The following is a 72,089-nucleotide window of genomic DNA, read 5'->3' on the forward strand; positions in this document are numbered from 1 at the left end:
AAGCTTTTGCTTCGACCAAGTTCATCTTATATCATGAGAAAATTTCCGAGTAACATCTTACATGGTTGGTGTGATACAATCACTTGGTGTAAGACTTGGAATGTTTCGATAATGATTATTTCAATATCTTGAAAATTAATTTGATGTTAATAGTGTGCGAAAACGGCTATTGTCATTATAGAAGAATCTTTCAATGATTGAAATAAAGAGTTTAGAATCTTGTAACCATATTTGGATATAAGCATAGTGTGTTCGCACATTAGTGTATAAGTCCAAAACCGGGAGCCTAATGTATTTGTGTGTATACAAAAAGGTTGTAGGAAACTGGGTAAATATGCGTACCCGTACGCATACTGGCGGAAGTTCACGTCCGTGAATTTCTGCTGAGTTTGAAAACCAAAACCAAACTCATCCGGTTACCTAAAGTACGCGTACTTGTACGCATACTGACGGAAAGTTAACGTCCGTGAATTTCAGCTAAGTTTGAAAACTAAAACAAACTCAAATCCGGTTACTTAAGTACGCATACTTAAGTGGTTACTTTCTAAGATCGATTATACATGAACCTAAAACATTTATCAATAAGGAATGCAATCTTTGCAAACCGTGGCTATAATGTTCATGTATTTATTCGAGTGAATCAAACCGATTTTGCTTCAATTGTGTTCTTATAAAAATCCGTGAGAATATACCAATTGAACAACTCTTTAACTAGTTTCATTTGAGTCATTTGAACTAGTTATGGTTAAGATGAATAAGGTTGATATGAGAGTAATCATATGGCTAACCTCGGTTAACTATTTGTGAACCAAGATGGTGTACACGTTTAGGCAGGGTTACATAAACCTAATGAGGGTACATTTCATTTGTGTGTAAAAAGCTAAGTTCGATCTAACGGTTGAAAGATATTATCTTGGTTGAATCAGGTTTTTCATCTAACGGTGATTATTGAATGCTTTGTTATCAAGGTAACTTGGATTGCAAACACTGATTTGAAAACTATATAAAGGAGAACTCTAGCAACTGAGAAACCTAATCCCCACACCTCCTGTGTGTTACTAGTTGCATAACTAGAGTCGATTATCCTTTAACCTTAGGTTTTTTCTCGATACCCTGTAGGTTAATGACTTGAAGATTTCATTGGAATTGTGAAGCCAGACCCAACTATTCTCTTTGTAGTTTCGTGATCTGATCTTGCTGTTTCTATCGTGATTAAGTGCAATTGTAAAATTGGCTTGAGAGTTATATCTCCGATAGGCAAGATAGAAAAGTAATCACAAACATATTCGTCTCATCGTTTGTGATTCCACAATAACTTGTTTCGCTAGTCGATTAAGTTTATTGTGAGGCGATTGACAATACTAGGTTGTTCTTCGGGAATATAAGTCCGGTTTATCAATTGGTTCCTGTTCACCTTGATCTATCAAAAGACGGAACAAAAACTCTTTGGTATTTCTGTGGGAGACAGATTTATTCAATCCTATAGACTTTTCTGTGTGAGACATATTTGTTTATCAAGTCTTCGACTTTGGGTCGTAGCAACTCTTAGTTGTGGGTGAGATCAGCTAAGGGAATCAAGTGCATAGTATCCTGCTGGGATCAGAGACGTAAGGAGCTCAACTGTACCTTGAATCAGTGTGAGATTGATTAGGGTTCAACTACAGTCCAGTCCGAAGTTAATTGGTAGTAGGCTAGTGTCTGTAGCGGCTTAATACAGTGTTGTGTTCAAACTGGACCAGGTCCTTGGGTTTTTCTGCATTTGCGGTTTCCTCGTTAACAAAATTCTGGTGTCTGTGTTATTTCTTTTCCGCATTATATTTTGTTATATAATTGAAATATCACAGGTTGTGCGTTAAGATCAATCAATTAGAATATCCAACCTTTGGTTGTTGATTTACATTGATTGACACTTGAACATTGGTCTTTGGTACCGTTCAAGTAATTCCTCTTATATTCAATCGGGATCTCAGATTTCTATTTGCTGATTGCGGATTGAATTAAGAGTTAGAGATATTAAACTCTTTGATATACTTTATTCTAGATTGAGTCTAACTATCTAGTTGATTCTCTAGAAAGTGTATTGGAGTAAGTCCTCTCAGATTTCCAAACGAATTGTTGGGTGTGGTTGTTAGACCCCCACATTTTCAATTGGTATCAGAGCAGGCAAACACATTAAAGACCTTACAAGTCTATGTTTGTAGCAATCTGATATGGACATAGGTGTTATCTCTATAAACGTACCACCAGTCTTCGATGACTCAAATTACTTGTGGTGGAAAATTGCTATGCGTGCCTTTCTTCAAGCATAAGATTTTCGATCATGGGTTTATGTAGTTAATGGATGTGATGCTCCCGTTGTGGCAGTAAGGAATGCGACCGTTCCTAAGGATATTGGTGCATATGACGCTGCTGAGATACTTGCTGCGAAGCAAAACTCTGACGGTTTGGATGCCATCATACATGCCATTACCCCAGATCTTCAGTACCATGTGACTACATGTACTCGGTCTAAAGATGCTTGGGATATCTTAGAAACCGTATTCGAAGGAAATACCAGTGAAAAGGAAGCTAGGCTTCAAAACCTTAATTCAGATTGGGAAAACCTTCGTATGGCAGATGAAGATTCATTTGATGAGTTTAATCGCAACGTGTCTGAAATTATTAATGCATCTTTTGCATTGGGTAAGACTATTCCTGAAAAGAACATTGTGATGAAAATTCTCAGATCGTTTCCATCTAGATATGATTCTAAGAAGCATGCCATCGTTGAAGGAAATAACCTTGATACTCTCTCCAGAAATACGTTGGTTGGGAAGCTAAAGATCTTTGATCATGAGCATACATCCAAAACTGGAAAGGATGTTTCCTTCAAAGCACAAAGGAACACTAAATTACTTGACAAAAGTAAAAGTGTTTGTGTCTCTGAGGATGATCTTTCTGAGACTGATTCATCAGATGAAGATCTTGACAAATCAGTCTTTATGATCACAAGACAGTTTAGGGATCTTTTATTGAAGAGAAGTAAAGGGATTTTCAGAGAAAAACCTAGGTCTTCAGTTAAACCTCACAATCCCATTCCTCCTAAAAACAGGGATGCTGACGAGGATATGCCACAATGCTCTAAGTGTAAAGGTTTTGGTCATTTTGCGAATGAGTGTCCGAACCGCAGAAAATACACTGGAAAAAAAGGTCTTGCTGCAACACTTGATGAAATGTCTGATCGCTATGATTCCAACGAAGATGAAAAATCAAGTGTTGCACTCCCCTGTGAAGATATTGATTTTGATAATTGTAGAAATACATACATCAATCTTGATACCCTTCCAGAAGAAAACTCAACCAATCTAGAAGAAGAAATTAACCTTCTGTTGAAAACCCTATGTTTGATTTTTCAGGTTCCACTCCGTGTCTAGAAGCTTGCACATCTCGGGCGTATGAATCATCTTATCCAGTGACATGTTCTTACTGTTCACTCAAGGGTCATGAACTTTCAAAGTGTTTCAAGTACAAACACAAGATGAGACATGTCAAGAGACTTCAAAGAAGAGCAAATCGCCTATCAAACAAGCTCAAACTTGTTCAAATCGTCTAGGGTTGTGAATTGTGTGTGCGTGAACCTGTGCTGTTTAAGGTTCCGTGACCCTACATCTTTTTTTCCTTCTGTGAAACTCTTTTCATCTTAAGACTGCCTGTTGAGTTTAAATTGTGATTTCCTCTCACAAACCCATACAAGTATGGAGACCCCAAGCATCATGTATTCTGATGGAAAATATGTTAATATGATTGTTAAGCCATCAATCATGAAGGAAAAAGAAAAATCTCCGTTACCTCCAACTTTGAAGAGGAAAAGAAAGAATGTGAGGAAGCCAAGAGCTGTTCCTTCAAATTCTCAAAAGTTTTCTGATGTTCTTGAAGAGTTGAAGGAAGGAGATTCAGCAAATAAAGGCTTTTGTTATGAGAACTCTCGAAATTCAGAAGGCCCTGATTCGACATCATCAGCCTAGAAGGTTTGTTGTAATTGACTCCTTTCTCCATGAACCTTATATTCCCATGGTTGTTGACGACAAAGAGTTTGGGGACGATAAAGAATTCTCCAGAGGTCTCAATGTCTAGTAAATCTTCTTTTTTATGTTTTTAGAAGAATAACTAGGGTTCGGAATAGCCATTATTGTGAGTACACATAGCTATGTCCAACGATTTTCATCTTCAATATTTTTAGATTTATTTATTTAAATTCCAAGTATTTGGAAGATGATTTTTTGCAATTTTAATCTTTATGATTTTATATATTGAAAATTCTTATGGGATATGTTGATACATCCGTGAACCTCTGACTATCCCATACTTGTTCAAAAGTTATCTCTATTATGTCGGTATGAAAGTATTGATAGAAGATAGAATGAACTTGTGACATTACAAAATTTAAAGCCTTTTATGTCATTGTTTTGATGAAATAAAGGATAAAACTTTTGTTTACAAGGATTAAGTCTATTATATGTCATTGTGCAAATAGTGATGGAAAATAAAATGAATTCTTGTCTATACTGCAGTATTGGTCGATCTCCGATCCACATTTTTGTGCATATACTGTGTTGCTCCATAAGTTTTCTTATGTTTGAGAATGACCAATTGAATTGATCATTCTCTTCTGGTCATTTTAGTTGTTGCTCTGTAAGTTCTCTTATGACGAGCATGACCAATTAAATTGATCACTTTTGTGGTTAATTTAGTTGTGTAATTCCAATTGAATTAATCATGGGTTTTCTTGTGGTTAATTTAGTTGTGCATTTCAATTGGATTAATCATGAATTCTTTTGTGGATAATTCAATTGAATACTTTGGATTCAAATTCATGTTTTCATGTGATTTGTTTATGTCCAAAGAAATCCTTCTTTTCTCGTGAAAGTAAGGTCGCCTTTGTTGTTCTTTCGGGAATGACATTTTATGGGGGGAGTTCTTTTTGAACTTGTGCTTAATTGTCAAATCTTTGTGGGGAGTGCGGCTGTGGAATATTATAGGGGTTATCCTGTATCTTTATATACTCCTTGATGAATGCATTTAGATTCGGCTTTATGATGGCATCTAAATAAGTTGATATGGTATTCTCTTTTGGTCATGAAGTATCTCTATGAAAATTTCATGAGGATCCCACTAGTTTTCGGACATTTGCCAATTTATATTGACAAAAAGGGGGAGTATTAATGTGTAGTGTGATACTACAAATACATATGGTTTACGGATCATTTTGTAAGGGGGAGTGGTTTTCATGTCGATATGAATTATTGACTAAGAATGAGTGATACATATCACCATAGTATTCTTGTCAAAGTTGTGATACAATTGAACTTTGATGCTGTGTAATAATACTATGACACTGTATAACAATGATTGAGAGCATTTGTCTTCTCATTGTTATCGCTACGGATCTTCAACAACTATGATGTTGAACTTAGAACCTTTAGGATCATGGAGTACTTGGAAGTGACGAAACTATGATGACGAAACTATGATGACGAACCTTTAGGATCTTCAACAACTATGATCTTCAATAACTATGATGTTCCCACTAATTTCGAGTCGCGTTGAAGATGCCAATGAGATCAAGCATTTGGATGAGAAGCTACAATTTTTATTTATTTTGTGATCCATATGTACTGAAAGTTTTGTCAGTAAAATTGACAAAGGGGGAGATTGTTAGAACATTGGTCGGCCGAACTCGCATGCGTTGCTATCTCAAGCATGTTTTTCATTGTTAGTGATCAAAACTATAAGTCTTGATTTTTAGCCTATTTATAGATTCTCTGTTAGAGCATAGCTCGGTCAACCACGCATGCGTTGCTATCTCAAGCATGTTTGTCAATGTTAGTGATCAAAACTATAAGTCTTGATTTCTATCCTACATAGCTAAGTCTCAGACTAGGATAGAAAGTGTAGTTGAGCTCAAGGACTTCATGGGGATTCATCATACAACGACGAAGATGTATACAAGAAACCGTGGAACTTCATCAACAAAAAGGTATGTGGAGACTTGAACTTATCTATCACTCAAAAGTCTATCTCTTCTATCTCCTACTTCTTATGAGACAAAAGTCGTATGCTATATAGACTAGATCATACACATTTGACATTTCGAGCTGAGCATTCACTGCTTATCTTTTATCTCGAAATCGTGTGTTGGTAAAGCGTTTCGCTTTGATCAAGTTTATCTTCACCTAGTGACGAAAGTCATGAAAAGTTTTAATCACTTTGAGAATTGCTCTGACGTGAATCGGGCTGTGAATAACGACTACATAGCGTCCTATGAGAATGTCTCAATGATTGAAATGAGAGTTTATATTACATAACCATGTATTCCTTGAACCGAAGTTTTCGAACTTTGTTGATCAAGAGAAATCGAGAGGATTGTGGAATTGGCTTGCCAAGTCCGCGAACCTAGTTCGCAGACTCAGTCCCCGAACTGACGGAAGTTCTCGACCGAGAATTTCTGCTGGGATTTTCCAAAACTCGTTTGTGTCCTCAGTCCGCAAAATGGCGGAAGTTCTCATCCCGAGAATTTCTGCTGAGTTTGGAAAACTCAACCGATTAACTTAAGTCTGCGAACTTGTTTGTGAACTCAAGAGGTTATGATCTAAAGATGTTCTCTGAACATGAAACATTAAATTACTAAGGAATTCTTTATGCAAACCGTGGCTATAATGTTCATGAGCCGATTCAATCGAATCGAATCATCTTTGTTTCAATTGTGTCTTGTGTAGTTACATAATATCTCGTAGCAATTGAACAACTCTTTAACTAGTTCATTTGAGTCAATTGAACTAGTTATGGTGAAGAAGAACAAGGTTAATATGAAATTCTCATATGGTTAACCTTTTGGGTTACTATGTTGAACCAACATACAGGTACACGTTTGGGCATGATTTTTACGAACCCAGTAAACGTCTACCCAAGTGTGTGTGACAAGCCAAGTTTTCGATCTAACGGTTGAGAAATATTAGCTTGAATCTAAATCAGGTTTTCATCTAACGGTGAATAAGGATTGCTTTGTAACTAAGGCAAAACCCTGATTTGAAGGCTATATAAAGGAGACATCTAGCATTGTGCAAAACTAATGCCCATACGTATGTGTGCTACTAGTGCGCTCTCTAGAGTCGATCTCCATTAACCTTTGATTTTCTTCTTTAAAATCAGGTTAACGGCTTAAAGACTTCATTGGGATTGTGAAGCCAGACCGATACTACTTTATCGTAGTTGTGTGATCTGATCTTGCATATTCTATCGTACGAGTACAATCGATTGATTGACTTGAGATCGTGAGAGTTCTCCGATAGGAAAGATAAAGAAGTCACAAACATCTTCGTCTCACTGTTTGTGATTCCTCGACAATCCGCTTGTGTAGTCAGGAAGGATTGTGGAGAGGTGATTGATTAATCTAGGCTGTTCTTCGGGAATATAAGACCGGATTATCAATTGGTTCCTGTTACCTTGATTTTATATCTAAAGACGGAACAAAACCTAGGGTTTATCTGCGGGAGACAGATTTATCCTCTTATAGGCTTTTCTGTGTGAGACAGATCTGTTTATTATCAAGTTTGTGATTTTGGGTTACAACAACTCTTGGTTGTGGGTGAGATCAGCTAAGGGAATCAAGTGCATAGTATCCTGCTGGGATCAGAGACGTAAGGAGCTCAACTGTACCTTGAATCAGTGTGAGATTGATTAAGGTTCAACTACAGTCCAGTCCGAAGTTAATTGGTAGTAGGCTAGTGTCTGTAGCGGCTTAATACAGTGTTGTGTTCAAACTGGACCAGGTCCTGGGGTTTTTCTGCATTTGCGGTTTCCTCGTTAACAAAATTCTGGTGTCTGTGTTATTTCTTTTCCGCATTATATTTTGTTATATAATTGAAATATCACAGGTTGTGCGTTAAGATCAATCAATTAGAATATCCAACCTTTGGTTGTTGATTTACATTGATTGACACTTGAACATTGGTCTTTGGTACCGTTCAAGTAATTCCTCTTATATTCAATCGGGCTCTCAGATTTCTATTTGCTGATTGCGGATTGAATTAAGAGTTAGAGATATTAACAATCATAGTCCAGTGTTGTAGTATCCTGCTGGGATCATAGGCGTAGGAGTACAACTGTACCTTGGATCGGTGGGAGATTGATTGGGGTTCAACCATAGTCCAGTCCGAAGTTAGTTTGCAGTAGGCTAGTGTCTGTAGAAGCTTAATACAATGTGTATTCAATCTGGACTAGGTCCCGAGGTTTTTCTGCATTTGCAGTTTCCTCGTTAACAAAATTTCTGGTGTCTGTGTTATTTCTTTTCCGCATTATATTTTATATAATTGAAATAATACAGGTTGTGCGTTCGTGATCATCAATTGGAAATCTAACCTTTGGTTGTTGATTGATATTGATTGATCCTTGGACATTGGTCTTTGGTATCTTCCAAGTATTCCTTATATTTGATAAAGACTCGCTATTGTTTTTAGCTTGAGTAAAAATCAAATCAAGAGAGAGATATTAAATCCTTGAGATACTTTTATATAGATTGAGTCTGACTGTCTAGTTGATTCTCTAGCAAAGTATTTCAGAGTTAGTCCATACAGATTGCTAATCGAAATATTGGGTGGTGTTGTTAGACCCCCGCGTTTTCAATTGGTATCAGAGCAGGCAAACACGTTTAAGACCTAACAAGTCCGTGTTTGTAGCGATCTGACTCTATGGACAGAGGTGCTATCTCTATTAACGTACAACCAGTCTTCGATGGCTCCAATTACTTATGGTGGAAAATTGTATGCGATCTTTTCTTCAATCGCGTGATTTTCAGTCATGGGTATATGTGGTGAATGGTTATGATGCGCCCGTTGTTGCAGCTGGAGACGGAACTGTTCCCAAGAATATTGTTGAATATAATGCTGCTGAGATTCTTGCTGCAAAGCAGAATTCTGAAGGTTTAAATGCTATCATACATGCCATTTCCCCAAGTCTTCAACACCATGCGTCTAATTTCACTAGGTCTAAAGATGCTTGGGATATCTTAGAAACCGTATTTGAAGGAAACTCTAGTGAAAAGGAAGCTAGGCTTCAAAACCTTAATTCCGATTGGGAGAACCTTCGTATGGAAGATGAAGAAACATTTGATGAGTTTAATCACAAAGTGTCTGAAATTTTAAATGCATCTTTTGCATTGGGTAAGACTATTCCTGAAAAGGACATTGTGATGAAAATTTTCAGATCGCTTCCATCTAGATACGAGTCTAAGAAGCATGCCATCGTTGAGGGGAATAACCTCAATAATCTTTCCAGAAACACCTTGGTTGGGAAGCTAAATATCTTTGACCATGAGAATACATCCAAAGTCTGTAAGGATGTTGCCTTTAAAGCACAGAAGAGCACTAAATTACTTGCCAAAAGTAAAAGTGTTCATGTCTCTGAGGATGATCAGTCTGAGAATGATTTTTCAGATGAAGACCTTGACAAGTCGGTCTCCTTGATCACAAGACAGTTTAGGGATCTTTTGCTGAACAGAAGTAAACAGTTTTCAAGAGACAAACCTCACGGTCGCGTACCTCCTAAAAACAGAGATGTTGACGAGGCTGATGACGAGGACATGCCTCAGTCCTTTAAGTGTAAGGGTTTTGGCCATTTTGCTAACGAATGCCCAAATCGTAGAAAATACACTGGAAACAAAGGTCTAGCTGTAACACTTGATGAAATGTCTGAAACCTATGATTCCGATGAAGAGAGGAAATCAAGTGTAGGGCTCCTTGGTGAAAACAACGATTTTGATACTTGTAGCAATACATATATCAACCTCAATGGGTTCGGAGAAGAAGGAAACCCAATCAAGCTGGAAGATTCTCTAACTGGAAACCCTGTCAGTAATGTTTCAGGATCTATTGTATGTCTAACTGCTTGCACATCTCAGATGCCTGAATACTATCCAAGTTTGAGTGCTCGTTTTGTTCGATGAAGGGACACGAACTATCAAGGTGTTACAAGTACAAGCACCAAATAAGGCACGCCAACAAACTTCAACAAAGAGAAGATCGATTAGCAAGGAAGCTGAAACTTGCTCAGAAGACCGCCGAGGTATGTAGGATCTTATCTTCATCTAAGAAGTTAGTTTCCAGGGATAGAGTAAGACCATTTGAAAAGAAAGTATGGTCAAATCGTTTTGATAAACAGAAGTCTGAAGATTCCTCCCTTGAGGAAAAAGATGGAAAAATCGTTGTTCATCGCAACACAACTTGATGGTGTTGTTGGGAAAATCTTGTCTCATGTGCCTGACGAAAAGAGACAAGATTGAGTGCTGATTCAGGCTTCAGTAAAGTTTTTCCTAGATTTGTTATTTTCTGTCTATCAAATAAAATAAAGGGTTATTATCGACAATTCTACTCTTTATAGGGTTTTAGAGTTGGGCGTATACGAACCTGTCAATAGGTTTCAAACCCTACAGTCCTTTTTCCTTTTTGACATCCTATATAAGATTGCTTGTTGAGTTAGGTGATTCAATCACACAAATCCAGTTGTTTATAACTGTTCTCAGAGCACCATGTCAGATGGAAAGGATGTCAACATGATTGTTAAATCTTCAATCAAGAAAAAGAAAAATCTCCTGTTTCTAAGTCCCTGAAAAGAAAAAGAAGGAATACAAGAAATCCCAGGGCTGTACCTTCTAACTCTCAGAAGTTTTCCGATGTTCTTGATGAGTTGAAGGAAGTAAGAAAGGAGATTCGTGAAATAAAGGCTTTTGTGTCAAAGTCCTTAGAAATTCATAGAGCCTTGTTACGACATAATCAGTCAAGACAGTTCGTTGATATAAACTCCTATCTTCGTGAACCTTATGTTCCAATGGTTATTGACAACAAGGAGTTTGGGAATGATGTTGAATTTCTCAAAGGCATTGTCGCCTAGGATGTCTTCTTTTTGGATTAGTTGGAAGAATAACTAGTGCTTTGAATAGCGGTGATTGTGACTACACATAGCTATTTTTGTTTTCATTTTCTTGTGTTATTTTTTTAAGGTTTATTGGTATTAAATTCTAAAAATATTTGGAGGATGATGTTTATTGCAGTATTTTAATGGTTTGTGATATTGCAATATTTTTATGGGATATGTATTGTTTACGTCCGTGAACTTGAAGGTCCCATATTGCAGTCAAAAGTAAAGTCGTTCATAAATCGGTATTCGTATTGATGAAAAGACGAATGGACTTTTGACATATACAAAAGTTAAGCCTATGTAATCATTAATTTGATGGAAATTAGGATAAAATCTTTTTTTCAACAAGGATAAAGCCTATTATGTCATTATGATGGAAAATAGAATAGATCCTTGTATTTTATATTGAGCACCTTACAACTAAGTCAGTTTACCTTGGCTTTGTTGGTTGTTCCATAAGATGCTATATGTCGAGTATTAAGAACTAAATTATTCAACCTGTTTGGTTATTTAGTTTGTACTCTATAAGTTTTCTTTCTTATGTCGAGTACATGTACGGTTAAGGTTGTCATATTCTATGATGAACTTAGTCTGGGTTCCATAAGTTCTCTTATGTTGAGCCCAAAATAATTAAATTGATTACTTCGGTAATTAGTTTGGTTCTTTGTTTTCCAATTAGATTAATTATAGGTTCTATTGTAATGAATCTAGTTGAGTTTTCGTATATTCCACAAGTTCTTGTGTTGAGTATATGAAAGGCTACACTATCATGTTCTTTGGTTTATGTAGTCATATATTCCGTAAGGTTTTCCTTATATTGAGTATTTGAACGGTTATGTTAGTCATCTCCGTGTGATTGACTTAGTCGTATCTCCGTGAGTTTACTTATGTTGAGCACTTTCAATTAAATTGGTCACTTTTGTGGTTTGATTTAGTTGTGTATTCCGATTGAATTAATCATGGGTTTACTTGTGATTAATTTGGTTGAGCTTTGGATATAGAAAATCATCCCTATGGTTTCTCGCGTCCAATGAAAAATCCTTCTTTTCTTTCGAAATTAAGGTCTCTCTTGTTGTTCTCTCGGGAATGACATCAAATGGTGGAGAGTTCTTTTGAACTTGTGCTTAATGGTAATATATTGTGGGGAGTGCGGCTGTGGAATTTTATAGGGGTTATCTTGTATCTTAAAACTCCTTGATGAATGTTGTTAGCTTCGACTATTATATTGTATCTAAATTAAGTTGGTATGTATTTTTTCTTTTGGTCATGAAATGTCTCTTGTGAAAATTTCATTATGATCCCATTCTTGTACCTTTGCCAATTTTATTGACAAAAGGGGGGAGAAATATTGTAGTTCACACTACAAATACATATGGTTTTCGGATCATTGTGTAAGGGGGAGTGGTTTCCATGATCGAGATGGAGTATTTACTAAGGGGGAGTGATACATATCACCATAGTATTATTGTTAAAGTCGTGATACAATTGGACTTTGATGTTACATAATAATACTATGACACTGTATAATAATGATTGAGAATCTTGATTTCTCTCATTGTTATAGCTACGGATCTTCAATAACGGTGATGCTAAACTTACAACCTTTCGGATCATTGGAGTACTTGGAAGGACGAAGATTTCAGGGAACGTTGAAGATTAGACTATGGAATAGGAGCCACTAAAGTTTATCTTTTTTGTATTCCATATGTATTAATAGTTTTGTCACTAAAATTGACAAAGGGGGAGATTGTTAGAGCATAGCTCGGTCAACCTCGCATGCATTGTTATCTCAAGCATGTTTGTCAATGTTAGTGATCAAAACTATAAGTTTTGATTTCTAGCCTACATAGCTAAGTCTCGGACTAGGATAGAAAAGTGTAGTTGAACTCAATGACTTCATGGCGATTCATCATACAATGACGAATATCTATACAAGGAACCGTGGAACTTCATCAACAAAAAGGTATGTGGAGACTTGAACTTATCTATCACTCAAAAGTCTATGTATTCTATCTCCTACTTCTTATGAGACAAAAGTCGTATGCTATATAGACTAGATCATACACATTTGACATTTCGAGATGAGCATTCAATGCTTATGTTTTATCTCGAAATCGTGTATTGGTAAAGCGTTTCACTTTGATCAAGTTTATCTTCACCTAGTGACAAAAGTCATGAAAAGTTTCAATCACTTTGAGAATTGCTCTGACGTGAATCGGTCTGTGAATAACAACTACATAGCGTCCTCTGAGAATGTCTCAATGATTGAAATGAGAGTTTAGATTGTATAACCATGTATTCCTTGAACCGAAGTTTTCGAACTTTGTTGAATTGGCTTGCCAAGTCCGCGAACCTAGTTCGCAGACTCAGTCCGCCAACTGACGGAAGTTCTCGACCGAGAATTTATGCTGGGATTTTGCAAAACTCGATTGTGTGCTAAGTCCGCAAACTCAGTCCGCGAACCCAGTCCGCGAACTGGCGGAAGTTCTCATCCCGAGAATTTCTTCTGAGTTTGGAAAACTCAACCGATTAACTTAAGTCCGCGAACTTGTTTGTGAACTTAAGAGGTTATGATCTAAAGATGTGCTCTGAACATGAAACATTAAATTACTAAGAAATGCTTTAAGCAAACCATGGCTATAATGTTCATGAGCCGATTCAATCGAATCGAATCATCTTTGTGTCAATTGTGTCTTGTGTAGTTACATAAGATCTCATTGCAATTGAACAACTCTTTAACTAGTTTATTTGAGTCAATTGAACTAGTTATGGTGGAGAAGAACAAGGTTAATATGAAATGCTCATATGGTTGACCTTCTTAGGTTACTATGTTGAACCAACATACACGTACACGTTTGGGCATGGTTTTCACGAACCCAGTAAACGTTTACCAAAATGTGTGTGACAAGCTAGGTTTTTCGATCTAACGGTTGAGAAATATTAGCTTGAATCTAAATCAGGTTTTCATCTAACGGTGAATATGGATTGCTTTGTAACTAAGTCAAAACCCTGATTTCAAGGCTATATAAAGGAGACATCTAGCATTGTGCAAAACTAATCCCCACACGTCTGTGTGCTACTAGTGCGCCCGCTAGAGTCGATCTCCATCAACCTTTGATTTTCTTATCTAAAATAAGGTTAACGACTTAAAGACTTCATTGGGATTGTGAAGCCAGACCGATACTACTTTATCGTAGTTGTGTGATTTGATCTTGCATCTTCTATCGTACGAGTACGATCGATTGATTGACTTGAGATCGTGAAAGTTCTCCAATAGGAAAGATAAAGAAGTCACAAACATATTCGTCTCACTGTTTGTGATTCCTCGACAATCCGCTTGTGTAGTCAGGAAGGATTTTAGAGAGGTGATTGATTAATCTAGGTTGTTCTTCGGGAATATAAGACCGGATTATCAATTGGTTCCTGTTACCTTGATTTTATATCTAAAGACGGAACAAAACCTAGGGTTTATCTGTGGGAGACAGATTTATCCTCTTATAGACTTTTTTGTGTGAGACAGATCTGTTTATTATCAAGTCTGTGATTTTGGGTTACATCAACTCTTGGTTGTGGGTGAGATCAGCTATGGGAATCAAGTGCGCAGTATCCTGCTGGGATCAGAGGCGTAGGAGTACAACTGTACCTTGGATCGGTGGGAGACTGATTGGGGTTCAACTATAGTCCAGTCCGAAGTTAGTTTGCAGTAGGCTAGTGTCTGTAGCGGCTTAATACAGTGTGTATTCAATCTGGACTAGGTCCCGGGGTTTTTCTGCGTTTGCGGTTTCCTCGTTAACAAAATTTCTGGTGTCTGTGTTATTTCTTTTACGCATTATATTTTATATAATTGAAATAGTACAGGTTGTGCGTTCGTGATCATCAATTGGAAATCCAACCTTTGGTTGTTGATTGATCCTTGGACATTGGTCTTTGGTACCGTCCAAGTATTCCTTGTATTTGATAAAGACTCGCTATTTTTTTTAGCTTGAGTAAAAATCAAATCAAGAGAGAGATATTAACTCCTTGAGATACTTTTATCTAGATTGAGTCTGACTGTCTAGTTGATTCTCTAGCAAAGTATTTCGGAGTTAGTCCATACAGATTGCTAATCGAAATATTGGGTGGTGTTGTTAGACCCCCGCATTTTCAGTCTCGGACTAGGACATAGTTTGTGTAGTTGAGCTTAGACTTCACGACGCTTATCACTTGAATACAAAGACTACTAAGGAGAGATTGTGGAACTTCATCGAAAAAAGGTATGTGGAGACTTAAACTCATCTATCACTTGGAAAGTCTATTTCTACTCTATCTCTCATATTGAGACATCAGTCGTGTTACGATATAGTTTTATTTATACACATTTGAGATTTCGAGCTGAGTATATCTCGCTTACATATTTCTCGAAATATGTGTTGGTAAGCTTTCGCTTCGACCAAGTTCATCTTATATCGTGAGAAAATTTCCGAGTAACATCTTACATGGTTTGTGTAATACAATCATTTGGTGTAAGACTTGGAATGTTTCGATAATGATTATTTCAATATCTTGAAAATTGCTTTGATGTTAATAGTGTGTGAAAACGACTATTGCCATTATAGAAGAATGTTTCAATGATTGAAATAAAGAGTTTAGAATCTTGTAACCATCTTTGGATATAAGCATAGTGTGTTCGCACATTAGTGTATAAGTCCAAAACCGGGAGCCTAAAGTATGCATACTTGTGTGTATACAAAAAGGTTGTAAGAGACTGGGTAAGTATGCGTACCCGTACGCATATTGGCGGAAGTTCACGCTCGTGAATTTCTGCTGAGTTTGAAAACCAAAACCAAACTCATCCGGTTACCTAAAGTACGCGTACCCGTACGCATACTGGCGGAAAGTTCACGTCCGTGAATTTCTGCTGAGTTTGAAAACTAAAACAAACTCAAGTTCGGTTAATTAAGTATGCATACCCGTACGCATACTTAATTGGTTACTTTCTAAGATCGGTTGTACATGAACCTAAAACATTTATCAATAAGGAATGAAATCTTTGCAAACCGTGGATATAATGTTCATGTATTCATTCGAGTGAATCAAACCGATTTTGCTTCAATTGTGTTCTTGTATAAATCCATGAGAATATAGCAATTGAACAACTCTTTAACTAGTTTCATTTGAGTCATTTGAAATAGTTATGGTTAAGATGAATAAGGTTGATATGAGAGTAATCATATGGCTAACCTCGGTTAACTATTTGTGAACCAACATTGTGTACACGTTTAGGTACGGTTACATAAACCTAATGAGGGTACATTTCATTTGTGTGTAACAAGATAAGTTCGATCTAACGGTTGAAAGATATTAGCTTGTTTGAATCAGGTTTATCATCTAACGGTGATTATTGAATGCTTTGTTACCAAGGTAACTTGGATTGAAAACCCTGATTTGAAAACTATATAAAGGACAACTCTAGAAACTGGGAAACCTAATCCCCACACCTCCTTTGTGTTACTAGTTGCATAACTAGAGTCGATTCTCCTTTAACCTTAGGTTTCTTATCGAGACCCTGTAGGTTACGACTTGAAGACTTCATTGGGATTGTGAAGCCAGACTTAACTATTCTCTTTGTAGTTGCGTGATCTGATCTTGTTGTTTCTATCGTGATTGAGTGCAATTGTAAAATTGGCTTGAGATTTATATCTCCGATAGGCAAGATAGAAAAGTAATCACAAACACCTTCGTCTCATCGTTTGTGATTCCACAATAACTTGTTTCGCTAGTCGATTAAGTTTATTGTGAGGCGATTGATAATACTAGGGTGTTCTTCGGGAATATAAGTCCGGTTTATCAATTGGTTCCTGTTCACCTTGATTTATCAAAAGACGTAACAAAAAATCTTGGGTATTTCTGTGGGAGACAGATTTATTCAATCCTATAAACTTTTCTGTGTGAGACAGATTTATTTATCAAGTCTTCGACTTTGGGTCGTAGCAACTCTTAGTTGTGGGTGAGATCAGCAAACGGAATCAAGTGCGTAGTATCCTGCTGGGATCAGAGACGTAAGAGCTAGTACTATGGTGGAGGGAATCCCTTCCCCATCCCTCATTTGTAGGGAAGGGATAGCACAAGGAAGCCAATCTCACTATGGTGCTTTTCATCCCTTCCTTACGTGATACGGAAACTGAGTAGCCAGATGAATAGTGCCAAACGGCTACTCAGTAGCCGTATTTTTTTTTTCAGTTTTTTTCTATAGGAATATATTTGTTGAGGTAAAAAAGATATTTTAGAGTCAATAAAAGATATTTTATAGTCAAAAAAAGATATAATAGGTAAAAAAAGAGTTTTAGTAGAAAAAAAGAGTGAAAAAGGAAAGTTTTGAGGTAAAACTTTAAAAACCAGAAACGGCTACTTAGTAGCCGTGTAAAATGTCACAGCTACTGAGTAGCCGTAAAGCATAAAAAAATACGGTTACTCGGTAGTCGTGTGATTTCCCTTCCCTACAAGGGGGATCAGATGTGATCCTCCATGTAGGGATCCCTGTGAATATCCCTACACATGTAGGGATATGGGAGACCATAGCACATGGTTTTTGTGCTGTTTAAGGGATACATAGGGATAGGGAGGGGATGAACCCTTCCATAGTGCTAGCTCTTAGGATCTCAACTGTACCTTAAATCAGTGTGAGATTGATTAGGGTTCAACTACAGTCCAGTACGAAGTTAATTGGTAGTAGGATAGTATCTGTAGCGGCTTAATACATTGTGGTTTTCAAACTAGACTAGGTCCCGGGGTTTTTCTGCATTTGCGGTTTCCTCGTTAACAAAATTCTGGTGTTTGTGTTATTTCTTTTTCGCATTCTATTTTGTTATTTAATTAAAATATCACATGTTGTGCGTTAAGATCAATCAATTAGAATATCCAACCTTTGGTTTTTGATTTACATTGATTGATACTTGAACATTGGTCTTTGGTACCGTTCAAGTAATTCCTCTTATATTCAATCGGGCTCGCAGATTTCTATTTGCTGATTGCGGATTGAATTAAGAGTTAGAGATATTAAACTCTTTGATATACTTTATTCTAGATTGAGTCTAACTGTCTAGTTGATTCTCTAGAAAGTGTATTGGAGTAAGTCCTCTCAGATTGCCAAACAAATTGTTGGGTGTGGTTGTTAGACCCACACATTTTCACATTGCTCGTCCGAACTCATAGGTGCTGCTATCTCAAGCTTGTTGTCAAATTTAGTTGATCAAAACTACATCTTGATTTCTAGTCTACATTTAGTCAAGTCTCGGATTAGGATAAAAGTGTGTAGTTGAATACCAGATATCATTGCGTTCTATCGTTTGAAGGCGAAGATCAATCGAAGCTTTTGGAGAACTTGTTCAACAAAAGGTAATGAAGACTAAACCACCTATTACTCAAGTTTTCACATTTCTATCGATAAGACAATGACGCATGACTAAATTAGACATTACATGCATAATAGAAATTTCGAGTCAAGTTTATCTTGTTAATCGTTCTCAAAATATGCGAAACTTAAGAACATTTGTTCATACATGACGAATTTGGTTAAGAACAATTTATTGCTTATGACCTAAATTATGATTCAAGATTTAATCATTTGAAAATAGCCTGGAACAGTGACATGTGTCATTAATATTATTCGGGAATGTTTCAAATCGATTATTAGAGAGATATAAAATTACTGTAAATCTGGATACATGAAAATATGCATAGTAGTTCACATACTGGCATAACTGTTATAGGTCCCGACCGCAGTACATGTACCCAGTACACGTACCGACGTAACTATAGTTCGGATAACCTTTCATGACCAAGTCATTGTACACGGTACGGTTACAATTCACCCTAACCACAGTGTATATTCTGTTATGTTAATCTCAAGTCAAGTTTTTCATCTAACGGTGATTATTGATTGCTTGATTCCAAAGCTACCTTAGCTTAAATCCAAAGCAACAAGTTTATATTAGGAGAACCTCAAACAACTTGGATCTTTGAATCCCAGACATTATTCTTGTGTGTCCTAGTTGTAAACTGAAGTCGTCCTCTCCTTAAAACATTTTTAGGTTTAAAGACTAAAAATACTTCACCTCGGGATTCGTGAAGCCATGTCCAACTATCTTTATCTTGATAGTTCGTGTATCTTGATCTTGTTTTGATTGTTGAGTTTTCTCCAACAAACAAGATAAATAGTAATCACAAAGTTTCTTCGTCTCAGACTTTGTGATTCCACAAGTTTATACTTGTGAGGTAAATAATAATCTAGGCTGCTGTTCGGGAGTCATAAGACCGGATTTTGAGGTTTTCCAGACTTTGTCTATTGGAATCGATTTCCTACCTAACCTTGATCGTTGGTCAGAACACAAATCACATAAATGCCTATCTGTGGGAAGCAGATTGGTTTAAAGTCTTCAGTTAAGTTGAAGCAACTCTTAGGCTATAAAGGACGTTAGCTAAGGGAATCAATTGTGCGGAGTCCTGCTGGGATTTAAAAGGCGTAAGGAGCGCGACTGTAACTGAATTGCTGTGACAATTTAATTCGGTCTATATTCCAGTCTGAAGTTCTGATAGTATGCTCCGCTTAATACCGTTTTGTGTTTAATCTGGACTAGGTTCCTGGTTGTTTTTTTTTTTTTGCATTTTCGATTTCCTCATTATATTGTTTATCTTTATAATTGAAATATCACAGGTTATAAGTAAAAACAATTCAAGTAGATAAGTCCATCGTGATACTACTTGATTGATATTGGATATTGATATTTGGAATCGTCCAAGTACTCTCATGGAATAATCAGGTTCACAGACTTGTCTTTGTTTACATACTGATTGTGAGAGAAAACGATATAATTTATTTATAAAATTCCTAATTAAGATTCATTAAGTTGAACTCTCGGAATTGTATTTGAGTTTACTCCATACAGGTTGCCTAAGAAAAAGTTGGTGGTGTATTTTGGTACCCCCGCATTTTTAGTTGGTATCAGAGCAGGCAAACGCGTAAAAGATCTAATAAGTTTGTGCTTGAAGCAATCTGACTATATGGACAAGAGTGAAATCTCTGATAAACGTTCTGTCGGTTTAATTAAAAGGAATTTTTGTTATAGAGTCTTTAAAATAGTCTGAATTTCCAAAATCTCATACATATGAACACTCTGTTCCCGTAAAACAATTGTATATTGATAAGTGTTATCCCTATTATTTTATTGATGAGTCTGACTCAGAAGTAGAACGGGAAGCATCCAAAGAAAGTACTGAAATTTTAAAACATGTGGGATTTCAGTATTCTGAGGTCAATCGGCTGAAACACAAAATCAATAATCTCATTGGTATAATTTCTGAATGTGATTGTAGAACAAGGATTCTTCTTTAAGAACATGCCGAAATGAAATTGAAAAATATTTCACTTGAAGCTAAACTTAAAAATAATGCCTTAGAAATCTATCGATTGTTGAGTAACACTACTCCACGTTGCGATAGTGAATCCCAAGAAACTACCATGAACATAGCTTCTGAAAAGGGCGATGAGTTAGAAAAGTAAGAACACCAGTTGTTCATGATAAGCTAACAAATTGCACTCAAAAACTGATAAACAAAGTATTGGTACTTTGTCAAGAGATGATCTGTTAAATTTCTCTGACCAAGAAAATACTGTGTCTCTAAGGAGGAAGAGTTCTTCACAAAACGAGTATAATAAAACTACCTATTCCGATTTCATTGAAACTCAGAAAGTGTGCTTCTATTGCAACACTAAAGGACATGTTCAAAAAAAGTGTAAACTGAGGTTGGGAAACTATCAGTTTGGCCATTTCCAAAACACCTTAGATTTAATTCTGAAGGGTGTGACTGATATTCGAATGTCTAAACCACTTGGTGTAAAAACACATTCAAGCAAATTTGATTCTAGGAATGCCAATTCTGCTTGGTCCATAAATATTTGAACAAGTCAAAAAGGTAGTACGCAAAATCGGTTAAAGAAGAACATAATTAGAATATCCGTCACAAATATGGGTTCGTAACGATACTCATACTCCTCCTGAGAAAGCTAGAGTTTTCATCAATGAAACGATTCAACAAGCTAACATTAATTTGATCATTAGAGAATATAAATATCTTATTGATAAATTGTCATCGTCTTCCAGACAATCATCCTCAGGTAAGAATCTTGTCTCTTTCCATGATGACAATAATTTATATGATCACTTCTCTTGTCCAAAAAGAATTTTCTCAAAAGGAAGAGGTAAATACAAATGTAAACGTCATCATAATCCTTCTGGTGAGAGTTCGGCTCACCCTTGTGCAAGCTAGTCACAAGTCTCGGAACCTTATCTATAAAAATCCTGCTGGATAAGAAATTGATGTGTAACATGTGTAATATTTGTTTCAAATAGTCTTTGAGTGATAAGCCATAATCGTTTTCATATTGCAACTTTTACGTATTTCTATGATTTTTTTTTATCCCTATCAGACAAGATTGCTAAAAAATTCCTGTTGAGCCAGGCTCCAGAAAATATAATCATACAATGATTTTTATTTCAAGAGTATTAATACTCTTGTGCTCTAAACCCATTTTTTTATTGAGCTAAGAATATTTTAATATTTAAGAAGGAATATATATATCATAGAAAAAGGTAGAAAATTGAAGTACTGAAAAATATTTTGTACTCTCTAAAAGATATTCTTGTTCACCTCAAAAAAAAAAAGGAAACAGGAGCCCCTGTTTTGAAACAGTTTGTGAACGTTGTTTTGCGTACCCTAGGTAATTACCTATTTTTTAGAGTTTCCATATAAAAACCCTATTTTCTAGAAAAGTCACGAACCGACCCTGTACCCAAAGAATACCTTTTACAAACCTATTTATATACCCTAACTTGTGTTGAGAATTTATCATCCAAGGAGTTCCGTAAACAAGCATGTCTTCTATGTCACGAACCTTTGAAAGCATGGAAGAATCTATTAACTTTGGAGGTGGTATTGAAACAAGAGGAAAGAGAACTCTGGTTGATGAAGAAGTGGTAGAATCATCTGAAGATCTTCCTGATGTGAATTGTTATTTCGCCTATGATCATCAAGATGTTGAGCATGAAGAGATGATCTATGCTAATCTTGTTTATGATTTTTCTTAAACAATTTGAGGAAGAAAATTTGGAACCTGTTGAAACACTAAAAGGTCTAGACATGTTATGAACTGAGTTGAAAAAGGTTTCTGCTGACCTTATTCTCATGAAATCTCATGTTCGTGAGCTTCTCAATGAAGAAATTTTCTCTACAGAGCTCGTGGGTACAGTTGATGACAAACTCAAAGGTCTCAATACCAATGAAGAGTCTGGAAAAATCTAGCTTATTTTGTTTTCGTCTATGTACTAGAAAACTTCTTGTGAGAATTTATTCTTGTGTTCAAGAAGGATAACTAGGGTTTGATACAACAAATATTGTGAGTACACAAGTTATTTCCAACGAATTTCATCTTGCATGTTTTTAGATTTATTTATTTAAATTCTAGAGTTTTTGGGAGATGAACCTGCAATATTTAATCAATACTGGTTTAATGTATTGCAAAGTTATATGAGATATATGTGTCCTTTACTTTTTTTGAATTGAACTGATATCTCATATATGCTCAAAAGCTAAATTTATTAAGTTTTATGAACTAAAAATAGAACAATCTTCGCGAGAATTTTCGCAGTATTGATCTACTCGTGGTCACACTCTTGTGTAATTAATGCATTATCAACTCCGTAATATTTTCTTATGTTGAGTCATATCGATTAAGATGTCTCCTTGGTCGTAACTGGCGTTGAGATTAATCTATGTCGATGTTTAGGATACAAATTAAGTGACTTGTTAATGTCCGGCAAATCCTTCTTTTTCATTAAAGTAAGGTCACTCATGTTGTTCTCTTGAGAATGACATCAAATGGGGGAGAGTTCTTAATTGAACTTGTGTTTAATTGCTATATCTTTGTTGGAAGAGTGAATGTGGTACAGGGGATGCTTGTATCTTAAATCTCCTAGTGAGACGCTAAGTATTTTATACTTTGTGATATCATCTAAATTAAAAGTTGATATATGTTCCCTTTAAGTCTTGAATCATTTTTTGATAGAATTCACTAGGATCCCATTGTTTTCGTATCTTTGCCAATTTTTATTGACAAAAAGGAGGAGAATTAATTAGTAGTTTCATACTACATACATATGGTTTCCAGATCATTATGTAGGGGGGGTGAATCAACATCTATAATTTCACCTATTATGCAAAATATGTAAGTATTCATTAAGGGTGAAAAAAATATCACCGTAGTATTACTTCAAAGTTGTGATACAACTGAACTTTGAAGAAGATAATAATATTATGCTTCTGTACAACGACGATTGAGAATATCTGTTTTTAAAGTTATTATCGCTACGGTTCTTCAACAACAACGATGCAGAGTTGAACACGTTCAAAGTCATTAAAACTTGAAGTAACGAAGAATTCAAGGAGTTGAAGAACCAAGGAAATTAAGCATGACGGATTCTGGAGTTTTGAAGTTTTTTAATCCATATGTATTAGTAGTTTTATCACTAAAATGGACAAAGGGGGAGATTGTTAGAGCATTGCTCTATCGAACTCACAAGTGTTGCTATTTAAAACTTGTTGTCAAAGTTAGTTGATCAAAACACCTTCTCTCTCATATAACATTCCGCATAATCTAAGTTGTCTGAGATATGGTGTTTCCTAGGCATGTAAAGGACGATGTCAATAATACTCTTTTGAGTAAATTGGTATTTCTGGAAATTTCACTTTTTGGTTTGATTTCTCAAGCTTGTTCCCCATATTTGAAATCTATAACATTCATGAGCTGGTTTCCTTAACAAATTTATTCCAAGGAGAACATGTTTGTCATTATGATTCGTGGAACCTCGATTTTTGAACCGCGCATGAACTCCAAGATGGCTTCCCATCATTTTATGCTTATATGAACTGTTCTGGAAGTGACTCCTTCTTGTTTTCATATACCTTGATTGTTGAGATTGATCAGGAACCGTGCTTTGATTTTAAGCAACCTATCCTTGTTTATCATTATAAATAGAGGACTGACTATCTGGAACCTACAATCTCAATCCTGAAACGATGTGTCCTAGTTATGGATAGATTCATTCTCTAAAGACCTAGGTTTCCTAGATAAAAGGTACTACATTACGAATTTTGAAGTCTTCACTAAGGGATTCATGAAGCACGACCTGATTATCTTTTACATATTAGTTCTTGATATCCAAATCTTATCTTGATCGTCGTAGTTCTTGTCTATTTAAGGTCCATCTCTTCTGCTATACCACCATTCAAGAAATATTGATTGGGGAATAAAATTGATAGAAATTATAAAGTAATCCTCGTCTCAAACTTTGTAATTCCACAAGATTTATATCTAAACTAGTCTTAGATTTTTCTTGTGAGATATAATCGACAAGGAATCTATATAACTTTTTGAAAATAGTAAGATATCCTAACTATTGATATTTTCTTGATATCTTATTTTCTCTTAAAGATCCATCATAGTAAATGTATTTCCATTACCTTGAGTGAAATATAAATGAAGGAAATAAACAGGTTATCTGCTAGAGGCATATCAGTTAAAGCTTTCACTTCAGCTGAATCAACTGCTAGGCATGTAAAGGACGTCGGCTAGATCCAAGAGATGCAAAGAGCATGACTGAAGCTGAATTGCTCATAAGATTTATTTGGTCTTAACTATGTTCCAGTATGAAATCTGATAATAGGCTAATGTTTAGTAAAGTACATGGATTTTGGGACCGTACCATTAATTGGGATCGATCATGGGATCAGAATTGATTTAGGGTCGGTCCTGGAATGAGATATGTCTTTGAATCGATCCTAAAATCCTTATGGAATTCGAGTCCAACCTAGATTCAATACATGTCTAATGAATTGCTTCCTATATGTTTTTAAAGCATCGATTCAATCCAAAAGTTCAAAACTCAATTATCATATTAGTGTTATGACAAAATTACGAAGTTACAGAGAATCATACTACTAACTCAAAACAATAAGTTGCAGAAAAAACTAATGTATATGATTTCTTCGACACTTTAATCATAGATAATAATTAAATTATCTATATATGAAAGTCATGTAAACAAACTTCGCATGTTATGTGCTCAATGAATAAGACTGTCATTTGTATTTACTAACCTCGGTTTAAAGGATGATGTATTTGCTTGTTCTTCAATACGTCTTTAAGTTTTCAATAAGTAACTAAAGCATCCTTAACATGCCTATGTACTAAGTCTAACCAAACGGAGTTAACTTTAACAGGCAATTCAAGTGGTGAGTTTTGAAACTAAACTTGACAACCAAACAAGACATACCGACTCTTGGTGGGTTCAAAAGAGCAGTGCACTAACAAGTTTGAAAGGTATATTTTTGCTACCAATATCTGCGGTCACAGTATTTTCTGTCACTAATTATAAAGTATTATACCGTTCCAAAATATTAACATAAATAAATTGGAAGAATTTTTTTAGAAAACACTAAAGGTTCAAATGTGTCTTCAACCAATAAATCCAAACCTATAACTTTTTCCCCCGGGATTATTTGGTTTAGATCTTGACCGAATCCTTCATATATGATGGTTCAGATTTTTTATTCACCCATTTGTCCGAACCTAGATACTTTTATTTTTTAATGATAATAATTGTGTTCTTCGTGTTCTTGGCAAAAAAAGATGACTTATTCTTCTTATTGAGATGTTTCGCATGTTCTTGATGTTTTATCTTGATCCATTAACTAGAAGTATTATCATCATCAACTCATTACCAATCTAGTCATGAATTGAATTTCTACGAATCAATCCATCATCTTGAGAAAAATCCAATATTATTAACTTCTTAATTTTTGTATCTCCATATGGACTCTACTAGTTTAGATCACCATCATGGACAATTAAATATCTAGGTTCATATTTTATCTTTACAAAATGGTCCGAACTTAGATATTTTTTCTAAAATTTTTTTTTCTAGATTGTGTTCTCCGCGATCTTTTTTCTTTTTTTTTTTGATTGTGACGTTCGTTGTGTTCTTGATCCCTGATCCATCAAGAAGTTTATTGCCACCATCTCATCTTGATGGGTCTAAGACCTTTTGATTTTTGATGATTTCAAAGATAAACATCAAAGACAAAATCCCAAATGATTATTGGGCCGACCAACCGAGCGAAGTGAGGGAAGGATGACCTTTTATATGGTCACTTTTTTGTAAATTGTAAGTGATCAATTGACACAAAAAGCTTAGAAATGGTCCGGGCCGAAAAACCAAAAATGCCCCTCTGAATTATTATTTTTTTCTTTTAGATATTTCGTAAATAAACCGAAGAGGAAGGGAAAATATGTATTAGATATTTTTGTAAATATTCCGAATAGGAAGGGTGAATATGTATAAGAGTCAAAATGTATTATAATTCCTTATGTATCATATTTTTTCAGGGGTATAATTGGCAAGCAAACTAGAATATAACATACCTAAAAATTTGTGCCTTGTAATTTTATAAATTTTATCTCGTTGGAAAGATTTTAAAGTGATCTACACAATGAGTACAAACAACAGTATCACATTTAAAGTTTTTACGAAAAAATCGGAGGCGTTTATCATATTAGGCACAATTTTCAAAAATTGGTTGCATAGCCATTATGCAAACCTCCACAAAGGATGCATGACACATTTATTATGTAGCCATATTTTGGTTTATGCATCAACTAATTTTCCGTTGCAACTAATAAAATGATGTACTCCCTCCGTTTCAGCAAAAGTGATACTTTCACTTTAGGCACAAATTTTTTTTACACTCCAATTACTGCAGTGTTTCCTTTTTTCTTCGGTCGGCCCTCCCATCGTGGTAGCGGTGTTCTACTCATAGATGGTTTGTTCCAAAATGCAAAAGAGTACGAATTGGAATGTAAAAATTGTTTTGGTAAGGGATATTTTCAAAGATGAGCTTATGATCCTATTTTGTTTTTTAGTGCGAGGAGTGAAATCACACGAGATCTAAAGTATTTAGTTAGAGATAAAAATAAATTTTTGAAATTGAATTTTTTTTCATTCATCAAATTACCTATTAGAGGATTTAGCTCGTATGAATGGCTATTTGGTTTAGCTTGTATCCACTCCTTGATGCCCATCGGCCATTGCAAACTCTGTGACCGAAGGTGGGCTTGATTTTGAAGTCTATTAGCTATACAAGTGTATTAACTGTGTTTGAAAAGGATACGAGTTGATGATAGTTAGGGTTGTCAATGGATGCTAACGTAACGGAAATAGGATCTGCCGCTGCCGTTGCCATTAAAAGTTAGCGGATATCCGTTATCCGTTAATTTCCGGCGAAAATAGGAAATTCAAAAACGTTACCATTACGTTGGACTTACCGGATAACGGATATTTTTCCGTTACCATCCGATATGTCACAGGACAACCACAAAACAGGCTAAAACAACAGAACAAATACACATAACAACTTCTAAATCCAAGAAAACAGGTTCTAAATCCATGCCACACAAAAAAAAAGACATACAGATGTTCATGCCACATAAGAAAACAAGTTCAGAATCTTCAGATGTTCTAGCAAAAGAAAAAACCATGTTTTTTGCAAAAAACAAAAGACATCTCCATCTCCATTTGCTTCAACAACTGCAAATGCATTCCTCCTCCATCTCCAGATTCTCCACTGCCAAGTGCAAACTACATCTGCCAATGCATTCCACCTTACTCCTGAACTTCTGCATTTTGAAAGTAAAATCAAAAGTGTTAGACATTTTAAGCTGGAAATGTCATTGTCAGTGCAATAAGCCAATAAATTGCAAATAAAAGATTAAGATGTACCAGTGACACAACTATCACTTTCACTGAGAGTGAGATCTGGCAGCCAATCACCCAAACAAAGCCATGCTTCAACAAGGTCTGGAGCTAATGAACTCCTGTGAGATGTGAGAACCCTTCCACCAATACTAAACATAGATTCTGAAGCTACACTTGTCACTGGAACTGCCAATACATCTCTTGCAATCCTTGAGAGAGTTGGGTACTTTCGAGCATGATTCTTCCACCAACTTAAGATATCAAACCTCATTTCTTCAGTGGTTGTGCCTTTAGTAAGAACTGGTTATGCTAAGTAAGTCTCCAATTCTGACTTCTGAACCTCAAAGACATTGTTTTCCATAATAAAATCATCATAACCAAATTGATATGATGATGTTGTAGCTGCAGAGATCTCCATTCCAGCTGAACTCATTCCACTATCATAATAATCTGGAATTGTGGTGTTTGTTTCATAAGCACAGTAAAGAGCATTGAGTGCAAGCTCAAATTTTTTTATAGTGACTTTGATAGTGATTGACACCATATACTCTCTTCATAACAAACTCCACCCATCTAGCTTTGTACCTAGGATCTAAAACAACTCCAATTCCCATCAAAGTGTTACTTTCTTTCCAGTAGCTATCAAATTTCATCCTCATATTCTTGGCCATGTCTCTGATATACTCATGCTCACTTGATTCCCAGATCTTAGTGCATCTATTAACTTCTTGCACTCCATTATAATACAAATTTGATGTGGGATACTTAATCCCAGCAAATTTGGTTGAAATGACATCAAACAATTCCAAACATTCACATATATTTATTCCTTGTTGCCAATCCTTAGAAGATGGTAGTATCTTGAAGTCATTATCCAATTCAGCTAGCCTAACAAAATCTTGTCTCAAAAAAATTGCATCCTATAGCATCTTAAAGGTGGAGTTCCACCTGGTATCCACATCTAAACCCACAGACCTTGAAGAAGGAAGCTTAACTTGGGCAATTGCACATTCAAATCTCTTTTTTCTAGCCTGACTTGACTTGACATATTTTACACACTCTCTAACTGCATTTATAAATGGAGCAACTACTCTCATTCCCCACCCAAGAATCAAGTGCAATATATGATTACAACACCTCATTTGGAACATATCCCCATTAAGAACTAAACAGTCTTTGCTATCAATCCATTTCTTCAGATGTTCCATCATAACATTGTTGGAGCTAGCATTGTCAGTAGCTACATCAAAAATCTTATTGTCTATGTTCCATTCTAGACACACTGATTTCACTACAGATGCTAGAACCTCTCCAGAGTGTGGTGATGGCACTAAAGTATATGCTAGTGTTTTCTTAATCAGTTTCCACTCCTCATCTATGTAATGCAGTGTCACACAACAATCACCATCCTTTGTATGCTTACATGACCACATATCTGTTGTTAAACTATATTTAGATGTAATATTCTCAAATTGTTCTTGTAATTCCAGTTTGAACTCAGTTGCTAGTGTCATGATGTCTTTCCTAACTGTATTCCTAGTGTAAAGCTTAGCAGCAGGATTCAGAGACTTAACAAACTCTCTAAAATAAGGATGCTCAACTATAGTGATTGGGTAACCATGTTTAGCAATCATTTTGGCAACTAGTCTCCTAGTAACAACAGGATCAAACTTCCAATTTGCTAACTTGGTTTGCGCATTACCTGTTTTGACGGAAGTAATCTTCCTTTGTCCTTTCTTATTCTCAGGCTTTTCTTTGCAGATTCTCGCATGGTAATGCAAGCGGCTGGTTCCTTGGTATTGGGAGCAGGTATTCTCTTGTGACAATGTTTGCATTCAGCTATCAGTATCCCAACCTCCTTCCCTTTTACAACCTTGTTTCCAATTTTCCTGTCAAAATCAACCCATACATCAGACCTTACTGAGCGCAGTTTTTTCTTCTCTTCAGTTATAACTGGGTCTTCATCTACTTCTAAATCTTGTTCTTCTTCTTCTCTAGGACGAATTGCAGGTGTAACAGAAGCAGGTGTTGAATTAATTCCAGAACCTTGAACTTGGTTGGATACAGCAGCAGCAGGTAAATGTGATGCAACTGAAAATGAGAGATTCTGTGAAGACCCAACATGGTTTGATGCTCCTCTTTCGCTTTGGGACATGATTAATTTCACAAATCTGAAATTGTGAACCCTAATTTCAGAAACCCTAAATTGAAAATTGAGTTTTGAAGATTGAAATTAAACTCAAAGGAAATTGAAGAAGAGAATCCTAGTTTCTAATCAGTAATCACCCTCAGAAGATGATGATTTCTAAGGCAGAGAAGACGATGATTGATTCAACGGCCCTAGTTTTCTCTCTGAGTCTCTGTTGTGCCGATAAAACTGAAGTGAAGAATGAGATAAACCAAACGTAATAACCCTAGGTATAAGAATTTACACGTGCAGTACACAAACGTTTCCGGATAACAGAACTAAACCTAACGGAAATACACGGTTCCACTACCGTTACGTTAAGAAGGAATTATCCGTTAGCTTATCGGTATCGGATATCCGTTTACCGCTATGTCGGATGGTAGCAGTAACGGCTAACGGATTGTCGGTATCGGATGTCGGATAATTGGTATCCATTGACAGGCCTACAGATTGATAGTTACTTAGTTACGCTTATGCACGCAGTAAGCCAGATTTCCATAGATCATATATAAACCCTAGAAGCTAGAAGTTCCTCATACCACCACCACCATCACCACTGTTGCAAGATGATAACACCGTGGAGCAAGATGATTTTTATTTTGGTCGGCAAGATGATAACATTGTGGAGCACTAAGATGATAACACCGTGGAGCAAGATGATATTTATTTTGGTCGGCAAGATCATGATAACATTGTGGAGCAAGATGATAACATTGTGGAGCAACAAGATGATAACACCGTGGAGCAAACTTGACGATGTAATGGTAGAATTAATATTAGCAAGGCTTCCTACGGTAGACGTCATCCGAAGCCAACTCGTATGCAAGAGATGGAAATCCATCGTTCGCTCTCCAACTTTTGCATACACTTCGTCAAAACAGTATTTCCTTCGAACCCCATGGCTTGCCATGGTCCCAAAATCATCCCCAAATCAATTCATGGTTTACGACACAGAAGTTTCTAAGTTACGGTATATACAACAACCTCATCCTCCATTATTAATATCTAATTCAGATAGTAGTACTCCAGTTGCGGCATGTGCTGGATTAATGTGCTTTAAATATCATACCGTAAATCTTTTTCGATTGATCGTTGCGAATCCCTTAACCGGGTTGTCGCATGTTTTACCAGAGCTGGATGTTGATATTAATCAATTCCCAATCATGGGAATTGCAATGCATGCTTCAAACTCGTTATCACATGTAGATGTAGATTACAAAGTTTATGTGACGTTTGGGTATTCGAACCCTGATTTGTCTCTAAAGGTTTTCTCATCTGAAGTAAAAGCTTGGAAGGATATCAGGCCATTAACACATACTGCTAAAGCTCGGTTGAACGTATTAGATCCCAAAATCAACCTTTCTGGCGTGGCAACTTTAGGTAGTGAGGGTCAAATCATAGTGAACTACTTTGAAAGATTTGTAGGAAGAAGTCTAATCCGTTTCGATATATCAAAAGGGACAGACTTGGTAAAGGATATTTCACTCAGCTCATCTTGGCCTGACGGTACTTTTAGAGTGGAAATGTTGTTTTGCAGTGGAAGAATCTTTACGATATTTGACCGTCCAATGACTATACTTGAACCACTGAGTATATTTGAATTAGATACCGAGAATTACAAGTTGAAACCAGATCCAATCGCTGTGTTCAATCATGGAAAATTTGCGTTTGTCTCAAGTTGTACAAGTCACGGAGATTACATAATGGTTTGTCTGCACACAGTACTTCTCAGTGAATACTCCATCGAGGTATTGATGTACAACCTCAAAGCGGATGAATGGACACATCTTCCCGATGGTTTTAAAACAAATGACTTATCTTTGATGCATGCATCCAGTCATGCTTTCCTTCCAGATATGCAAGCCAAGGCATACTCAAGCAGTGCGCTAGGTTTTGTCGCAAGAAAGACATGCGAGATTGGTGATCTTTCTTTTAATATCTGATATATTTAGTATCCCTTAAATATTTTTATCTTGTGAAAACCAATGACAAACATTTAACAGTCAAATTATTTGAAATTTCCTTTTTTCTTACTGTTTCTTTTTAACAACAATTTGTTTCATAAAATTTTGTTAAAAAGATGAATGCACATGTATATGTTACAAATGGAACCAAAAGAATTGGTTCCAATCAAAACTGATCTTTTCCTTGTGTTGCTATCCATGCTGGACAAGTTCATCCTATCATTTTGAGAGTCTAACCAGTAGTGTAAAGATAAGGTGCCCTTAGGATAAAGGAAACAAATTATATGGGGAGAAAAAAAACACCCAGTCACCCATATTACCTCTTCTTGCTCTCAAAAGTATCCATGCACTTAACTTTCTAAAGAGAGGGAGAGAAAAAAAAACAGAAGAAAATGAGAAGACACAGTCCATCCTCTAATCATCTGATGAGGAGTCCAAAGGAGGAACAAGAAGTTCCAGAATCCGTTCCGGACATCAACTCGTCGAGAATGACAAAAAATGAGGTAGAGGAAATTGATATACTGGATGAATTGGAGAGTATTTGGGGAAGTAATGATCAAGAGGGAGATGCGAATTTACTAGGAGAGAGTGACTTGTATGGTGATGACTTGGTTGAGTTGAACTTCATGGAATGGGATGAATTTATGGTTAATAATGAAGATGAAGAAGAATGTGAAGCTGATGAAGAATTTTACAATATGGGGATAAAGAACACTAATGGATACATGTTTGAAGAAGAACGGAATGATCGATACGGAGATAATAAAGTCATTAAAAGAGAAGATTCATTGTCATTTGGGTATGGAGAGGATGAAGAGAAGAACATATCTTTGAAGTTGAATTTGAATTATCAAGAAGTCATGGATGCATGGTCGAATCGAGGATCCCTTTGGGCAACCAATGATGAATACAGCTCCCATTCCGCGTCGAACGCCACCTTCGTACGTACATTATTAACTTATCTCTATTTTCTTCTTCTTTTCTAAGAAAATGGCAAAGTTGGTAAATTCTGTGGATGTTGATATCAGGAAAATTATGTAGGTTGAGAGCCATAAGAGATGTAAATTTAAGTTGGATATTTCTCATTTATTTATTTTATGGTGATTATATTAATGTGTTTGTTTTTTTTTGTTGTTAATGGTTGTGATCAAATTTATTGAGATGGGAGAAGTGCCGGTAATGAAAGAAGAAAAAACAAGAAGAGAAGCTAAAGTTCTTAGGTACAAAGAAAAACGTCAAAGTAGGTTATTTTCCAAGAAGATCAGATATGAAGTCCGGAAACTCAATGCAGAAAAAAGACCTAGACTGAAGGTAAATAATTTTGTACCCTGCAAATGACTTGATTTCCATGCATTTAATAATAAATATTGGTCGGTGCATATAGTTGGCACTTGTATGACATCTGTTGTTGATGAAAGCTTAGTTTCTGAATCAGAAAAGAAAAAGAAAAGGTAAAATTTCCGTGTCGGTAGTGTGCGTTTTGTCTTCTGTGTATTGATTATATTGCATTTTAACAGTGGTTGCAGGGAAGGTTTGTAAAAAGAGTTCCAGAGAAGATATTTATGAGATGACATTTGAAAAGTATCTGACAGAGGAAATCTTTCTTGTGCTCACAAGACTAACTACAGAATGGGTCATAAGCCCATGAGAAAAGCCTTACAAATTCCTCTGGGTCCATTTCTTTTGGGGTGGTTTGGTCATAAGCTTCACTTCACTGTCTTCACTCTTCGGTCACATGTAAAGCATGTGATTCAACCTAAAAGGCTACAAACAAAAAATATTTTTGAAAAGTTTTCTTATTTTTGGAGATATTTATCAGAGCAAAAATATCTTGGAAAAAAATCAAGCAAAAATGCTTCTTATAAAAGAAAAAGGAAAATCACAAGTGGAAAGATATGGCTGGACCAGAGACGTGTATCCATGAGAATCAATAAAGATTTGCTCATCATTTTAAAGTAGTATCGGAAAGATTTTCTCAAAAAATGCTTGTATTTTGTAACTTTGGCTTAAATTGAATTTTTATGTTCCAGTTTCTTTGCAGTTTATAAGCAACATGTTCTACAAATACGAACGTAATTATAGATGCATGTAGTTTTATTTGATACCTATTAGAAGTTTCACCATTCAATCTTCTACGACTACAACAAGGGACCTATTAAGATAATCAACCCAGGCCATAATCACTTTTGTTTAAATAACCATCTATGAAATCAACATGTTTCAGACACCAAGAAGATGCTGAAAACCTGAATTTGTTAGCGGGGACTTAAGTTTCCTCAAACATCTCATTTCTTGTTGATAAATATCATTTCTTGGACTACTGTGCTTTGGTAAATATTAGTATAAACCCACCATATGCAAACTTAAAAGATCACTAGAAACTTAGACTGGTATCAAACTATCAATCATTAGAAACATTTATATGCAGACGAAAACCACACATTCAAAACCTTGATTGGTTGTACTCTCATGATTTCTTTGCCTGTGCATCAATTAAGTGCAGATAACTAACCAAAAAACATGTATGATCAATTCATTCAAACAATACCTACTGTTTTTACTAGCTTTCCTTTTATCAACAACCGAATATTCTCATGCTTCAGACTTGGACAAGTTGAGGTATCTCATAGCATACACGGAAGATATCAGGGAAGACGGTATATATGTATATAGTACAGTATATCATTTGTGACTTTGTGCATGAAGGCCAAGTTGAAAAGCAAAAAGATAAAGAAAATCCGTAAAGACTGAAAGCACCTTACCTCATTATGATGCAAGTTATGGTCCAAAACTGTTTTATGTCAGTTGTGGAAGAGAACTATTAGCTTCGCCAAATTGTGGAGGGAACCTATTGGCATTTTGCAAAATGAGACCTAAATTTTTGGGGTGACAGGATCCTTTTGGTCCCAATATTATTGCTTCTCACTGCATTTTGATAAAGTATGGGGTTCACCTGAAAGCACCAGTCTGCGCATAATATGATATATCTTTGTCCTTTCCTTTCCTTGCACATAATCCTAAATTCCTGTTATGACGTACTTCTTTTTATCCTTAAAACCTCAGTATGGAGATGACAGATTCATGTACTATATACTGTGGTAGAGAAACTTCACCCGTAGTGGAGCTCAAACTCGGCCTGCTATTAAGGAACTCGGCAGTTTAATATATAAACTCTACCCCCATAGGAGTTTCTCTAACAAGTGGTCATAAACCTCGTTACTGCCACTACTACTAGGGTGGATAATACACAGAACCATTACTAGGAACCAAAGAATGACAAAATTGTAATTTTAACTGTGGCGGTACAAACAGAGCCATAAGCAAATTTCAAATTTACACAAAATTTTCTTTGCACTAACCATATGAAGGTCGGGAATAGCAACAAGTATCTCTTCTCAAGATCCAATCCCTCCATGCTCAGTTGAGTTGGCAGTTAACTCCACAGTTCTAGGGTTCTTTCTTTGGTCCCTCCTCTCTGAGGATGCCAAGGTAACTACACTGCTGCTCAAAAATCTTCCGCCCCTGTCAGCTTTGCAAATTCAGCTTCATCAATAGTACCCTTTTTTAGCTTCTTTAGAGCGCGATAGTCCCTGTCCAACTCCTCTGCATCATCAACTGTCTGAACAGCTCGTCGTTGCTTGGCTGTTTGTTTCCTGGTAACTGATTCTTTTGGATTTCGCTTAGGTTTATTGAACTTTGGTTGTTCGAGCTCTGCTTCTTTCCTTGCTTTCAGGTTCCTCTTTCTTTGTTTCTCGCGATTTTTATCTCTAACCAAATCAAATTACCAGTTAACAAAGGTGCAGATAGACGATAGTGAGATAGTGAATATATAGACGAAAAAATCTGGAGCATGTACATATTTCAGCATTTCGTCACGGGAAACAGACAGATAGTGAGATTCAATTCTGGGATCCCTCCGGCTTATACCATATATTTTCAATAAAGAAGAAGCTGAAAGAGTAATTAACATTTCTTACTTGTACTTGATCTCTTCCACATTGACATCTTCAGCTGGAACAAAACCATGGGTAAAAAGCGAGTGATTCTTCAGCTCCGACATCGATGGGAGATGCAACAGCCCAAATCCCATCGCCAACTTTCCCACTGCTAGTTCCTTCCACCTACAGAACACTCAGATAAGGAGATTGAAACATATGGAGGATTTGTATATGGGATTCTGCAGCTTACCTAAAAATGAAAGAGCAGTGATGCTCCTTATATGCACGGATAAATGAGACAAACCCCTTAAGACCCTTTTCCATGACATCACGATCTTTCTTTGCAGCGGTTCGTATCTGAAAGTCAGTTTCCACAAGATCAGGGATGAGTTACAGATTCAGCAGATTGGATAGTTGAAAGCAAAGCAGCTGATCAAAATCAAGCTAAGAATAATCGAGAAGTCAATTTTAGAAACCATAAAATCATACTTGTGACAGTGTGAGTTGTATAAGAAAATGCGAGCAAAAACAATTGTGTTAGAAGTTGTAAAGAATCAAGGCTGATCATATTTCATGTTACTAACTGTGCTTAATAGCACTTTGAAACTCCATCACTAAGGCTTCATTTTGTCCTAGAGTATTTCCATATCCCTTTTCTTTTTCCTTCCACTGCAAACATGGAAATTTTTTTTTTCTAATGCTTAAATAGAAAAGATTATTTCATGCATATGAGATCATGGTAGATGTAAAAATAAATATGAATGGTAGGTTTACTGGCCTGAGGAGTAATATCAGGAACATCATCAGAACATATCCTCTCCTGAAGTGGGACCCTTCGTATTCGCTGGAAGTCTACGTATTCTTCCTCCTACAAAAATAACAAAGCAGTTAACTTTACGAAAAATCAGATACATGGCATTGGCTATGACATCAATGATTTTGACAGGTAAGAGTCGATTAGAAACAGAATGAGCAGCTGCAAGAAGATAACCTTCGGCAAGAGAAAAACAATGGCTCGTCCTCGTCTGCCTAATCGTGCAGTTCGACCAACTCTGTGTACAAACATATTTGGATCTTGAGGAGGATCATACTGCATAAACAACGAAAAGAAAAACCCTTAATTGGAATTTTTGTCATAATAAACAAATTACCTTCTTTATTATTTTTTTGACGAGGAAAACCACCTTTCTGCGACTTCTTTTGTCAGATACAGAGGGAAATATTTGCAGAATGAAATGCTTGTAAAACTCATGATTTGTTTGAATTTGTGAAACAGAAAGAACAAAATCTCAACAGAACATACCTGCACGACTAAATCAACACCTGGAATGTCAAGTCCCCTCGCTGCTACATCGGTACATAGAAGAATACCACTTGAAATTTCTGTAAAAGATGCCAATGCTTTTCCCCTTGCAATCTATAAAAGGTGAAAGGAACAGTAACTATCAAAATATTACCAGCTTTTATGGACCACTAATCTTGAAGTTATTGAGACATATAACTACCTGATTCATTTTCCCATGAAGAGGAATAATGGAGAAACCTTTGAGAGCAGCAATTCGTGGAAGAACAACTCCCCAATAGTCAACAGAAGCACATGTCATGAAGTAGCTGCAATAAAGAGAAAAACAGACATACAAATAACTGAATAAGTGAATAACCGTATCAGCCGATGTACCTTACTTGTACAGGAACTAATTAACGATCAGAAAACAGAATAGGCCAGCTCATAACTTACACGATAATCTTTTCATTCATGTTCTTCGTCAAGAAATCAACAAGCTGTGATGGCTTCTTATCAGCTTCACAAATCATGTACTGCAAGATCAAGGATGTCATAACACAGTATGAAATGAGAAGTTGGGGTCAGAATAGAGGATCCTATAGGTGTCCCAGGTACAAATCAGACAGAAACTAAATGATAGCCTTAATTTCTGAATCCCCTGGGTCATGCAAATCAGACAGAATCTAATCAAGTTTTATTTAACTTCTGTTGAACCAACTGGTTCAAAGAACATAACAGCTTGGCCTATTCCAATACAACAAGTCAACAACTATACAAGGGAAGTGCTATTGGTATACTTCTTCAGTACTAAGCAAGTTGCCTAATCACTAACTGTCTCTCTTGCTCTTTTTCTTGGACGTCAACCAAAAATATCATCAGAACCTTTTCCCAACTAATCTGGACATGACATTCGCAAAATTAGTTCTCATAATACCATAAATAATTGTAATAGTATATGGATTACCAAGTGTCCATAACCGAACTTGTCTGTCACAAACTAACATTCGTCTTTCCAGAAGCAACAATAAGAGAGACACGGGATGGATACATATTTAAAAATCATCTAGTCATACCTCCATCTCAAGGCCCAATGGTGTTTTAGAAGATGCAGACGCTAGCTCATCTTTCGCTTCTGTTTTAACTTCAACCCTCACTGGATTCCTCAATCCTGCTTTAGCAAGCTCCCCAACTGCCTCGGTTTGAGTAGCTGAGAAAAGACCAGTTCTGCGAAGCTTTGGTAAGCGAGGTAGAATAGAATTTATCTGCTTTTGGAATCCCAACTCTAAAAGCCGATCAGCCTCGTCTAAGATAAGAATCTGTCCAAATCAAATTCAAATCAACAAACAATAAGAGAGAACCAGTTAACCACTAATCAGAGGTTGGAAGTCGGAACCAACAGACAATGTCCATATCAGTGTTCGATTCAACAGAAAATCCAAGGTAAATTTTCACCAGTGAAGGATGAATTCCTTTGCATTAGAAACTCCCAAGGTCATTTTACTTTTGGATTTTAACCAATTCTTGTGTCCAAAATTTCTACAATTTTGTTTCACATCATCATTTCCAGTCCAAAATACACTCTTACCGTAGATGTTTAAGCCATTTTTCATTCATAACGTCAAACTAACAAACCACACAACAGATTATGCCATTAAAATTTCCGTAAAAACCAACACATTTAACATTGTTTACCTCAAAATTTCGATAATCCAAAATATCCATTCGATCCATAATGTCGAATATCCTCCCAGGTGTGCCTATAAGTAAGTTAGCTCCTTCCTCTTCAATTTTCTTCATATCAGCTCTTACACCCAATCCACCAACAAGTAGCATTGGTTTAACATTGGACAATGTCGAAATGAAAGGCTCCGCAACATTATATATCTGCGACGCCAACTCTCTAGTTGGAGACAAAATTATTCCCAACACCTGTACAAATTGAACTCCAATCAAACACCATAAGAAACTAAAATTAAGGGTTTAAGAGAAGAAAAAAAACTTAAACTTTATTGTTACCTGATGAGGTTTAGGCTTATCTGGAGAACGTCTTAAGATTTCAACAAGTGGAACAACAAAAGCTAAGGTTTTACCAGAACCAGTAGCTGCATCAACAGCAACATCTTTAAATTTACAAAGAAGTGGGATTGTGGCTGCTTGAACTGGTGTGCAATAGTTGAAACCAGACTTAGTTAAGGCACCAAGAATAGGTTCAGATAATGGAGGGTCAAGCTCTGAGAATCGAATTTTTGTTAAGGCTCTATTTGGAGCTTCTGTTGATGCCTCCATTGCTATCAATTTCCTACTTCCGTTTTTTCTTTGATTTTCAGTTAAAACCCTTTTAGGTTAGAGAGAAGAAGTACGACCAGGGGCAATTTGGGAAGTAAGTGTTTGTTAAAGGTCGTTGTTGTTAAAGACACCCTGTTTCTGATGAGGGCTGCCTATAAGCTTCTCATTGTGAAGACCAGAGGTTCAGAGTACAGCACTGTGAGAACTCACAGTAGAATTCTGACTGCATACAATTTAACCAGGCATTTTTAGGGGCGACCCAAAAGGAATTAGGGGCGACTTTTTTATTCCCAACCTATACACTACGTTAAGGGATGTCCAAAAACGCGGAGAATACGTTAATGCCCTTACATAATCGGAAGCTATACTGTACCCGATTGTAAATACCTAATCGGAAGGTTATTAACTAGATTACACTACCGATTAAGTTCGTTTATGTGCCAAACTCGTATCTGGCTTCTATAACAATCGGGAGTAACAAGATCCTCAAGAGACTACCGATTGTTAAAGTATAGAAATTAGAAATCTTTAGATTTTTGCAATGGTGAAATTTGGGACTCCTATATAATCGGACGAATTAAAACATGTCTAAGCTAACGATTTGGGGCTTCCCATAATCGGAAATCTACGAGTAACAATACCTCCCGATTATGGTAGATTTCAAATTCATTAAATGAAGGATTTTAGAAGAAAACTTATTTTGGGGCAGCCTATAATCGGAAGTTTATGTAATCCATATACCTTCCGATTATGACTACATCCAAAACACGAACCAAATGGTTATGGTAGGCTACGTACCCTCGAAACCTATGAAATTTGGCAGTGGTTCGATTTGGGGCTTCCTATAATCGGTAGGTATATAAGTAACAAACCCTAACGATTTTGGGCTACTCAACAATCGGTAGCTTATGATGTGGTAATGCCCGATTATTAACTGTTTGACAGATAAAACCAAAGTCAACCTAAATTCATTTCATTTCATTTCTTTTCAACTTCAACTTCAACTTCAGCTCCTCTTCTCCTCTTTCCTTCCGATTGCAGAGAGGAAAACTCTCCCCCTCTCCTCGCTATACATCGTTAATCGTCGAATCGAATCATCGTCGATTATTCTCTATAAAGATGAAAGAAAAGGAACCCCAGAAAGCTAAAACCAAAAACGTTTGTCGCGGTAAGGATCCAAACATTGGATTACATGCCCGTAATAAAGAGGTTTTAACTCACGAACGCGAAGAACGCGAAGAAGATGCGGTCCCTGATGTAGGCGATACTCAAAGCCAAACTCTCTAGCAACTTGAAATGGCGCCTATTAGGTAAGATTCTACCATTAATTTGCTTTATATTGCTTCAATTCGTCGAATCCATGATTATTTTTTTAGGGTTTTCGGTTATTACCCATATTCGGTAGGTTAGTAATTGTTTTAAACTCCCGATTGTTGTCGATTTCTTCATTTCACAAGAACATTCGTTATATTCGGGTGCTAAATATTTAGGTTTCCTACCGATTATTGAACATTTTTCATTACTGAGGCCTAAATCGATCATAATCGGAATGTAATTGTGTTTTTGACTTCCGAATATACTAGGGAAGAACAAGTATTAGAGACGTATTAAGCGGTTGATATGTTGTGTAATTTTCTTCTGATTGTTTAGACTGAACCATATTAGTAGTTTCTGGACACAAATTGATGCATATTCGGTATACATTAGTTTTGTGAGACTTCCAATTGAGATTTATTCGGAAGGTTATACTTTTTATTACTTTCGATTATTCTTATTCAGAAGGTTGTGTTGAAATTTAGTTTACTAACCTGTTGTACTTTCTTCGCGTTGTTTAGGGATAGGCGAGGTAGAAAATTCGAAGATGCAATTGTCTCAGATAGTGCGAGGAAGCAAAGGCGTCAGAACTTGATAGCTAGTGCAAGGAGAGCTAGGACTGCTAAAGCCGTTTCAAGTGCTCAAGATGGAACTCAACAAGCAAGTCAAGAAGGTGTTCAACCAAGTTCCCCTCAATCAGAACCAGTTCAAGAAGGTGTTCAACCATGTGCCTCTCAATCACCACCAGTTCAAGAAGGTGTTCAACCAAGTGCTCCACAATCACAAGCAGAAATTCAACTAGAAGCACCCGAAGATAGAGTACCAGAAGTAGGACAACCTAGTGGTACGCAAGAAGAAGGAGAAGCCGAAAAGAAAAATCCTCCTCGAAAGAAAGCGCAACACCTTGTCCCAAATGAACTGAAGGTGAAGGATATTCCAGAAGGTGTAATCCTTGGGCTGTCGGAGGATGGAGGACAATTGTTATTTGGATACAAAGACTCCTGGGCCAAAGAAATATATGAAACCGAGGTAATGATCGTATCCATTTTATTTACATATTATGTTTTTCTTCGTAATACTTTAGGCTATTCTAATTTTTTTTATAACTTGTCATGTGTTTAATAGTATCATTCCGATGCGGTTCGGTTGCTCAAACCGACCGCCGCAAACTAAAATGCTGGATTGGACTTTGAAGGATGAATGTGAAAGGTTCAAGACCATCATTGAAAATTCAGGGTTGGCTGATGCTGCGGAGAACTCAATGTTGGAACATAACCGGGTGGCTATATCGGCGTTTGTGGAGAGACTTTATCCTGAGACCGACACCTTCCATATGCCGTTTGGGGAGATGACGATTACCCCAGATGATGTTGTGTAAATTGTTAGACTCCCTGTCCATGGAAAAGGTGTTAGGGCTGAGTTCACAAAGCAGTTGGAATGGACCAAACTTTATGATCTAACTAAAAAGTGTTTGGGTTGGGATGAAGAAACATCTACAACTGAGTTCAAGAGATGCATGAAGTATAGAACTAGAAAGTTCAACATTAGTACTCCGATGGATATATTCAAGGGAACCAAGGAAAAAGAAGAGAAAGGAACTTTAACCGATGAGCAAGTCAACCACGCGGCCACCGCATATCTCCTATGTGTATTGGGATGTGTCATTTTCCCGAATACCAGTGGCAATCGGGTAGACGCCAACCTTTTACAACTTATGGATCCTCTCGAGAAAGTGCATGAGTACTCTTGGGGCACGACATGCCATGCGTGGTTGATGGAAGAGTTGAGAAAGGCGTCGAGGGTTGGAATTAGCCAAGTGGCCGGGAACGTGAGTCTACTACAGGTATTGTTTATTAACTCTACATAGTTTTTTTTTGTTGTTGTTGGTTTTTCTACCATTGAAGATTCAATTGCCTAATACTTGTAAAAATGACAATATAGGCATGGATCTACGACCACTTCCCTATCTTGAAATTGGCCATTGAAAACCCGGCGTGGAAGAAAGGCGATCCTAGAGGAAAAAAGTACGTCTTCGATGACAACCATTATAGGACGAAGGATCAGCAGCTGATTCGTTTGAGGGAGGTTTTGGACTCACTCACAACCCAAGATGTATGCTTTGATCCGTACAAGGAAGACCGAGCTGGTGGACATATCGCGGGTCGATCCGATTTGGCCCTTTATTTTGGACCGTTGTGGCACCCCACAGGATATGTGATGTACAATGCCTCAAGGGTGATGCGACAACACGGTTTTGTACAAGGTATACCAAAGGAGGAAATCCATTTCTCTTTGGTTCTGGAGGAGTGCACGTCTGATAAGGATTCTATCACGATCGTTCACAATAATAAACCATCCTGTAAATTGCATTGGGATAGAAGGGCGCATTACTTGATCAACCTAGGAAGGCCAGCCAACAAAGGTTTTGAAAATGCTCCCAACTATATGGAATGGTACCTGAGTGTTTCTCATATTCGTGTAATCCGTGATCTTAAACCAAAGCCATCTTCGTACAAGAGTATCCTCAAAAACAAACCTGTGGGTTATGAAAGATTGGTACGTATTTTTTTCTTAGTTTAGTTTAATATTATGGGTCAAAATAGAGTAATAACCGTTTGATGGTATGCTATGTTTTAAAACAGAAGGGCAGGTTCAAGAGTTTGTCCAAATGCTGCACTAATTGCATAAAAGCCGGAGAGCCTGTGCCACTTGATAAGATAAGAAAGCACCAAGAGTTGATTGATAACATTGACAATGAAGATTATGCATCTCAGTTTGGGGAAAAAGCCAAGCAACCTAAAAAGATTGTGAAAAAAAAGAACTCGGGCGTCATCGAGCACTCAAGTTGATGAAACCAATGATAATGTTGGTCCAACTCTTCGCAAAGTCAAAGGAAAGAAATAGTAAACTCTCGATGTTGTAAACTCTCGATGTTTTTTGTTCACTTTATGGATAATATGTCGGATTGTGTCGTTTTCAAACAATGTGTCGGATTATGTCGTTTTCAAACAATGTGTCGGATTTTTAGTTGATACGTTATGTTTGTGGATTGTGAATGGTTCATTGTATGGATTATGAATGATTATGTTGTTATGTTTATGCATTTAACGATGACTCACAAGCGAATCACATGAAGAGATATGAAACTGTTGAATTTTGGAACACAATCGGAAGCTAAGTTTATATATTAACCTACCGATTCTGGGGATTTTGCATTTTTTTGTCTGAATCGGAAGCTTTATATATTATTAACCTACCGATTCTGGGGATTTTTCAAAATATTTTGTCAGAATCGGAGTTTTTTAATATACTTTTCCTTCCGATTTTTCAGTGTAAAAAAACTTTGTTTCCTGGAACCAAACAACACCATAATCGGGAGGTATATGTGCACCTTGACTTCCAAATAGTAATAATCGGTAGGTTTAGTTTTTATTACCCTATCGATTATTATATGTAAAAAAACTTTATTTCCTGGAACCAAACAACACCACAATCGGAATGTAAATGTGCACCTTGACTTCCGAATAATAATAATCGGTAAGTTTAGTTGGTTTAGTTTTTATTACCCTCTCGATTATTCTATGTAAAAAAAACTGTTTCCTGGAACCAAACAACACCATAATCGGAAAGAAAGTTGACTCATAACATAACCGAATAATTACAATCGGTAGGTTGTTTAAAAAAATAATCTACCAATTTCGTATCATCGGTAGGTATTGTATTTAGCATATCTACCGATTATGGTAGCTTTCAAAATTTGAATTTGGGGCAACTTATAATCGGTAGTGTTGATGGTGGATTTTAGTTCAGGGCTAAAATTGTAAAACCAAATTTATGCCCTGACATCCTGCAAAGGATAAAGCCACTGATAAAATGATGAATACTTCTTCACTTCGTTAATTTACCTAGAATGGAGCATGTGGCAACAATCCCATGTACCCTGTGAATTTATAGCATTATTAATGCATGCTTAGCCTTGTATATCCTGTGTTGTTCCCGCAGAACTCTCATTATTAGTGCGGCATGATGACTGAGTGTTGCTCTCAGCAGAGTAACACGAATCTCCAAGTGTTAATAATGAAGCATACACGAAATACCCGTACAGGCTACATCTCTCGGTGTGTTATATTAGCCCGATTGAGCATATTTGAATCTGGACTGTCCATATCAGTCTCAGAAACAATCACGACCACGCAAGTTGGCCGCACGATTTAACAAGCCTAGACGAACCCTAGCAGGAGCAGGCTACCACTGTGATGACCACTAGCGGGCCCATTTGCGCCCTAGCTTGTCGAACACCACGCTTCTCTTCCCAACAAGCTAAAACGCCAGCCCCAAAGGGGATAGCCGCATTGCTTTGGTTCGGTCGAGCAAGACTGTCCATGGAAGTCTCAAAGTAATCATGATCGTCCAACTTCACCGGCATGATTGGACGACGCGGATCAGGCCATATCCGGTCGGACAAGCATTGTCATGCACACCGGCGGGCCCCCTTTCTACCTGCATAGCCTACCATCTCACGACCTAGCTAGGGAGGAGCAAACGCTCGCCCAAAGTTCGGCCGGCGTGATGCTTTAAGGGTCGCAGGAAATTCCACTAAAGGTCTCAAATTGATCACGACCATCCAACTTCACCGGCATGATTGGATGGCTTAGATCGTACCCATAGCCGTCAGGCAGGTATTGGCGTGTTCACCACCGGCCCAGTGTGGGCCCCACATGGTCGGACTCCTCAAAAGAGGAGCGTGGCTTGATAATTCGTCCAGCCAAAGTAGTGTGGACGTGAAACCCTAATTAGGGTTTGCGGCACATCACATGTGTCGCAAATCAGCCTCAACCATCCATATTAGGGTGTAGATGTAGATTCAAAGGGCCCAGAGCATGCCAACACAATCACCGTGGGACCGTATACTTGTATGACTAATCGGCCAAGGCCGACCATGACTAGGTGTCTCGATTCGTGCGCCCAAACTAGGCATGGTCGTGCGGTCCCAATCGCCAAACGATCTCGACCACTCAACTTCGCCGGAAAAATTGAGTGGCTTAGATCACATCTCCATGGTACAATGAGGTACATACACGAACGCTGGCAAGCCGTCTACACACATGCCCGATCGGTTTTGCCAAAATCCTCTCCCATGCTTGGATTCGACCAAGCTGAAAAGGGGTACTTGCGCACCTCCTAAACCCTAATCTGAGATCGCAGATGTGGGTCGCAAGTCATCTCGTCCGTCCAACTTCGCCAGCTTGGACGGACAGCCTAAGACAGGAGTCAGGCGACCATTCATGCATCACCACGATCACCGTCCACCACTCTTCCACACAGAGTGATCGGCCAATGCTTACCTATACAGCCTCCAAACGATCACTCGAAGATGGATGGACGTGATGCTATTTTAAGATGCTTAATCCGCGACTTACTTCGTTAAGCCTTAAAACGTGCTGAATATATTCGATGCATTACATGCATAGAATACACACGATATTTTACAAGTATCGACTTCCCAAATAACTTAGTTATTTAACCTAGCATTACATGCTACTTCATGTGGGTCCCACGATCCACACGATCGAGACATCAATCATGTCACAAACTGGGGGATACTTACTGGGGTACTGGTCTGGCGGTTTACAGCGTGCAGCGTGCAACGCGCCATCACAAGAACGTGTCAGGAAGACATGGACGGTTAGTGATGATGGGAGAAGTGGGGTTTACCTGATCGTGTGACAATTACCACGACTCCACTACTCCATCACTCCACTTCCTCCACTTCGCATGAGAAACGTGGGTTAGGTGCAATGACTTGTATAAATATGTTCTCCTCCCTATTTCCAACATAACAAGACAACAGAAACCAAGTGTTGATACAACCGTATCCAAACACCAGAACTGATAGCTTACATTTTGCAAGCCAGTTCAGCTTTCTGATACAAGTCATACACAGCCAACACCTCCACAATCTCAACACCTTCTTCTCTTTAGTCCCTAAGATCAACCCCATCTCCTTCACTTTGTGACCGAAGCAAGTCTGGAATGGCCATTTCTTGGTTTAGGCCGGAGTTGTACAGATTGATTTCTCGAACCACAAGAACTCTCGTGCAGTGCATTTGTTTAGGGTTTAGATTCATTTCTCATCCACACACCCCAAATTAACAAAATCAGCAGAAATAGTTTTCACCCATAAACAGGTAGGTTTTGTAATATATTTAACTCCCGATTAACGCTGCATCCAAAACACGAACCAAGGGGTTATGGCTGGATGTGTACACTCAAAACCTATGGAATATGGCAAGGGTCCGATCTGTGGCTCCTTATAATCGGTAGGTTGTTAAGTTGTATTCCCTTCCGATTATAGCAGGTTTCAAAATTCAATACATAAAGGATTTTAGAAAAAATTCATTTTGGGGCAACTTATAATCGGTAGGTTTTGTAATATATTTAACTCCCGATTAACGCTGCATCCAAAACACGAACGAAGTGGTTATGGCTGGCTGTGTATACTCAAAACCTATGGAATATGGAAAGGGTTCGATCTGTGGCTCCTTATAATCGGTAGGTTTTTAAGTTGTATTCCCTTCCGATTATAGCAAGTTTCAAAATTCAATACATGAAGGATTTTAGAAAAAAACTCATTTTGGGGCAACTTATAATCGGTAGGTTTTGATATATATTTAACTCCCGATTAACGCTGCATCCAAAACACGAACCAAGTGGTTATGGGTGGTTGTGTACACTCAAAACTTATGGAATATGGCAAGGGTTCGATCTGGGACTCCTTATAATCGGTAGGTTGTTAAGTTGTATTTCCTTCCGATTATACCAGGTTTCAAAATTCAATACATGAAGGATTTTAGAAAAAAACTCCTATTGGGGCAACTTATAATCGGTAGTCATATATGTTGGATAACCTACCGATTATAAAAGGGATTATTAGCCGAAGTATCTACATTATAATCGGTAGGTACAATTTCAATTTAACCTACCGATTATGGTGTAGGCTCCCGATTATATAAGGACATATTGGCCATTTCGAAAAATCAGAAATAAGGGATAGCTTAGAATTACGTTTAGGTGACCTTTTTTATCTTTTAGTGTCGCACCTAATTCCTTTTGGATCGCCGCTAAAAATGCCAGGCAATTTAAGTGTGCACATTAAATTACAGGTAATGAAATTAGTTGCAGAATTTCTGTTTTCTTTTTCTTTTTCTTTTTTTATTCGAGTTCATCGTTTCTAATCCGGTATACAGAGAAGAGTATTCTGAAAATTAAGAGAATATATTTGTATATATGTGTGTACTTTTATGAATTATTTATCAGCATCTATGTGTTTAAGGATTCGCCGTGCTTCCTCCTCTGTTGCAGGGACAACACTTCGAATACTGAATCCGTTTTCTATTGTATGCAAATTACGAACACTGAATGTGAAATGGAATGAGTTTGAGACCTCACTAGTCCTGAGTTCGGGCTTTGTAACATGAGCTACAACTTCAATGTTGATGAGAGGCTGCAGAGGGTTGTCGAGTTCGGTGTATAAAACGCATGATTTGAAACGTAAGAAGTCTCCAACATCCACAGGTCGTAAGAAATCCACATGCTCAACTTCGAGGAAACTTGGGACCAGGCCTGCAAAGGCATAAGCTGTCGAATAAGCCAACTCAAATGCCTTGTGCATTAAAAATCCTCCAAAGATGCGGCCATGACATGTATCCCTTAGAAGAATGCTGTCTCTGGTTGCTAATGCTGGCATGTCACACAAGATCCTTCCTTCAGCCAACAAAGCTTTAAGCCTCTCGCCCTCCATGTTTTCAATCTCTCTTTTTTTCTCTCCTCTCTTCATCTTCCTTGCTTTATCTTTGGCTTCAGCTTCCTCCCAAAGCATCTTTTCTTGTTCAGATTCAGGTGAGATCTGGTACACAGCAGCAGACATTCCCGTCTTGGAGTCACGAGCTACAAATGTGAAGTTTGCAGTAAAAGCTACGGCATCTGAAGCATGAGAACGGTCTGGTGGATTCTGACTCACTTCCAGCTGAATATCGATGGACGAACGCCCAACCCATGTGACAGCCCCGGACATGCTCAAATCAACATCAACATGAAGAGGCTTCCTTAAGACCATCTTGTCAACAGAAGCAGTGACCAGCAAGAGAGGTCTTGTCAGGATACATTTGTCAGAGCAGTGCTTGACAGCGATAGTACCTGCAAGGGCATCAAGATCTTCAAGCAATTTACCGATCCTAACACCATTCCAAGGATCTCTATACTCTTCTCTAAGTATAAAATCCATAGAGAAGTTATAAACAATACTTGTTCGACTCTCTGAAGGAGTTTTAGTAAGCAATTCTCTTTGTGCTGGTGCATTATTTGCATATGCTGGATTGATACTAGACCTTGCTTCCCACAAAGCCTTTGTTACAGGAGAATGATAAGTACCTTGCCATAAACAAATTGGTTTTTTTATCAAAGAACTTGCATCTACTTCAAATGGAGATGATAAAGTTGAAACTACAGGAATTACTTTCTCTTCTGTCATTTCTTCTAGTAAAGGGTTTGGTTAGTTTTTGAATTAGTACTGTGGGGGTGGGGTTAAATATAATGATCATTTATGAGTTTTGAAGATTTCTTAATTTCTTTGGGTTGGTTGTAGAATGTTGTTTAAGACAGTTGAAATGGGTTTCTTTGTGAGGTAACAATGAAATTTTCTTGATGGAGACTTCATCATAACTGAGGTCAATATTGGAGACTTTAGTGAATATTCTTGATGAGTTCTGCATTGAATAGTTGAACTGGGCTTCTTTGTGAAGTAACAATGAACTTTTCTTGTTGAAGGTTTCATCACAGTGAATATTCGAACCATAATATTGGGCATACCAAAAACTTTATAGGCATACAAAGTCATTTTTCTAACCAGGGTGTATTGATAAGGGGTGTCTAATGGGTATGAATGACTTATATACCCTTAAACACTTCGAAAATATTGATTTATAGGCTTTAGGTTCGGCTGACTCGTGTTGATGAGTTATCAGCCGAACTTCCCGCTGTAGACTGAATTCTTTCGATCTTGTTTTGATCATAACTTCTTCGTCCAATGTCGGAATGACCTCATTCTTTTTGCGTTATCTTCGTATTTTCATTCTCTTGAAGATGAAGATAAAATCTACTTGATTTTAATGGGTTAAAATCTATGATTTTCATTATATAAGCTGAACCATTAACATTTTTTATTCCTGAACTCTCAGGAATAGGTTCGGCTTACATCTATGAGCCGAACCAACCCATTGATGAACAGTTCGGCTTACATCTATGAGCCGAGTCACATAATTTTTCTTCCAGATCACACAGGACTAGGTTCGACTCATTATGATATTTTTAAACAAGCCGAACTAGTTGGTTCGGCTCATAACAATAACACTTATAGCTTGTCGAACTGTTCATTAGTTGTCAATATCCAGGTTTCAGATCAAGGTTCGGCGCATAATTTAGGTGAGTTGTGAGCCGAATCTAGGTTCGGCGCATAATTTAGTTGCGTTGTGAGCCGAACCTAGGTTCGGCGCATAATGTTGTTGTTTTTTAAGCCGAACGGTTCTTCAAATTTTCAGCCTGAAAGTGTATATGAACAGTTCGGCTGATACGATTTTCATTATATAAGCCGAACCATTAACATTTTTTATTCCAGAACTCTCAGGAATAGGTTCGGCTTTCTAAGAAAATTTTATACAAGCCGAACTGTTCATAAAGGGATCGGTTCGGCTCATAAATGTAAGTCGAACCTTTTCATCCTCCATTGAATCATTCTCGTAATCTAGGAAATCAACCATTTGGGAATCATTGTTGTAGTTGATGTGTATTTTCCTAGGTTTTTTAGATGATATATGACACTCCTCATCCTCCATTGAATCAAGAATTAGAATTTTCTCACTTTCTCCTTCTCTTTCTCTCCTTCTTAACCAAACCAAAACTTTGATTTTTTTTCCCCAAATTTTTCATCTAAACAACTCTTATAATTCTGAAAATTATTTTAATCACTAAACAAAATATTTAATCACTAATCAAGATTAGTAACACTAATACGTAAAGGGCAGATTTGTCATTAAAAAAAAATTGAGTTAAGGAGTTATCTGATTTTGCTATTTCACAATCTTTTTTGTCTTCATTCAGTATGCCTTGGAAGATTTTGGTATGCCCAAAATTATAGTTCGAATATTCTTCATGAGTTCTATCATAAATTTTAAGCATATACTCCTTTCTATTGTGCATTTTTAGAAAGTCTTACTATTATTATTTTTTGAAGTGGCCCTTTCAATGTTTTTAAAATGTCAACCAAGATATTTAATCTCGTGTCACTAGTTCCGCAGCTCAGTCAAAAATGCTATGGGGAATAACTGTTGAAAAAAATTGAAGTAAAATTAGTTTGTAGGAGTGAAAATCAATTAATATTGGTTTTAAAACTTCGACCGATGTGTTTGGGTCATTGGGTGAGCCCTCCCATCCATAAGTCTATGAAGGCTGTTTTTTGGGATACTCAACAATTTTGTTGAGGCATATAAGATAATTAACCTAACTAGTGTAGGTTAATAAGGATGTTCTAAGGCTTGTTAAATTACTTAGATAAATTAATTAATTATCTTTTTTAATTTACTTTTTATTACTTTTAATTACATATTTTGTTTAAAAAAATTGAAAGCAAAAATTTATCTATTTTTTAAATTATTTTTATTCCCTTCTCTTCTATCTACTTCAACCAAACGCTTAACATTATTTCAACTTTTATCGTCTTCGACTAAAAGTGGATGTTCTAATCGTTTTTCTAATCTGCAAATTAGTGAAGAAAAAGAAGGAGAAGGAGTCGAAGCAGAAACCAAATTAAGTGAAATTTTTCTTTTTAGAAAGAGAAAGTTATATTGAAGAGGAAAAAAAATAATTACCATTGTACAGATTTTGGATTTTGAGCTAAAAACTCATCTATCTTTAGCAGAAACAAGAAATTGCAAAGCAACAATTATTATCAGTTGTAGAGCTTCACAAACAAATGTTTTGCTTGACCAAGGTAGTCAATATCGGTTGTGTCGACCGATATTATCGTTTTTTATCGTGTAGCGGAAAACCTTTACGATATCTAAATTATCGACGATACAAGGATTAAACGATAAAAACGCTCGTATCAGCCGGTACAAACCGATATACCAGGTTCACCGGTACACTTATAATATAGGTAAGGGTAATTTGGTAGAATAAATTATTTAGATTTGAAAAAATTTAAATAGATTCCTTCCTCATAATCGCCTACTTTCTCCGTACGCTTGAAAACTCAATCCGATTCAATAAAAAAATTTCCAACTATTTCATTTTCCGATGTAGGTTGAAATTAGCTGAGACGATGGTGAAAATTAATGAGGGTTACTTTGAATAGATAGTTCACGCACAGCGTGTCCATTGGGATTGATTTGCCCCGGGAGCGCGTGTTTCTCTTGTCATCACTGACATGAGTTGCTAGTTCTTCCTGAGACGGTCGGTCCTAAAGGGACAATACGTGTTGGCATATGAGTGGTGTTTGGTCTTCGGTGCTGGTTGGCCCCCATTTCACGCAGTGACAACTAGCCCGACTACCTCTTCATTCTTCTCCTCGGTTATCCGAGAGAAAGAATAGTTTGGTCCCCTGTGCTTAGCTGTCGAAAAATTATCGACTATTTTCCCTTACAACAGTGAACATGTGAAACCATCCTAGCATATGTGAAAGGAGGGACTCTCTCCTGTGGCTACGCAAGGCAGCAGGATCATGAAAGGGGGACTCCTCCCTGTAGCCCTGCTTGCTCTGGGCAGGGATAAAGTGGGCATGCTACTTTAACGGTCGCGAACGCGTAAACCCTACTAAAATGGTGTGATCACCTCCTGTTCCACCCGCGGCACGGAAGGTTCCAAGGACTTACTAATGTCTTCGACAGGTTTCCCAGGCAGGTGAGCTGGTGTAGAAACTTAACCATATCTTGGAGATAAGACCTTTACGAGAGATTATCTCTGCCCAACCTGGTACTTGCTACAGGAAAATGGGCTTTGGATATTGGATATTGGACTTGAAATAGATATTGGAATGTGATTTAATTTGTAATGTGAAGCTTTTAATCTTGAGAATTAATGCATCATATGTCACAAATTTCTTTAGACTAAAACATTTATAAATATTTAAAATCCTAGTCTTAATGTTGTATCACCTATAAAAACCGATATAATATTTTGTATAAATGTATCGGACCCGACCGATATGATACCGATATACGATATTAACTACTTTGTGCTTGACATTGTTTTTAATCTCCTCAATTGATCTCGAACGTCCACTATGTACCCGATAGTTTCTTTCCTTCCAAGCTTCCAAAAATATAGCATAAGGAATGATCTGCCAAATTAAAAATTGTCTTTGCCCAACCCTGGGAAGTCTTCAACTTGGTAATAAAGCTTTAAACTCACCTGGCATGGACCAAATAACCCGAAGGGGCGCAATAAAATAATCCACGAGTTTTGTTATCTATCACAATGGATGAAAAAGATGATCCATGTCTTCATCAGTCTCATTACAGATAACGCGGGTTGTTGAGTGTACCTAAATTCCTCTATCCCGTAACATACACCTGGTAGGAACTGAATTGTGTAAAGCATCCAAACTTGGAAAAATAACTTTAGGAGGAATAAGCTTGTATCTCAATGATATCGAGAAATCCAAATCATCAGGGGAAGAAACCATTTTCTCATAACAGGCTTTAGCAGTAAAGCTACCAGTCACTGTATCCACCACACCATTCGTAGGAGTAACATTCCTTGTGTCACTCCTTAGTTCCAAGAAAAAAATTATTTCCGTCGAGTGAAGTCTTGTGTTTAATTGATAGATTAGGTTTAAATCGAAGAAAAAAACTAGGGGATTATAGCAGTTACAGAGTGAAGTTCGGCTGACAATCAAAACGAATTATCAGCCGAACTACTCATTGTTCTTCATTCTGAAAGTGCAGATGAACAGTTAGGCTGATAATTAAACATAGAAATAATAGTCGAACTTCACTTATGCAAAACAACACTAAGTTCAGTTGTCATATTTTTCGCTCGAGTCAGCAGTTAAAGACTGAAGTTCGGATGATAACTTATCAGCTGAACCTTAATATGTTTTCAAAAAGTTTAGATTCGACTGACAAGTTATCAACCGAATCTATGAGTATTCTTCATGTACGAAAAACACCAAGGTTCGACTAATAACTTTTCAGGAACCTAGGTATGTTTTAAGAAAATTTAGGTTCGACTGATAACTTTTCAGCTGAACCTAGGTCTAGGTTTTGTAAATAACTTCAAAAAAACAAAAAAAAAAATTACAAAAATATAAACGATATGGGAATTATTGTCATTGTTAAAATATGGTGGATAAGGAATTATTGGTTTTACTACCTTGTGACTCTATTTTTCTTTATTGAGTATGCCCAAAAGTTTTGAGTATGCTTAATAAATCCTTCTAAAGTATTTAGTGCATAGTTGTTACAAAGACCCTCTACTAAACATGGTGAATCACCTATGGATGAAATGATACTTTAGATAAAATTATTTGACTCGTTACAAAAAAAAAAATCTTGTATATTTTTTACTGAATGACTATGAGTCATCTGTGAAAATATAACTGTAATATCCCTATTCGACAGGTAGCGTTCGCCGAATAGAATATCAGTAATGGTTTGACTTTTACTAATACAGAGGTCTTGTCAGCACAATTATCTCTAGCATTGGAAAAACACTTTGCAGCTAAGCGTACTCGGGCGGATGGGTGACCTCCCAGAAAGCTATTATTGGATGGCATCTGAGGTTCCCATTGAAAACCCCACACAGTCGGATGACCATAGTGGCTAGTGGGACAGTATCGGTGTAGGGTTGAAACATTACATAGAAATCTTTCAATTCACATGCCTAATAACTAAGTTTTACTTTCTATAAGGTGTAAGGGTGAGCACTGCTCGGTCGAACTCGCAAGCGTTGCTATCTCAAGCTTGTGTCAAGTTTAGTTGATAAAAACTATATACTTGATTACTAGTCTACTTATAACTATGTCTCGGATTAGGATAGAATGTGTAGTTGAGCTTTAGACTTCACGACGTTCACCAATTAAAGAAGAATATCTACTGAGGATCTTGGAGGAACTTCATCAACAAAAGGTATATGGAGACTAAAACTTATATATCACTCAGAAGTCTATTCTATTCTATCTTATAATGAGACTAAGTCATATAGTTGTATAGACTTTTACATTATACACATTTGATATTTCGAACCGAGTTTATATCGCTTATCTATTTCTAGAAATATGTGTTGGAAGATTTTTGCTTTATCTATGTTCATCATATTCTTGACGAGTTTAGTTGGAAACAATCTATTTGTTGGAAACTAAATATTATGTCAAAAGATGATCATGTGAAAATTACCTTGAACATCTTATATGTGTGAGACAGTCATTTGATGTTAACTCGAGAAGTTTCGTATTGATCATTCGATCACTTGAAAATTACTTGAAGCTAATGGTTTGTGTGAGACAACCATTGTGGTCTTTCAATGATTGAACTGAGAATTTATAACGATTACCCATGTCTGGATACAACACGGTATGCATACCTAGTATGCGAACTGTATTGTGGTAATACAGGTCTGGAACTCTTGTTCGCATACCTAGTATGCAAACGGGTTTACTTGAGTTGAGTCCAGAACGGTTTTTCGCGAACCGGGTTTGAGAACGTCTTGACTAGGCCAAGGTCCAGAGCTGTTATTCGTGAACCTGGTTTGCGAACACAGTGGTGAAGTTCTAGAACCGGTTATGTATGTTAGAGCACTGCTCGGTCGAACTCGCAAGCGTTGCTATCTCAAGCTTGTTTGTCAAGTTTAGGTGATCAAAACTAAAAGTCTTGATTTCTAGTCTACTTATAGTTATGTCTCGGATTAGGATATAATGTGTAGTTGAGATTTATATTTCACGGCGTTCGTCGATTGAAGACGAAGATCTACTGAGGAGAGCTTGGAGGAACTTCATCAACAAAAGGTATATGGAGACTAAAACTTATCTATCACTCAGAAGTCTATTCTATTCTATCTCCTATTGAGAATAAGTCTATTGTATTCTATCTCGCTTATATCCTTCTCGAAATATGTGTTGGAAAGCTTTTTGCTTTAACTATATTCATCATTATTCTTGACGAGTTTAGTTGGAAACGATTTATTTGTTGGAAACTAAACAATGAGTCAAAAGATGATCATGTGCAAATTTCCTTAAAACATCTTACATGATTTGTGTGAGACAGTCATTTGATGTAGACTCGGAATATTTTGTATTGATCATTCAATCACTTGAAAATTACTTATAAGCTAATAGTTTGTGTGAGACGGTTATTGTCGTCTTCTAAGGATGTTTTAATGATTGAAATGGGAGTTTAGAACAAATAACCATTGTCTGGATATATCACAATATGCATACCAGTATGCCAACTGTTGTAGTGCGATTCAGGTCCGGGAACCAAGTATGCATAGAAGTATGCGAACGGTTTTTACTGTCAAAGTTCGGGAACCAAGTTTGCGTACCCGTTTGAAAACGGTTTCACTTGAGTTGCGGTCCGGTACCACAGTATGCATACCTGTTTGCAAACTGTCGGACAAGACCAATGTCAGGAACTCAAGTTTGCATACCCGTTTGCAAACTAAGTTGGTTTAAGTTCTACAATCGGTTAAGTATGATTTCATACTCATGAACGGATACATTTATATATTAAGGAATGCAATCTTTGCAAACCATGGCTAAATTTTCATGAATTGATTCTCTTGAATCAAATCCGTTTTTTTTTCAATTGTGTCTTGTATACTTCTATGAGAATATAAACAATTGAACAACTCTACGAGTAACACAATTAGATTCATTTGATTATCATTTGACATGAAGTGTTAGATGAATATGGTTAATAGAAAAGTGAAAGTATATTTAAATAAAAGTATATTTCAGTTAACTATCGTTGAGCCAACTCAATATACACGTGTAGGTACGGTTACCCATATCTAAATAAAAGTATATTTCATTTGTGTGTAACAAGCTAAGACCATCTAACGGTTGAGAGATATTGCTTTCACTTTTCTATTAACCATATTCAAAGTTTTAAGCAAACTTTGAATCTTAAATCAGGTTTTCATCTAACGGTGAATATTGATTGCTTTGTTTCAAAGCTATCAAACCCTGATTTAAAGACTATATAAGAGAGAACTCTAGCAACTAGGAAACCTAATCCCCACACCTCCTGTGTGATACTAGTTGCGTACTAGAGTCGATTCTCCCTTAACCTAGGTTTTCCTAAAACCATTATAGGTTAATGACTTAAAGACTTCATTGGGATTCTGAATCCAAACCTGAAAATACGAGGGTACCCAAATATACCTCAATCTAAAAAATTTCCACCTATAAGTCCTTTCTCCGAAAATGATTGTCTATGGACTGAGTCGAGATAGTACAACGAATTGGTTCACACTTCGTGTGATCGTCTATGGATACGAGATCGAGACAATACGACAACAACATAACTTGTGTGATTGACTATGGATTCAAGATCGAGACAATACAATAACGAAGTATGATTACTTGATAATAGGTTTGGATTTAACCAAACACTATAAGATTGCTATCAAGTAACTAGGAATTAACGTTTGTGTAATTTACTTTAAATTATAATAAACACAATTATAATTGCGGAAAATAAAAGTAAATGACACAGCAAGATTTTGTTAACGAGGAAACCGCAAATGCAGAAAAACCCCGGGACCTTGTCCAGAATTGAATACTCTCATAATTAAGCCGCTATACAAAATCAAACCAACTTCGTATAGTTGAGACCAAGCAACTAAACCTATAGTTCACCTAGTTCCCTCAGTATCCCTGCGCCTCCAACTTGTAATAAGTCACGCACTTGGAACAATTCCTTTGGTTGGTATTCCAAACAGTAAAGGAACAACAAATCTGTTCGGTAACAACTCTTTTCAAACAACGTGATATGAGTTTGACAAAGGCTCTTCCTGTTTAACTAATAAATTCCTTTGTCGGGTTCGAGATCTATCTAAAAAATACAACTACCAAAGTAGTTGGTTTTTGATTTTGCAATCAATACTCTCAGTCACAAAGACAATATATTGATGTCGATCTACACAACTAATCAATCAAGGTTATCACAAAGATAAACCGATTATAGTTGAATCCCTCCAGCCAATCAAGTTTTGTGCACACCAAAGATTATGAACCCAAATATCTTCTTTGTCTTCAGATCTTCTTAGATCTTCAATAAACACATGTACACAAACAACTTGAATCTCGTGTGATCAATCACACACAGAACGGAGTCTGTTAACGATGGATTATCACAAGACGTCTTTAGATCTACAAATAGTTCTAAAGATCCCCGTCGATACTTCGATCTAGTTTGAGTGAATCTTATATCAGAAGAGAATATTTTCAAGCATAAACAAATTAGGTGCAATCAAAGTTCAACAACCGTTAATCAATCAAATCAATCGAAAACTAATAATAAACTGCAATTATGTAGTTTCTTACCAACCGTACTCGTAGAGATTCTCAATCCCAAAGAAGTCTTTAAAACGAGCGGTCATAAGAGATTTCGCCTAATTAGGGTACTTTCCTCTCCGAATAGATGGCTCCACCAGTAACAATACAACTAGGTAGTTTTGCTGGCTCTGAGGATTAGTTTGCTCGAAATGCAAACTTCAATATTTACAGACCAAGGAAGTTTGGACACCAAGGAATTTCCAAAACCGAATATTCTCAAAGATATGCAATAAAGCCAAAATCGGTTTTCATAATTCCTGGAAATGCAGTGACCGAAATCTCAATATAAAATCTCCAATTAGTAAATGCACATTACTAATTTTTATTTTCTAAAGATATGCATTTAATTGCTGGAAATTAAAAGCATATAAAAACTAAAAACCTTAATTAAAAGATTCTTAATTTATTTCGATCCGGGATTCTCCTTTAGTTATTAAGGAATATCTTTGAACAATAAAAGATAAAAATTACTGCACATGTTCAAAGTATGTCGACATCTTTACTTTGTAAATCCTTTTTCATATTTACAATCTTGGAACCAATTTCCCACACTTGCAAACGAGTTTAGAATTGGTTCATCTGACTTCCAAGAACTATGTGATTGATTATCCTATCAAATCACCATTAATGGGTTTCACGGTTCTACCAAAACACAAAGTTTCGGTTTTACCTCCATGTGGGTACTAGGATCGGTCACACTAGTTTTTCCAAAAATTGGTTGACTAGGTACTAGGATCGGTTAGCACATTATTATGGTATTTACTTGTGATCGGTTGCACAAGTCATATGATCGGTTACCAATTACTAAGACTTGTTGCACCTCTTACAAGGATCGATTCCACATACTTTTGATCGGTTGCACCTCTTAATAGGATCGGTTACCCAATGTCTAGAGTTGGTCATACCAATTACAAAATATCAATCATACCATCTCAGGTGATTACTTAAGATCGGTTTCACTAATAAAATTCATACCAATACAAAAGTCAGGCATTGTGAATAGTTTTACCAAGATACATAAACAAGTTATGATCGGTTATACTAAACACACATATTGGTAATCCAAAGATTTGCAATGAATAACAATACCAATAATCCTAGCGATTTCCATTTCGATTCATAAAACAAGTTTATGAATTGTACTTCCTTTAAATGAATGTAAAAACATTGTTTCCTAGGACGAAATCTTCACCCATACCCATACATAATCACAGTAGCATTCATACGATTATGTCGATGTCTTATATACGAAGTTCAAAAGATAGACGTTATACTTCGTATTGTAATTTCTTAATACTATGTCTAACTACACTGTAATCATTCACAGCTTCGCAATTATGTTTTCAATACGCACGACTTGAAAGATACGTTAGGAATGAAACATTTCAAGTCAAATATCACTAACCTCAAGAGGAAGGATGATGTCGTCGATGTAGCTCTTTACTTCTTCACATTCTTCAAGTCTTCACGTAATACTTGTAAGTTTCATATCCTAATAACTTTCTATCTAACCTATACGAAGTTGACTCTAATAAATAATCAAGCGACTCTTTAAATGAGTTTTGGTTCACTAAAATATGACAACCAAACTTGACATACCAACGCTTGGTGGGTTCAACCGAGCTATGCTCTAACAATACCCAATTATTTTCTCTGTAGTTGCGTGTTATGATCTTACTTGTTCTATAGTATTGAGTACTATCATCTCTAAGATTGGCTCGAGATTTATCTCCGATAGGTAAGATATAAAAAGTAATCACAAATCTCTTTGTCTCATTCTTTGTGATTCCACAATAACTTGTCCTACTACCATATAGTTAAGTTATTGTGAGGTGATTGATATTTCTAGGCTGTTCTTCGAGAATATAAGACCGGATAACTTGTTCTACTACCATATATAGTTAACTTGTTCTATGAGTACCGTTGGTGGGAAACTACATAATTGCAGTTTATTATTAGTTTTCGATTGATTTGATTGATTAACGGTTGTTGAACTTTGATTGCACCTAATTTGTTTATGCTTGAGAATATTCTCTTCTGATATAAGATTCACTCAAACTAGATCGAAGTATCGACGGGGATCTTTAGAACTATTTGTAGATCTAAAGACGTCTTGTGATAATCCATCGTTAACAGACTCCGTTCTGTGTGTGATTGATCACAAGAGATTCAAGTTGTTTGTGTGCATGTGTTTATTGAATATCTACGAAGATTTGAAGACAAAGAAGATATTTGGGTTTATAATTTTTGGTGTGCACAAAACTTGATCGGCTGGAGGGATTCAACTATAATCGGTTTATCTTTGTGAGAACCTTGATTGATTAGTTGTGTAGATCGGCATCAATATATTGTCTTTGTGACTAAGAGTATTAATTGCATAATCTAAACCTAACTACTTTGGTAGTTGTATTTTTAGATAGATCTCGGACCCGACAAAGGAATCTATTAGTTAAACAGGAACAGGCTTTGTCAAACTCATATCACGTTGTTTGAAAAGAGTTGTTACCGAACAGATTTGTTGTTCCTTTACTGTTTGGAATAAGAGCCAAAGGAATTGTTCCAAGTGCGTGACTTATTGCAAGTTGGAGGCGCAGGGATACTGAGGGAACTAGGTGAACTATAGGTTTAGTTCTTTGGTATCAACTATACGAAGTTGGTTTGATTTTGTATAGCGGCTTAATTCTAAGAGTATTCAATTATGGACAAGGTCCCGGGGTTTTTCTGCATTTGCGGTTTCCTCGTTAACAAAATCTTGTTGTGTCATTTACTTTTATTTTCCGCAATTATAATTGTGTTTATTATAATTTAAAGTAAATTACATAAACGTTAATTCCTAATTACTTGATAGCAATCCTATAGTGTTTGGTTAAGTACAAACTTATTATCAAGTAATCATACTTCGTTGTTGTATTGTCTCGATCTTGTATCCATAGTCAATCACACAAGTTATCTTGTTGTCGTATTCTCTCGATCTCGTATCCATAGACGATCACACAAAGTATGAACCGATTCGTTGTATTGTCTCCACTCAGTCCATATACAATCATTTTCGTAGAAAGGACTTATAGGTGGAAAAGTTTTAGATTGAGGTATATTTGGGTACCCTCATCTTTTCAATTGGTATCAGAGCAGGCAAACGCGAAAAAATCTAACAATCTGTGTTTGGTGCGATCCAACCTATAAGAATTGAATCTATGTTTGATTCAGTTAACATAACGGCAGGATTTGACTACTTCAAAAACTCGTGGTGGAAGACACGAATAAAGTATGTAATACTCTTATTCCTAAATATATTAGGAATTGGAATTATATCTATGTATATCTTGAGGGACTTACATAATCCAATGGATATCATAGGATTGTATATCATTGTCCTGGATACTAACATGTTTAATAACAATGATACAATGCTCTATGAGACAGGTTGTATCTCGAAAATGCATAAGATTCCCCTCATTATTTTTTATTATATGAACCTTGGCTATTGTGTTCTTAAAAAATCTGGAATCTTTAAATATATTTTGGATGTCCTATCAAAGTATATATATGTACATTTTCAGATCCAAGACTGTCAATGTATCGCTACCTAGGATGCGATTTTGGAAACTCTGTAACCTTACAAGGAATGATTTTTCAGTTAATAATTCTATTAACAATGGATTGCTTCATACACCTCACAATTGTTTTAATGAAGCAAGTGATCTTTTGAAATATTACGGGATTGATGATTCTAATGGTATTATTAACAAATATCATATTATGTTCAAATTTATCTCTGCACACTCTATTAGAAAATTCTTGGGTGAATTTCAAATGATGTTATCAAATTTTGGTAATAAAAGAGTAAACAAATTTTTGGACAGAAACATAGAATCAATCCGAAATAAAGATCCAGTCCATGAAAAACCGGTTTTCCAAAAGAAGGACCTAGATATAAAATCGGATTTGTCTCCCCACAAGCCTCGGTTTCCGATTTTTGTAGAATTTCCTAAAACTAGTTGTTTCCGGTTTTTTATATCCATTCTTCCTATAAAAGACAATCTCTTGCTATGTTTACGAACATATAGGGGAAGGTTGATCGAAACCGTAACTAGGGCTTTTCATATTTTCGCAAATATGAAAAGAAGGAAATCAACAAACAGTAAATCTTCTGATAATCGTATCAGATACGATGATATCGATAAGATAAGATTTCCTTACAGTATTGATGACAAACATGAACTCACCTCGTTTGTGGATAAATCATGTTTTGAAAGATACAAATCTCTCAAGAGAATAGAGTTCACTGCTGAAAAAAGGTTTGATCCAAAAATCCAAGATAAGGATTATGTGAAATTTGTTCAAGATCGGAACTGGGGGAAACTATTTGATTTTGAAAAATATTCACCTGATATAGTAAGAATTTTTTATGCTAACATTCACAATGTTGATCATAAAAAACTTACTTTTGTTACACGTGTTGGTCAAGGAATCTAATATGTCGGTCGTAAAACTATTTCTAATATCATCAATTACAGTGTGGAATGTAATCATCTGATTACTGGAGTTGAAATTGAACACGATACCATTTCAACACATCTCACTGGAAGATCAATTGACTGGGAGTATGGTAGATTACCAACAAAGGAAATACCTTTTCATCTAAGGGTATTCAACAAATTTGCCTTAGCAACTCTATTTGCAAGTACAAGAGATAAGTCTGTTTGGGATAAGAATTTTGCAGAATTTGTCTATTTCTTGTTAAAAGAAGATTCTCAAATTGATCTCAGCGGAATTATTATCAGCCAAATGATCAAGATCTCAGATTCTATTTCATCTTCAAGAATTAAGAGACATCTAGGTTTTCCATGTATAATACAAAAATTTGTGAATTTATAATGGGAGATGATTTTGATGACATGAAAAACACTACTAATGTCTCTAAAAAGACTATATGTCAAATGATTGGGGGTCAAACCTGCAATAACATTGTTGAAAGAGTTTCACCAAATTCCAACGACAAGTCTCTTCTAGTTCATCTTGAAACTCTTGGAAAACATCTTGACTGTTTTCAGAAAAAGATAGCATTTGCTACTCGAAAAGATCCAAAAACTCATAAAGGTATTTTAAAAATTGAATCAGAGTTTTAGAATCAAGAATCGAAAATAGAAGAAGACTATCGAAAAACACTTGATGACAAGGAATGTCTCTTTGGATAATTGTCTTCAAGAAGGAAAATAGACATCAGTTTTTGATTTCTTTCAATGATTGTATAAGGTCTATTTTGAATAAAACTATCTATTGTTTATGAATAAAATTATTATTTTATAATTTTTTGTGTGATAGTTTTTCGATTACATAGCCTGTGCTTGGATGCTTTATATTATTTCTATGTGTTTATGGGATGTTTGATTTAGGTTTTCATAACCTTAATATTCGATCTCATATTGTGTGAACTCTTATGGTTTGGGTGACTTTTTGATTTAGCGGGATTGAGTTCTATCCCATGTTGGTAGGATTTATCAAAGGACCATAAGGGGTTCTGATTGAAACTAATATGTGAAAAAAGTCACAATATGTTGAATCGTTTTTGGTTTATCATAAAAGCAGATGTGTTTCAGGGTTTCAACTTTTGTATCACATTAGTTAAAACCGGTTTTCAACCTTTCTCTGGTAAAGGTTGCTCTTTGTTGTTGTTCTTTTGTCTTGCAAGAGGATGACAACACAACGGGGAGAGTTCTATGTGAACTTGCGCTTAATGATATATGTTTCTGGGGTGAAGAGGATGTGGAACTTGAGGTAACGAATTTTTTAGTTAATCGTTTTCCTGTTTAAGAAAAGCCTGATTTTATTGTATATATATTTTGCTTTTGCTTAACAAAATTTCGGTACAATTGATGTTTATTCCATTATTTGTGTATGGATGTGTGTGTGGTTCAATTGTTTCCGGTTAATAAAAACTATTGTTATCTTGCTTTATTGTTTGGTATCAATTGTTTAGGCTTACGAAATTTCGGTGCAATTGCGGTGCTTTAATGTTTATGTTTGTTTCAATTGCTTCCGGTTGAGATAAATAATTATGCAAGTTAATTTATTTGGTTTGTATGAATTGTTTATGGCTTAACAAAAAGGTTTTCGGGATCAATTGTTTAGTCCAATTTGATTCCGGATAAGAGAAACTAAGTTATTCTGATCTTAGTTAGACTTATCAAAGTGGAGGTTTCGGTTATTCAAGTCTAATCGAATGCCTTAACAAGAAATGCTAGTTAACTAACCAAGTACTTGTCTTGTTTAAAAGTGAAAGGTCTAAGTTATTATTTGAATAATTAGAACCTGATGAGAAAAATAAAGTTAATTTTGATCTTTATTTTGGTCTTATCGAACAAGTGATTGTATTTGTACAATCGGTTTAGCAAAAAAACTAAGGTGCTTAGTCAATTTATGATTTGCTAAACTATTAGGGAAAATTGCTTCCGTAAATTGTTTCCTTGGTAACATATTAAAACAAAATTAATTTGTAGTTTCGTTTTTGATATTGGTTATCTAAAATGGTGTGTGGAACCCTCGTGCTTAACTCTTATAGGTTTTGCAAGTCTTTTAAGATTTGTAAGATCCTTTCGGTTTGACCTTTATTTGCTCGAACCTTTGTCATTTTGTGACAAAAAGGGGGAGAAATATATGGAGTAAACAAGTGATTTGTAATCACTAAGGAAAGGACAATTGTAGTTAGACGTTTATCTAACGAAAGAGTAAAGCATTGACTAAGGGGGAGCAATATATCATATTGCTATTGTAGTTATCTTGACTACAAAAGGGGAATAACAAAGATGTTCGGATTGAAAATCTACCTATCTTTCCTTTAGGGGGAGTATTAGCTTTGTTATTCAAATGTCAATAGCGGCATTTATGGATTGAATATATGCAGGGTATTGTGTTGTTGAAACTTGGAATCAAGCGTATGTGTAATGAATTTTTGTAATTTGTTTATCCATATGTATTAGGAGTTTTGTCACTAAAATTGACAAAGGGGAAGCATAGCTCGGTTGAACCCACCAAGCGTTGGTATGTCAAGTTTGGTTGTCATATTTTAGTGAATCAAAACTCATTTAAGAGTCGCTTGATTATGTACTAGAGACAACTTCGTATAGGATTAGGCTAGAAAGACTAGGATTATGAGACGTACAAGTATTACTCGAAGACTTGAAGAATGTGAAGAAGTGACAAGCTACAACGATGACATCATCCTTCCTCTTGAGGTTAGTAATATTTTGACTTGAACTGTTTCATTTTCAAGTCGTGCTATATTGAAAACATAATTGTGAAGCTTTGAATGATTATACTCTAGTACTAATACATGATCACATGATCATAGTGTTAAGGAATTAGGATACGAAGTATAATGCTTATCTTTTGAACTTCGTATATAAGACATCGACATAATCGTATGAATGTTATTGTGATTATGTGTATGGGTAAAGGTGAAGATTTCATCCTAGGAAACAATGTTTATATTTGTTTAAAGGAAGTACATTCGAAAGGGAAATCGCTAGGCTTATTGGTATTGTTATTCATTACATATCTTCGGATTACCAATATGTGTGAGTTAGTAGAACCGATCATAATTTGTTATGTATCTTGGTAAAACTAGTCACAGTGCGTGACTTATGATTTGGTATGACTTTTATTAGTGTAACTGATCCTAAGTAATCACCTGAGATGGTGTGATCGATACTTGTAATTGGTGTGACCGATCCTAGTAATTGGTGTGACCGATAACAAAAGAGTTGTGTAATCGATTCTTGTAATTGGCGTAACCGGTCATAATAATTGGTGTAACCGATCCTAGTGACTTGTGTAACCGATCACAAGTAATACCATGAGAATATGGTAACCGGTCCTGGTAATTGACGTAACCGATCCTAGTAACTTATGTAACCGGTCCCAGTAACCATATTAAGGTAGAACCGATCCTTGTGTTTGGTAGAACCGTAACCCATGATTAGTGAATTGATATTTGACCAATCACATAGCTTTCTTGGAATACAGGTGAACCAATTCTAACTTGTTTGCAAGTGTGGTATAATCGATTCCAAGATTGTAAATATGAAAGAGGATTTACAAAGAAAAAGATGTCGACATACTTTGAACATGTTCAGTAACTCTTATCTTTTATTTTTCAGTGATATCCCTTAATAACTCAAGTAGATCCTGGTCCGAAATAAATTAAGAATCTTTTAATTAAGGTTGTTAGTTTTATATGCTTTTAATTACCATCAATTAAATGCATATCTCTGGAAAATAAAAATTGGTAATGTGCATTTACTAATTGGAGATTTTCTAGTGAGATTTCGAAAATATTGGACAAAGCATTTCCAGAAATTATGAAAACTGAATTTGGGCATTTATTGCATATCTTGAGAATATTCGGTTTTGCAAATTCCTTGGTGTTCAAACATCCTTGGTCTATAAATACCCAAGTTTGCATTTCGAGCAAACTATCTTAAGAGCCAGGCAAACTTCATCTTTTTCTTGTTTCTGGTGGTGTCGTCTATCCGGAGAGGAAAGTACCCTAATTAGGTGAAATCTCTTACGACCGCTCGTTTAAAGATTTCTGTGGGATCAAGAAGCTCTACGAGTACCGTTGGTGGGAAACTAGATAATTGCAGTTTATTTTAATTTTCGATTGATTTGATTGACTAACGGTTGTTGAACTTTGATTGCACCTAGTTTGTTTATTCTTGAGAATCTTCTATTCTGATATAAGATTCACTCAAACTAGATCGAAGTGTCTACGAGATCTTTAGAACTGTTTGTAGATCTAAAGACGTCTTGTGATAATTCATTGTTAACAGACTCCGTTCTGTGCGTGATTGATCACAAGAGATTCAAGTTGTGTTGTGCAGGTGTTTATTGAAGATTAAAGAATATTTAAATACAAAGAAGATTTATGATTTGGTTTCTATATCTTTGGGTGTGCACAAACCTTGATCGGCTGGGATCCAACTAAAGTCGGATTTATTCGACTGATTAGTTATGTAAGATTGGCATCACCTTATAGTTTCTTGTTTTATTCTATATTGATTGATTGCAAATCTAAACTCTGCTACTTCGGTAGTTGTTGGATAGATTGATCTAACCAGGCAAAGGAGTTTATTGGTTCAACGGAAGAGCCTTTGCATATGACTTGAGTTATCTTCATCTGAAAGAATCATGAGAGTTGTTACCAAATAGATTTGTTGTTCCTTTACTGTTTGGAATACGATCCAAAGGAATTATTCCAGTGCGTGCACTTATTGAATGTCGGAAGCGCAGGGACACTGAAGAAACTGAGTGAACTAGGATTAGTTGCTTGGTCTCAATTATACGAAGTTGGTTTAGATTTTGTGTAGCGGCTTAATTCTGAGAGTATTCAATTATGGACTAGGTCCCGGGGTTTTTCTGCATTTGCGGTTTCCTCATTAACAATATCTTGTTGTGTCTTTTACTTTTCTATTTCCGCAATTATAATTGTTTATTATATTTAAAAGTAAAATACACAAACGTTAACTCCGTATTACTTGATAGTGATTCTATAGAGTTTAGTTAAGTCTTAACCTATTATCAAGTAATCACACTTTGATTGTTGTATTGTCTCGATCTTATATCCATAGACGATCACACAAAGTGTGAATACCAATTTGTCGTATTGTCTCGACTTTGTCCATAGACAATCACTTTCGGTAAGATGACTTATAGGTGTATAATTTAAAGATTGTGGTGTATTTGGGTACCCTCGTCTTTTCACTTTATCTCTTTCCAATACAATCAGTAAATCAACTAGATAGAAATCCGTGAGACTGATTGATATGATAATAACTCGGATGGTACCAAAGACCAACGGCCGAGTGTCAATCAAGTTATATCCAGCAATCAAGGTCGGATTTATCAACTGATTGAACTACGCACAACCTATGATATTTCAATTATGTAAACAAATATAATGCGGAAGAGAAATAACACAGTCACCAGAAATTTTGTTAACGAGGAAACCGCAAATGCAGAAAAACCCCGGGGCCTAGTCTATATTTGAACACCACAATGTATTAAGCCGCTACATACTCTAGCCTACTACAAGTTAACTTCGGACTGGAATGTAGTTGTGCCCTAACCAAGTCTCACACCGATTAAGGTACAGTCGCATTCCTTACGCCTCTTGAATCCCATCGGGACTTTGCGCATGTGATTCCCTTAGGTGATCTCACCCAAAACTAAGAGTTGCTACGACCCAAAGTCGAAGACTTATAAAAAAAATTGTCTCCCACATATATGTCTATTCTGGTTTTGTTTCCGTCTTAAGATAAATCAAGGTGAATAGGAAACTCAACTAATAATCCGGTCTTATACTCCCGAAGAGCAGCCTAGAAATATTAGTCACCTCACAATAACCTAACTGATTAACAGAAGAAGTTATTGCGGAACCACAAGAGTCTGAGACGAAGAACTTTTGTGATTACTTATTATATCTTACCTATCAGAGATGATTCTCGAGTAAATCTTAGAGAAGATAAAACTCGATACGAAAGAACAAGTAAGATCAGAATACACAACTACAGAAAAATAGTTGGTGTTAGAGCACTGCTCGGTTGAACCCACCAAGCGTTGATATGTCAAGATTGTTTGTCATATTTAGTTCCAAAACTCGAGTCCCTTAATAAGTAAACTACAGTCAACTTCGATAGGTTAGACTAGAAATGATAGAAGTATTGTGATCCAGTTACTCACAAAGATCTGAAGATTGATTGAAGAGAACAAAGACATGATCCTTCAGCTTGAGGTTAGTAACTATGACTTGACTTGTTCCTTATCTATCTTGTGTCTTTCAAATCTTTTAGATTGAAAACATAACATGCAAAGTTATATTATTATGATCAAAGTGTTAAGGAATTTATTGAATTATGAAGTATATTGTTTATCTTTTGAACTTCATAGATATGACATCGACATAATCTTTTGGATGCTATTATGACTATGTATATGGGTAAAGGTGGAGATTTCATCCTAAGAAACAATGTTTACATTTGTTTAAAGGAAGTACGTTCATAAACTTGTTTTATGAATGGAAATGGAAATCACTAGGCTTATTGGTATTGTTATTCATTGGAAATCTTTTGAATTACCAATATGTGTATTTGAGTATAACCGTTCATAAATGTGTCTATGTATCTTGGTAAAACTAATCATAATGCCTGACTTTTGTATTGGTATGACTTTTACTAGTGAAACCGATCTTAAGTAATCACCTGAGATGGTATAATCGATATTGTGTAATTGGTATGACCAACTCTAGACATTGGGGAACCGATCCTAGTAAGAGGTGCAACAGGTGGGAACCGATCCTATGACTAGGTAGACCGCTCACAAAAAGTCTCAACCCAATCCGAGTACGTTTTGTGTTTTTAACACAAAAAATTATCCAAAAATATATTTTCGAATTTTCTATTATTCTAGAATATTAGAGATACTGAAAAAATATTTGGTTAATGTGGAAGCGTGAATAATGTCAACATTAAGATTTGAGCATCTTATTTCCAGGAATTATGAAAACCGAATTTTGTTATTTATTGCATATCTTGAGAATATTTTCGGTTTTGGAAATTCCTTGATGTCCAAACTTCCTTGGTCTATAAATATTGAAGTTTGCATTTCAAGCAAACTAATCCTAAGAGCCAGCAAAACTACCTAGTTGTGTTGTTACTGGTGGAGCCGCCTATTCGGAGAGGAAAGTACCCTAATTAGGCGAAATCTCTTACGGCCGCTCGCTTTAAAGACTTCTTTGGGATTGAGAGGCTCTACGAGTCTATTGGTGGGAAACTATATGATTGCATTGTTATTTTAGTTTTCGATTATTGATTTGATTGACTAACGGTTGTTGAATCTTTGATTGCACCTAGTTTGTTTATTCTTGAGAACCTTCTCTTCTGATATAAGGCTCACTCAAACTAGATCAAGGATTTAACGTTTCTACGGATCTAAGTTTTTCTAGATCTGTAAGATAGATTCATTGATTTGCCATTGTTAACAGACTCCGTTCTGTGCGACAAATCAATAAGGAATCGAGTCTGTTGTTACAGGTTGTTACTTTGAAGATTAAATCGAAGATTGAAGACTTTGAAGATTTGAAGACTTTTGTTCTTGTGTTTTGATCTTGGTGTAACTTTCTGTGACTTGATTTTCCGGATTAAATAGGTTGTTTATTTTTAATAAACATAACCCTTTTTAAGATCAACAAGTAGTTTGTGATTTTATCATAAACCTTGTAATCAAGATTGATTATTTCGATAATCATTGTCTTGTTTGATCTTGTAACCGAAGAACTTCGGATCTGGAAATGGATCTTAAAAATATAAGATCCTTAACTGTGCTTATATCATATATTTCGGTATTGTGATTATAAAGTGAGTTTTGTTACCAAACTGTTTATCCTTTACTGTTTGGAATACGATCCAAAGGAATCTTGTCTTAGCAGTTGAAAGATTGGTAGAAAAAGTTAGTGAGAACCATTAAGAAGATACATTAGATTTAGTCCTAAAGAGAACGCCCGTTCTGCTAGGATGTCTAGTATCAAATATCTATTGAGAACTTCGGTTCTGCTAGATATTATCAAAACAAATATCTATAGAGAACTTCGGTTCTGCTAGATATTATCAAAACAAGAATACTGTTGAAGCCGAGTAACTAGGACTTTAGTTTACTTAGTATTGTCTACACGAAGTTGCAGGTTTAGTTTTTGTAGCGTCTTAATTCATTGAGTATTCAAATCTGGACTAGGTCCCGGGGTTTTTCTGCATTTGCGGTTTCCTTGTTAACAAAATTCTGGTGTGTGTGCTTTACTTTAGTTCCACATTATAATTGTTTTTATATTATAATTAAAGTAATTACACTTGTACGTTAACTAGGCACTTGATATTTATCTTATAAGATTTCGGTTATCAAGTGAACACTTTGTTGTTGTATTGTCTTGATTTCATATCCATAGACGATCACACAAAGTGTATTGGATTTGTCCACTTGACTTTGATATTCTCACTTTTTTAGGCCAGTCCGGACTAACCCTATTTCAAGTGGACACCGTGTTGAAATATTCCTTGAGTGATTGTTGCTCCAAGAGGTTTATACACGGCAGAGATTGAATAGTTTGTGATCAAATGAAAAGATTATGGTGTATTTGGGTACCCTCGTCTTTTCAGTTGGATCTGGCTTCACGAATCCCAAATGAAGTCTTCAAGTCGTTAACCTAATAATGGTTTTAGAAAAACCTAGGTTAAAGGAGAATCGACTCTAGTTTACAACTAGGACACACGAGCGTGTTGGGATTAGGTTTCCCATCTGCAAGAGTTCTCCCTTATATGGTCTTTCAAATCAGGGTTGCTTACAATCAAAGCTAAGAAAGCTTACTAATAAAGCAATTGATATTCACCGTTAGATGAACTCCTGATTTAAGATTCAAGCTAAGTCTGCTTATAAATTAAGCAATCAAACTCCCCCGTTAGATGGTAGTAGCTTGATACACACAAACGAAATATGCCTATAGTTAGATATGGATGAACCGTACCAAGACGTGTATACCTTGTTGGCTCAATAATAGTTAACCGAAGTTAGCCATATTAACACCTATAACTTAGCCATATTCATTTAACACTTCTAGATCAAATATGATGATCAATCAATCATGGTAGATAATCAAATGAATCTAA

General features: G+C 36.2%; 5 protein-coding genes across 5 annotated transcripts; 3 read left to right on the forward strand and 2 right to left on the reverse strand.

Annotated features, from left to right (window-relative positions):
• Positions 1-30,743: 30,743 nt before the first annotated feature.
• LOC113312450 (F-box/LRR-repeat/kelch-repeat protein At2g27520-like) lies at positions 30,744-31,925 on the forward strand. Its single transcript, XM_026561203.1, has one exon. The coding sequence runs from the start codon at positions 30,744-30,746 to the stop codon at positions 31,923-31,925; it is 1,182 nt and encodes a 393-aa protein (XP_026416988.1).
• Positions 31,926-32,262: 337 nt separating this feature from the next.
• On the forward strand, positions 32,263-34,012 carry LOC113313449 (zinc finger protein CONSTANS-LIKE 16-like). The gene is made up of 3 exons (XM_026562216.1): positions 32,263-32,887; positions 33,108-33,257; positions 33,464-34,012. The coding sequence occupies exons 1-3, from the start codon at positions 32,339-32,341 to the stop codon at positions 33,515-33,517; spliced, it is 753 nt and encodes a 250-aa protein (XP_026418001.1). The 5' UTR covers positions 32,263-32,338; the 3' UTR covers positions 33,518-34,012.
• A 1,208-nt stretch (positions 34,013-35,220) lies between these two features.
• LOC113307647 (DEAD-box ATP-dependent RNA helicase 18-like) lies at positions 35,221-39,470 on the reverse strand. The gene is made up of 11 exons (XM_026556097.1): positions 39,186-39,470; positions 38,862-39,098; positions 38,243-38,485; positions 37,623-37,702; positions 37,390-37,495; positions 37,188-37,301; positions 36,876-36,974; positions 36,663-36,752; positions 36,135-36,241; positions 35,924-36,067; positions 35,221-35,713 (listed from the first exon to the last, which is right to left on the reverse strand). The coding sequence occupies exons 1-11, from the start codon at positions 39,453-39,455 to the stop codon at positions 35,452-35,454; spliced, it is 1,752 nt and encodes a 583-aa protein (XP_026411882.1). The 5' UTR covers positions 39,456-39,470; the 3' UTR covers positions 35,221-35,451.
• Positions 39,471-40,751: 1,281 nt separating this feature from the next.
• On the forward strand, positions 40,752-42,147 carry LOC113312451. The gene is made up of 3 exons (XM_026561204.1): positions 40,752-40,765; positions 41,291-41,749; positions 41,895-42,147. The coding sequence occupies exons 1-3, from the start codon at positions 40,752-40,754 to the stop codon at positions 42,145-42,147; spliced, it is 726 nt and encodes a 241-aa protein (XP_026416989.1).
• A 5,928-nt stretch (positions 42,148-48,075) lies between these two features.
• On the reverse strand, positions 48,076-49,299 carry LOC113312452 (acyl-coenzyme A thioesterase 9, mitochondrial-like). Its single transcript, XM_026561205.1, has one exon. The coding sequence runs from the start codon at positions 49,297-49,299 to the stop codon at positions 48,076-48,078; it is 1,224 nt and encodes a 407-aa protein (XP_026416990.1).
• Between the last annotated feature and the right edge of the window lie 22,790 nt (positions 49,300-72,089).

This window comes from Papaver somniferum, chromosome 9 (assembly GCF_003573695.1).
Source record: "Papaver somniferum cultivar HN1 chromosome 9, ASM357369v1, whole genome shotgun sequence".
NCBI classification, from domain to species: domain Eukaryota; kingdom Viridiplantae; phylum Streptophyta; class Magnoliopsida; order Ranunculales; family Papaveraceae; genus Papaver; species Papaver somniferum.

What these genes read in the sequence shown, in the direction of transcription:
- LOC113312450 (XM_026561203.1), top strand. Translation starts at nt 30,744, where the DNA reads ATGGTAGAATTAATATTAGCAAGGCTTCCTACGGTAGACGTCATCCGA.
- LOC113313449 (XM_026562216.1), top strand. Translation starts at nt 32,339, where the DNA reads ATGAGAAGACACAGTCCATCCTCTAATCATCTGATGAGGAGTCCAAAG. An exon ending in CCGCGTCGAACGCCACCTTC is followed by an intron (nt 32,888 to 33,107) that starts GTACGTACATTA and finishes AAATTTATTGAG; the next exon opens with ATGGGAGAAGTGCCGGTAAT. An exon ending in AAAAAAGACCTAGACTGAAG is followed by an intron (nt 33,258 to 33,463) that starts GTAAATAATTTT and finishes GCATTTTAACAG; the next exon opens with TGGTTGCAGGGAAGGTTTGT.
- LOC113307647 (XM_026556097.1), bottom strand. Translation starts at nt 39,455, where the DNA reads ATGGAGGCATCAACAGAAGCTCCAAATAGAGCCTTAACAAAAATTCGA. An exon ending in ATGAATGAAAAGATTATCGT is followed by an intron (nt 37,496 to 37,622) that starts GTAAGTTATGAG and finishes TCTTTATTGCAG; the next exon opens with CTACTTCATGACATGTGCTT. An exon ending in TTCATGGGAAAATGAATCAG is followed by an intron (nt 37,302 to 37,389) that starts GTAGTTATATGT and finishes CACCTTTTATAG; the next exon opens with ATTGCAAGGGGAAAAGCATT.
- LOC113312451 (XM_026561204.1), top strand. An exon ending in TCGGAGGATGGAGGACAATT is followed by an intron (nt 41,750 to 41,894) that starts GTTATTTGGATA and finishes TGTGTTTAATAG; the next exon opens with TATCATTCCGATGCGGTTCG.
- LOC113312452 (XM_026561205.1), bottom strand. Translation starts at nt 49,299, where the DNA reads ATGACAGAAGAGAAAGTAATTCCTGTAGTTTCAACTTTATCATCTCCA.